The following is a 69768-nucleotide window of genomic DNA, read 5'->3' as shown; positions in this document are numbered from 1 at the left end:
ACACATACATTGCAAAAAGAATCTATAAACACTCAAATTCTGACTGTCAGACCTTGTGGGAAAGTGGGAAAGTCTCGTGCCACAAGGTGTGTACAAAGGCCCCCCACCCACCATTGAGCAGGATGAGTTTGAAGCGGTTTCGACACTCCAGCGAGTGGTCCAGGATGTTCTGCAGAGTCCGGTAGAAGAGCAGGACCTGCTGCCTGCGCTCAGGCTCCCCAAAACCAGCACTGCTCTCCTGGGACATGTTGTACAGCGTCAGCAAAGGCGTCGCATACTCCACCACACACTCATGGGCCTGTTGAGACACACACAGGCACACACACACACAGACTCAGACATAGATATCTTTCCTGGACAGATAATCCTTTAAAAGCTTGTGGCACTTTAGCACCAGAAATGTTTGATTACCAGATTTTACAGGTAGATGGTGCTGTTACTGTACTTCAATAAATGTGCTCTCCACTGGTGAATTCTCAGGTTTAACCAGGAGGGGGTGCTGTACTCTGAATATTTTATTTTCGTGCCTTAAAAGGGCAAATCAAATCTTTTACGAAACATCACAAGTCTCAGTTTTTCTTATTGTCTCATAATATCTTCAAGACAAGAAAACGTATCTCTTTTATACTGCAATGTTTAGAGCCATAGAAATTCTAATCAATAACTCTACCAGTGAAGCCATCAGCAGTTAATAAGTAAGGTAAGCAAGTCAGAGCTCAGTCCAATCAATCATATTAGGCTGAACCAGCGGTGGAAGAGATACTCAGATCCATCATGGCCACAAGTGACAGCTAGTGTATGTGATAATGGTGAATTTGTTGTAACAACAACACAGGCAAAGTTACCAAGTCAACGACATCCATTAATACAGGGGGTATCCATCTAACATTTGCTAATATAACAGAGTTAGAAACAATTTGTTTATAGACAGAAAATGAACTGGAAACTTTTAACAATTTAAATTTTTCAAAAACCCCCACAATTCACTGGTTGCAGATGGTTGGAAAAAGCAAGTGAAAGTGTCCACAGACTCTGCTGTGAACTCACATATAATGTTTTTTCTGACATTTTAAAGACCAAGAAATTATTTGAATAATTAAAATAGCGGACATCAGATTAATATACAGTGCAAACAGCTATTAGCTTTTTAACTACCTCAAAATTATACTTAAGCTCAGTACTGGAGTAAATGTTAAAAGTCAAATGTTTATCATCATGCTATTCTGTAAAATAAAGCCACAACATGGTTCTGGTAGCTACTTAGAAATAACGGGTGTCTATTTTTGGTCTTAATGTGAAACATGATGCTTTCATGTAGCCCCAAACTTCCTTTCCCTTGACTACAATACAGAGCCAGTTTTGAGTACAATCACTGTTAGATTTGCTACATCAAAAACATTGAATATAGAACACACTGATGTGTTATCTTGAAGTATTGAAAAAAATTTATATACAGAAACAGTCCCTCGAGTCTGTCACTTTACTGTGACTCTCTCTCTCTCTCTGTCACATTTAAGCTCTGCGGTCTTTACAAATCTGATCAAAGGAGAAAATATCAGAACAGTGAGTGTCTCAAAACACACTGGCAGTAAGATGACCGACACTGAGTGGAATTACAACACAAGTAGTTCAGCACTGAAGCTTCAGGTTCTCTGATTACCTTATTTAATATGGACTGAATCTTTTTACACTGAACCTGAGAGAAAAACAGTCTCTGTATCTGCCTGTAATCTCATATAGATAACTTATGAACTTAAAGCATAACCTGTAACAGAAAGAAATAAACCATATTGTTATTTTACATTCCCACCTACCGTCCCATGCTCGTCCAGTACTCTGTAGACGCTGTGCTTGTAGACCCGTCCCCGGACTCCTGCCCTGTCTATCTCGTTGTTTGGGAGGTTGTCATAAAAACGGATGTTGTCGTCCTCGTCTTCCAGCTTATGTGAGATGTTGGCATTGAGAGGAACAAGGATTAGGAGCTTCCTGGAGCCGCGACCCCGGAAGGGACAGCTGGCCCAATGAGTGGCACAAAATGATGTGATGGAATCATCCAAATCTGAAACAACACACACACAACACTTTTAATCATCTATATCTGTTTATTCGTGTTTATTCAAACCTCTAGAATCACTAGAATGCTGTGCAAGGTGCAGTACCAAGACTCTATAAACCACAAAGATCAGACCACAGCTTAGGTATCACCAAAGATTCATATCTGGGGCTATTACATGCAGCTTAGAGGTTATTTTAAACGTATTTTTAAAGTCTACACACCCCTGTTGAAATGCTAGGTTTTTGTGATGTAAAAAATGAAACCAAGATAAATCATTTCAGAACTTTTTCCACCTTTAATGTGACCTATAACCTTTACAACTCAACTGAAAAACAAACTGAAATCTTTAAGTAAAAATAAAAAACTAAAATAATGTGTAAAATAATGTTGCAGAAATGTGCACACCCTCTTATAACTGGGGATGTGGCTTTGTTCAGAATGAACCAATCACATTCAAACTCACGCTAAACAGGAGTCAGTACACACCTGCCATCATTTAAGGTGCCTCTGATTAACCCCAAATAAAGTTCAGCTGTTCTAGTTGGCTCTTCCTGACAAGCTTCCAAAGCATCAGAGGGTCTGTTACAGGCCATGTACTTGTGGCTGGTGTGTCTCTCTCTCTTTCTTTTTTTTCCTCTTTTTTTCAGGTAGACTCCCAGGATGCACTTGTGATTATCTGCAGGTGTGGGCGGCCTATAAAAACCTGCCACACCTCTCCACTCTCCACTCTCTCTCCCACACTTCCTGCTGCAGATGACCTGGCAGCAGGGTCTTCGGCTCACTCCACATTTTTCTTTTGTTAACCCCTATCTTTGATTTAATAAATGAGCTTTGGGCCATGGTTTGTAACATAATGGGGGCTTGTCCAATTTTCCAGATTTTTCTTGGTTCATGAGTGTTGTGTGTGGCTTTCCTTTTGTTTGGCGAGTATGATTGTTTGACATGCTTTATTTTGATAAATTTAAGTATCGCTGTGAGCATCAATTTATGAGCTCCCTGGTTAGAGAGGGTGAGTGTCCCAGCTGGACATTAGTCCTTCCAACGGTTCACGCTTTTGTTATTTTTCCTTTTTTATTTTCGAGGCTATCCCGGGTGGGGGCACGCTTCGAGGTTCTGTGGTAAGCTCTGGTTTACTGTGGGACCTCGAGTTCAGCGTTTAAAGTCGCCTCGAGCCTGGTAACCTCAGAAGATAGTTAGGTTAAGTTTTGTTAGGCAGGTTTCCAGGGCTTGCTCTCTTTGAATTTAGATGAAATATTTCTTTTGAGGAGCGAAGAAGAAGCAGTTAACAATCATACTTGCCATATATATGTATATTCTTTTTTTTTTCTTCTGGGGGGAGGGGGGAGTGAGCATTTGTGTAGGGTTAGGTGAGTGTTGTGCTTTTGTTAGGCACTGTGTTGGGTCTGTGATCCTAATCATAGAGTTTAGTGGCTAGTGTGTTGTAGTGTTAACTTGTGTAGGTGAGAATTACCCTGAGTTTTCTTGGTGCTTTTGTTTTAGTTCTGACTACCAGCAGGTTGTGTCCTTGCTTGAGGGGCATGGTAGTCTTTTGGGTGTGGCTTTAATAGCCTGATGGGTAACAGCTTGCCTTTGTTAGTGTATGGCATGGCATCGCAGCCATTTTGTTGTGTGTTTAGTTAATTGAGCAGCTGTGGTTGTTTTGTGCCCCATTTACTAGTTTTGCTTATTCACCTATCTTTTTTGTTCATTGTTCCTAACAAGCAAACTTGTTAGGAACAATGACAACGCTTGACACTTTTCTTCAACAGCCTAGTGAAGAGCTGCTTGAAGATTTTTACTAAGGAACAACTTCTTCAGCTTGCTTCTAGCTATGAGATTGAGCTCTCTAGTGAGGTTAAGAAGTTAAAAATGAACATTAAGGACACTATTAAGCAGGTGCTTGTTGCTAGAGGTGTTTTAAAGCCACCCCCTTGTCCAGAGGTTGAATTTGTGATGTCTAAATCACCGGTGTTGTTGGAGGCTGCTATCCACTTGAGACACAGGGAACTGGCTGTAAAGGAAAGGGAACTGGAGGAAAGACAGGATCAACTTAGGCTGATGGAAAAGAAAATGTTGTTGGAACATGAACGACTTCTGAAAGAGATGGAATTAAAATATGCTTCTTTGTCTTCTAAACCTCAGTTTGATGTAGCCAGTCACATACGACTAGTTCCTCCTTTTTGTGAAAAGGATGTTGAGCATTATTTCCCTCATTTTGAGCGAGTGGCCCTCACATCAAAGTGGCCTAAGCGGTCATGGACATTGCTTTTACAGAGTGTCCTTGTGGGAAAAGCTCAGTAGGCATATTCTGCCCTGAGTCTAGAACAGGGTTCTGATTATGACTTGGCTAAAGAAGCTATACTCAAAGTGTATGAGCTGGTTCCAGAGGCTTATCGTCGGCGCTACAGAAGCCATGTTAAGTCTGATAAGCAAACCTATGTTGAGTTTGCTAGAGAGAAGGGAAATCTCTTTGATAGGTGGTGTGCATCTCAGAAAGCTGAGGCTAAAGAGCAACTTCGACAGCTGATTTTGCTTGAAGAATTAAAGAACTGTGTGCCAGAGTCTGTGTGTATTTAAATGAGCAGAAGGTGACAATATTGGATCGAGCTGCTGTGTTTGCTGACGAGTTTGTACTCACTCACAAAACCAGTTTCGTGGGACAGACCTCCCAGAGTAGAGGGAGCAGACTGATGCAGTGAAGTTTGTTCCTTCAAGGGTATGATGGCAGATGCCCTTTCCAGGTCGTAAACAGTTTCATGTTGCTGTTGTTTACTATGGGGTTGGTTGCCTCTGAGCAACCATTTTTAAGAGTGGGGGTGTTACAGGTCATGTACTTGTGGCTGGTGTGTCTCTCTCTTTCTTTTTTTTTTTTTCTTTTTTTTTTTCTCTTTTATCACAAAAATCTGGCATTTTAACAGGGGTGTGTAGACTTTTATATCCACTGTATGTTGAAATTGATTAAATAGTAGCCTACAAGTGAAATCCACAAACTGATATTCAAATGATAGGTGTGTAATCTGAGAGACAGGGAGAGTGAACCAAATGTCCATAGCGTGTACATGCATATGTGTGTTTTGAGGTTACTTACGCGGCAGCACCAGTCGCAAGTAACCCAGGTAGAAGGACCAGGCCAGGCCGTGGGCCACGTTCATCTTCCTCCCCTCACAGATGTCGGACACCTCCACCTCCGACGGACCCTGCACACCGACCACAGAAACAGCTGGAAACATGTCACAACACCTCACCTCTGCTCAGGAGCTGCCTGACAACTTCCAAAAGGTGTCGGGCAAAAGAAAAGGGCATCCCTGCACCTGGGCTGCCCTTTTCTGTGCAGGGACGAGTATATTTTTAGATAGAATTCGATGCAAAAGCAGGAGATGGAGACAGCTAAACCCAAGCTTGAGATGGATCGAATCTATAATGCTGCCAGTTTCTGTAACGACTCTGAGGGAACAGTGAGCTTTGTACAAAATTACACAGTACTTTGAGGACAGTATGAGTGCTATGGTCAGTCATGCTGATGAAGATGAATTTGAGTCTATTTTTATTCCAGAAATGCCATGTCAATTACAATCAACTGATGCTTCAGGATCTTACACAGGGACTCTCCTGTCTGAAGTGTAGTTTTATGCTAAAGCAGAGCCATTTTTCAATTCTACCAGGGCACTCTGAGCTGTGAAAATATAGTGAGCTCTCAAATGTTTCTGATAAAACTGGAGGTGCAGGGGGGGGGGGGGGGTGGGGGTTGAATCCCACACTTGGTTGCATCTAGGCCAGGGCTAAAGAATGGTGTCACCTGTCAGAGGTCTCAAATATGATGGCACAGCCACTGCAGAGCCTAATGATAGGTCAAAACATTAAATTCTGGGCTTTCCATTTCAGATTTCACCATGTGTATTAATAAATGACTCAATGGATGTCATGTGAGATGAAAAGTGCAGACACTGAACCATTTTTCTGGGGCAGTGATGGGCCGTGAAGCAAAAACTGAATGACACTGCCAATGTGGACTATTTTCTGAAATGTAATCCTAAAATTGGTTTCCAGACATGTGTTGCTTCATTATACACAACATTGAGATGTCCCAGATCATCTCCACTCCTTGTAACAACATCTTGCCTAACCTGTCAAGTAGGCATGTACCAATAGTTACTTTTAGAGGTGACTGTATACCAATTTAAAGGGCTGTACTACTGTTTTTCTATGTCGTAATCTATTTCCTAGAAATGACTTTACTTTGAATTACCGTTTCCCAAAGCACACTGCTCATATGTTTTTCACAACAGTCAAATGTTTCTTTATTTCTGTATGAATGGAAACTAATGGCAGCCTGGAAGGACACTCAAACATCTGCCTATCATCTGTTTTGTAATGTTCATAGGAATCTTTTTTTGTGTTTCTACTACAGTAGAAGAGAAAACAAAAACAGTGGTGTTTGTGTGTCAGGTCTGGATCTCACCAGGACTCCCAGGCTTTTAAACAGCGCATAAAGAACTGAGGCCAAGAAGAGGAGTTTCCAGCATTGGTCTTTGTGTGGCAGAGGATGTCCAGCCAGGTAGAGCAGAAGGCTTGCCAGTGCTGCAGCCAGCAGGGTCTTCCCCCCCAAACCACAGGCTGGCAGCACATGGCTCAGCAGCCCTCGACCTTGATACCTGGTTAAAAAAAAAAAAAAACACAGAAGGAAAGAACATACTGTTTGTCCTCATTACCATAGCTGTACTGTGTAACTGTTGGATTGTTCAGGATTTTAACATCAGTATAATTAATTTAGAGACACTGAAATTATTACTGTAACACTACTTCAATCTTAGCCTCTTCTTGTGTTTACATGTTTAAATATAAAGGGTTTGGTCAGTGGTGGAGCTTAAGTGAATGTGTGTATGAAAGTGTGTGTGTATGTATGGGTGAATGAGACATAAATTGTCATACATTAAAATAAACAACTGTAAAATAGTCAAAATGATCCTGTCATGAACACAAATTGTCCCTTATTGAGCCAAGAAAATGTATGTCTAAGAAGATTTACAGTTAAGCTGCTTCATCAGACAAGCTTGTTCTGAAGAGGTTGCCAGTTTCATTCAAAGTCTCAGCTTTACATGCATTGACTGACGAACTGTTCAGCACCACCGCAGATACACAGATTCACTTCACTTTATTTATATAGCACCAAATCACAACATACATTATTTCATTACAAAGAGAAACCTGTCTCAGTACCATGTCTTTCATACACAAGAATAGCATAAACATAAAATAGACACAGTGGCCTACTACACTATACAAGGCCTATGCAAACACACTCTCCCCACGGTTGCTCCACTTATGGGTTGAAAACTGATTTACAAAGCTTAAAAGCAAGACACAACCTTTGTCTGGTTGCTGTTTTTTTTTTTAATGATTCTGATGAGAGTGGAGAGAGTGAACCAAAACAGTAACGTTACAGCACATAACAAATATTTATTTAGCAATATATCAAAGACAAGTCAGACCACAAGCGCTGAATGCTTGAATCTGACTCTCCTCTTACTCCAACTGATCTCTCACCTTGTGTTTGAATGGTACAGCATCTCCTCTGCCAGCAGACAGAGCCCGTGCAGCAGAGGGCCAAGGGTCAGGATGAGTATTACCATGGCAACCCAGCCAAATAACCTTTCAGGAGAGAAAAACACGATGCCTCCTGTTGTTATGGCAGCCAGCCCCGCAGCACACACCTTAGGAAAATTCCCACGAGGCTGAGGGATGAGAGCATCCTGATCTCGGAGGCATTGCATCTGTCAGGAAACAGTCACCCAGAGTCACGGATTGCTTTTATAAAACCAAATGTATCAGTCACTCAGTGTGTAGGGCTAGCTGACCAGGAAAACTTTTTTAAACCCATTTTAATTAAGTCTAAACTATGTTTTAGTCAAGTGAGAAAAATGTGTTTGATGTTTCTTTTAAAGTTAATTTTGGACATTCCCATTCTCACCTAACAACAGCAAAACATTACATAAAGACCATGATTCAAATCTTTTACAACCTCAAAACACATCATTATCACCAGTTGTCACATGAGAGCTTCAACCCAGTGAGAAAATCAGTCAAACAGTCAGTTAACAGAAGTTTTATGTCAGTTTTAGGGGGAGGTACTGAGCATAAATTTATCTGGAATTTCACTGGCCATTTGCTTTGCTCCACCGCCTGTTAATAGAAACACAGGTGCTGTGACATTACTGACAGGGGTGCGGTGAGATGTACAACATAATGGAAAGTTTCAGAAGAGACTCCCTTTGATCTCCCTTTAAATTAATTTCAGATGTCACTCTGGAACCAAAGTTGCGTCTAACATCTTGAACCGTCGCATGAGTTACTGTACAGATGTACAGAACTAAATTCATAACAGATTTCCAACAAAAGACATGCTGTAATGTGTTTTTGTACAGTTTGGGATTCAAACAACAAAACAACAAAATCAAATGTTTGACCCTCTAGAGTCTGAGTACACATTTGCATGCATGTGTATACATTTGTGTTTGTGTGTGTGTGTGAATGTTTAAGATGTGTGGCTGTCACGTGATCAGGTTGTAGAAAAATAACGGCATCAAACACCAATTTTGACTTTTGTGAAAACCAGTCTGCCTGTGATTAAATTATTTGGTTTGGTTATTTGTTTATTCAAAAGCCGTAATTAGTGGATTACTAGCAAGTAAATCTACCTTGTACTCCATGTCAGTACAAACACAATGTAACAGAACCACAGGGAGGTAAATGTCCCATTAAATAACACATATACACTAAATGGCATTAACTACATTGAAATAGATAATACAATTTATTTTGAAGCAATGGGTTTCAGGCACCTGAGAGTGTATATTAGGTCTTCAGAAATTACTTACTTCTTACTTACATCTTGTTTCGGTAGCTTGTAAAAGCTGTTAAAAATAGACAAACACACCCTGAGCTCTCCCTGAGGTCATAAAACCCTCCCTGATTCCTGTCACTAATGCACAGGAGGGAAAAAGTCTAAAGTGGCTTAGTCTCATTCTATGAAACGTTTTTTTCAAAACAAGACAGAAGAAAGAAATGCATGTAGGGACTCACCTCTGTGTGTTTGCTGTGATCCAGATCAGAGACCTCCTTTGTCTGCTGTTCTCTTTTTGAATCTCCTCCCCTTCTCTCTGCTGCCCTTTAGTTATAGTCCAACACTTTCAGTTTTGATTTCAAAACTTCTCTCTCTCCCTGAGCCGCCCTGAGTTTCCTGCTGGTACTCCTCCCACAGTCCAAGGACGTGTAGGTTATCCGGCAGCTCTAAATTGCTCGGGGGTGTGAATGTGAGCATGGATGGTCCAGGGTGTACCCTGCCTCTTGCCCAGTGCCAGCTGGGATTGGCTCCAGCCTCCCAGCAACCCTCAAAGGGTGGATGGACGGATGAAGTGTTAATCGTAGCAACAATAAACTTAAACAATAAACAATAAGCTTACAACATTTTTTTCAGACAGTCCAACTATCACTGTGTGGACCTGTGTGCCACAGGAGAACTGGACGTTTCAGTCATTTATCCACTACTGCAGATACATGTTAACTAATTTACACAATTTACACATTACTTCTAGCTGACTCAGTTTGTGGATATGTGCTTGTTTTCACCTTTTTTTTTCTCCAAATAAGTTAAGCCACCCCACAGCTGCCCTGTGTGGCTGGTCCTGAGCACCAGGCAGGGCCATGACTACCAGTGAAGACACAAAGGTCATGTCCCTAACAACATTTCTGGAAATCTGGGGGGTGAATAATAACATAAAATGAATTATGAAATGAACAGTAAGGAACATGAGATTTTGATGAGAACAAATTCTGTTACACAAACTTATCCTTATTTTTCTGACTTTATTTATGTTTATTTATTTTTCTTGTGAAAAACTGGATGGCTTTACATCTTCAGACCTCTTGCAATGAAAGACTGTGCATCTTCACTGTGCTCCAGTCTGAACAAAGAATATTCTTCATATTGATATTGAATATGTGATCTGAGTCATTCAGCTTATGCAAGCATGGGCCTGATTTAGTAGCTGTATAACTGATCCAGTCAGTTCAACTGGATTTGATGAAACATCCCTTCCTGTCAGCATCAGGGTGTGTGTGTGTGTGTGTGTGTGTGTGTGTGTGTGTGTGTGTGTGTGTGTGTGTGTGTGTGTGTGTGTGTGTGTGTGTGTGTGTCCAAGCTCAGTGGTAAGGAAATAAAGTCACGGTATCCATACCAAAGGTTCATGCATATTTTATTCAAGAGTAAAAAAGTGGATCGTCCCATGGGGCATGCTTACAGTGTTAGTGACTGGGGAGTCAAAACAGAAAGAGAGCAGAAAGAGAGAGAGAGACTGAGAGAGAGAGAGAGAGAGAGAGAGAGAGAGAGAGAGAGAGAGAGAGAGAGAGAGAGAGAGAGAGAGAGAAAGAAAGTAAGAACCGTGGCACAATTTCTATGGCACAGGGTCTCCCAGGGGGGTTCACCTCTCCCAAAGAAGCACAACAAGATCAACCAAGGAGCAACGCAACATGAAGAGCAACCAGCAGAGAGAGAGCTTAAATATTAAGAATAATGTCCATAATAAATAGAATCATAATAATCATAGAATCATAAATATCATCAAATAACAAGAGGAATCATCAAGAATTATGATCAGAGAGAGTACACTTTTTTCCTTTAAATTGTGACGGCAACACACCGGCTCTTCTGTTAAAATGTGTCTTGCTGCTTTTTGCTTTGAACAGCGCAAATTTTAACCATGCAATCATGCTTTTGGCTGCCTGAATGCCTGTGCCTCTGTATATAGTATGGTCATTCATCAATGCTAGTTTAATATTTGTTTATCATTATTCATATTTATCATTAAAAACAACTCCTGTACATCGACAAAGAAGAGAGGAGAGAACGTGGACTTGACACTTTGAATAGAAGCGTACTGTCATTCTGTACAGCGTTGAAAGAAACCGGAAACATGGGTTGTGAAAAAGAAAAGAAAAAAAAGAAAAAACATAAAGAAAATAACATGAAAAAAAAAACAACAAAATATAACACAAAATGAATACAAAAAATAAATTAAATTAACATTATGTACAAAATAAATTATTCATTATTCTTCAGTTCATTTATATTAGCCAGAAAAACAAGAAGAAAAAATTTCCTACCATAGTGAAACACAGAGCACAAATATAATCTTCACATTATTATCAAAGAACTTAACTCTGCATGCACTGATGCGTTAATATAAATGCTTTACAAAGACCTTTTCTTCTGACTTCTTCTTGTTGTCTTGGCTGCTGCTTTCACCAGAAGAGTCTGTGTCCTCTGTGAAATATCATTTCCTGTTTTTAAGGCCGGAGATTCCCAGCCATCACTGCTGTTTGGTAGCAGACAGCAACACAGGAAGAAAGGAGGATGTAGAAAGAGAATGAATAGAGTATGACTTCACATTTCAACTCCCCCCCAACTCCCTCACATACATAAAGCATCCTATTTCCGCTATACTGCATCTTGCATCTCGTGACCATATGCATCAGATGTGCAATAGAACCTCTCTATGTATCCTATTTACACACAACAGGTAGGGAGAAACTTGGCAGGTGGGGTGGGGTGGGGGAGGGGAGGGGGGTGTACAGGGTGCGATTGGAGGATGGGTGCAGTGCAGTGCTACAAAAGCAAACGGGACTCTCCTCCCGAGAAGAAAAGGACAGCGAGGGCCCAGATTAGACTGCAGCTGAGATTATCTCCACACATCTCTCGCCGACAGATAAGCCACCGCACCACACATCCCGATTTTTCTCACTGTTGCCTGGCTGATGACGAGATCCGCCCGTGCTTGCAAAACGAAAACACATTTTCAAATATAACCGCACGGACATTTACATGTTGAAGCATGTGCACGCACGCAGGCAGAAATATCCATGACCCTACAGAATCCACTGGTTCCACTTCCTGTTTTGGGACGCAAACAGGAAAGAGAACCACACAAATGTCTGATGCCGCCACCCCCTGATCGCCACAACCACCACCCCCCAACACATCACACACCACTGACACAGCCACGTCATGCTGACACTGTCAACCCACTGGTGATCCCCAACATACATGGTGAACAGCTGCTCCTCCTGTTTTGCATGGGGAGTGTTTTTGTCGTATCGTTCCTGTTGTTGTGCAGGTACATGGGAGTTGAAGTTCTCTAAATATGGCCGAGCAGTTCAGTGAAGAGACTCAGCCTTTGGTGGTAAAGTCCAGGTACGCTCATGCCTTTACATACAGCTGAGGGCAACGGGAAAGGGGTAGGAGATTGTGTGAGTGTGTGTGTGAGTGTGTGTGTGTGTGATTGCATGTCTGTGTGATGTTGCCTATTCAGTGTATGAAATACTGTGTCTGTGTGTGATGCATTTTTCTTGTGTGTATATGCCTATGTACACGTATCTATAAATATGGTACCATATCAGTGTAGTAACTGCAGGTATGTGTCTGGGCATGTGGGAGTGTACGTCCATCACTGTATATTGCTGTTGCTGTCGGTCCCATTGGGCTCTCCCATGTTCATGCGGCCCATCGACAGGCCCACGCTGTTGACGGCGTCGCGCCGCGGCGGCATCCTTTCGTTGATCCGGTCCAAACCTTTGGCCTCCTCGAAACTGCTGATCCGATGCTGCGGGGAGAAGCCTCGGATGGCTGCGGAGAGACAAGCAGGCAGGCAGGCACGCACACACGCAGACACGCAAACATACATACATGGAAAATGAGTTAGTATCTAACATGATGTTCAGTGGGATCTTGTGTATCCAAACCCCTGGGAGCTTTGAAGGAAATATTCAGAGCTCTGAAATGGATTAAAATTCCACTCCTCATTTTATTCATTCATGAAATGTGAATACATTTCCAAATCATCCATTCTGGTACAATTCACCTTTTAAATGCTTTCATTTGAAATAATTTTTAGTCCTGATAGTACTTCCTTTAGCGGAAGGCCATTTTGGGTTTGGATAAACAAAGTTTCTGTCACATCTACAGGGTTCCTACATCAATATCCACACACATCAGCCAGTGTTCATCTGTTGTCTGAATGCTGAGCTAGGATTAGTTTGACCTCGCGGCTCACAGTGAACGTGACAGTCAGTGCGACCTGGCCATTGATCCTAGATCAGTAGTCTGAGACTCCTGGTAGGTAAGCCATTATGAGACACAGAGTATGGAACAAAGCACAGCTGCACAGAAGCAGTCGTTCATAAGTCCTCGAGCATGTTTGGCCTCTGTCAGCCGTTTGTTTGAGACACTTTTTATTGGAGGCTCCCAGTTTCCCATACATGTTGTAAACTACAAACAAAAATTAAAAGGAAGGACAAAAGTCAGTGTCAGGTTTTCCATTTCCCCCTCAGGTTGCTTCCTTTGAGGTTCCTGTCTAAGTTGGCTGTATGGTAAGTTTGGCTAGCTTTCATCAAATTTGTCAGATTTTTTTTTCTTTGCCATAATGAACTTGACACAGCGTAGTCACTACGTCTCTTCCTTAGTGTGTTCAATGCTGGTGCACTACAAGTTAGTTCTTAAAGGGGCACTCCACCAATTTCACACATGACGGTCAGTTTACTACTGGTCATGGACAGATGATCAACATGGTAATCTCGGCTTGGGTGTGGAGACTTCAAATATTTAAAGGAATAGTTCACCATTTTGGGAAATATGGTCATTTACAGAGGATTAGGTGAGAAGACTGATACCACTCTCATGTCTTTATGTTAAAAATGAACTGTAAAACCACAACTTGTTCTTCTCTGTTTACAGATTCAGCAAGTTCCACAAAATGTTGAACTATTCCTTGAACAGAAGAAGTTTGCCCTGCAAACTGGTTGCATTTACTAAGCAGGGAGAGTCCGATGCTGCATTCAAGCAGTCTTAGCAGAATGGGAAAAATGGGAATTTGTTCTGTTATCCAGATTTGGGAGCATTCACACATTATTACAAGATATATACTCCCATTTGCTAGGCCTGCCATCAAAATAGCCTAAATGAGCTACTGTTGAAGTGTTGGTCATTTGGAGCAGTTAATGTTAACAAGTGAAACCACACACACACAAACTAGCATAGCTTTAGACTCTTAGACTTGCTTTGACCTTTCTCGAGACTCAACTTCTTGGAGGTGAAATACTAAATCAGTGGAGTGCCCCTTTAAATTAGACTCATAGTGAACCAAACAAAAACATGGAGCAGAGGACAGATAAGGCTACCTCTTGTAATGCCATCAATCATCAGAACCAATTTCATTAAAGTAATGACTAATCATGCTTGAACTTGATGCTTTGAAATCAGCTGAACTGTGGTCTCTGAGAAGGAGGTCTGTCCTTAGGGACTGACGCCACTTTTGAACAACAGCTACTGTCATATTATCTTTGCACACATGCAGCTACTCACAAATACAGTATGCCGCCGTGTTATACAGCGGACATCTAACACCCAGCTACAAATCATATTACATAACAGGAAAACATAACACGAGAGATACCCATAATTTATTTGCTAAAACAAATTATGGACTGTAGTTCAAGTAAGCCAAAGACAGCACTAAAGGTACAAACACAAAAGACTAAGAAAAGAAACTGTGCGTGCAGAGTAATGACTTAGCCTATGTACACAGAATATAGTTCACTAAACACAAACACCATGACCACAATCTGTTCAGTAGCACAGAAGAACCTGGCAGACCTGTCCTGGTGACGCCCAGTTATTGAGCTGTCCTTCCAAATATGAAATGAGCACAAAATGTAGATGAGTGCCAAATTGATCTTCTTCCTCTGCTTTTTCTTTCCACTTCAGTTTTAAATGTGGAGATTAATTCTTAACCTTGGGGAACACGTATCTGTGGTAAAATATTCAAAACTCCACTCAAAGAACAAGCAAAAATACTTGTGAAATTGTGAGTGTGTTAGTTATATAACAGACTGGTTCACATCAAGGTTAATTTACTTTGCTTTTCACAGAGATTTCAATCATATCCCCCAGACGTCTTCAGCAAACGGCTCAGGTGTCATCACATGACTTAGGTCACATCACCTCTTAGCATCAGACTATGTAAGTTTAGTACTTAGGTCATGTGACCATTTGCTGGAGGAGGCATTGGGATGTGGTCAAAAGCTGTGTGAACATCGAACTGAAACTTTAGAATATTTTATCTCAGATAGAGTGTCAAGATTTGGCTAATATAATAAATTTAATAATATAAAATTTAATATTCCCTCAGCACAATTTATTTCTTTTCACCATCACAGGTAACTGGTGTTCTGCCGTATCTTGCAGAGAAACAGATTGATTGCATGTTCATCTTCTACAGAACTACAGCACCTATGAAATATAGAGAAAAAGATTGTAACACACTGCTGACTATAGGAGGTCTGGGTGACCCTGCCCACCCTCACAACCCCCACTCCCACCCACGGTCCCGCTCTTCTTGTGTATGAAAGAAAAAGTTGTGTGTGATGTGTGGTATGTTCAGTAGGAGTGTTTTATGTGTGTATGTACATGCACTGGGAGAGAAGGTGTAACGATGTTCCTCTTTCCCAAGTGAAGGAAAGAGAAAATTGTGTGTATGTTAGTGTTTTAATGTGGTGGCTTCAGCGTGCAGCGGTTTAAGGCTTTGTTGTGAGCGCTGATGCAGTTAGAAGAGCTCAGTGCATCGTGGGTAAGGAAAATCTATGACCTTATGAGCATGGGTGGCTGAGAGCGCAGCCATGCACACACACACACACACACACTCACACACACACACACTCACACACACACTCACACACACACACACACACACACACACGTGCACGTATGTGCGTGCACGTAACACGCACACAGTGAAATGAGTGGGATTTTACCTTCGGCGTCCTTAACTGTCTCGATGGCTTCAATGGCCTCAATGGTAGCTGAAGGATGGGCAAAAAGAAAAGAAGAGAGAGAAAGGAGGACAGGAAGAGAGAGAAGACGACAGAGTCCAAGAGAGAAGATGAAGTACAAAGACAGAAGGAGGAGAAGAAGAAAGGAGTGCAGGCTGAAACATGCTTCTGTGCAGTTTTGTGTAAATGTATTGGCATGAGGACGCAAAGCTACAGCTGTGCGCTCCGGTTATGGGTAGCTGTAGCTCCAGGAGGAGCCTCTAAAATCTCGGATACGTGTTGTCAAACAGAGGTCTGAAAAAAGTTTAGCGAGTACTTGGGTTGGTACAACATCAAAAATGGAAATTTTAAAAAACTATTAAACCACAAAAGAATGCAAATGGAAAATTAAGCAGATTGAAGAGTGATTTGCAGAGTCAGGTACATGGATACAAAAATATTTGTATGACCTCCCGTGATAAAGGGTCATAATAACTGCTCAGGGGCTGAGACATGTACAGTGTAAACCTGAATGTCCCAGGTTGGAGTCTCCCCCCCTCACTCCCTCCCCACATTTTCCTGTCTGTCTCTCAAATACACACTATGAATTACGGGCCAAAAGGCCCACTTTACAGACTTTATTTTCTATATTATGGTTCGGTAAATGCAACATAGTCCCCTGTTGTACACATTAACGTCATGTGCAGCTTGTGTTGACAGACAGGTACAAACGTGTAAGAAGCGTTCCCAAATTCACAGATTCAAAAGAATGTTTCAGGCTTTAGTCATGTGAGGCCCTGAGGGCAGCACTGAGACCATGGCAGGTTCAGAGTTAGCAGTAGCTGGTGTTAGCTCACACACACCTCACACACCCACACACACACACACACTTTGGCTGTATGTCCTCTCGCTGATTGTCTAGAAGTGTCTACCTCTTTGCATTATTGTCCCTTCACAGTAAGAGCATTCTTTAGCTTTCTCTGTCTCACACACACGCACACACACACACACACACACAACCAGCAGGCTGTTAGTATCCTCAGCGCTGGTGAGGTGAGGTGGAGAGAGTGAGTGAGTCAGTGAGGCAGAAGGATGAGAGGAGAAAAACAGCAGTAGAGGGGGAGAAGAGGAAAGAGGGCAGGAAGGAACCAGAAGATGGTCCAAAGCAGATATTCAAATTGAGCCTGTGTGTACTTGTATGTCTTCTAAATCTGGTTTGGAGGGTGTGTTTAGGGTTAAGATGGGGAGAGTGTTTGTGTGTGTGTGTGTGCAAGTGTGTAACACACTCACCACTCTGCAGGGTCTGTTTGCCCCCAGACAGAACTCCGCTGGGCAGCATGCCTGTAGGGGTGAGTCCCTTCAGGGTCAACACGTTCTCACTCTCCTCCCTGAGAGACAGACAGAGACAGTGGGTATGTGTGTGACAGGTGTGTGTGTGTGTGTGTGAGTGTGTGTGGATAAAGAGAGTGCAGGTGATGAAGAGAGAATTACAGAGAATTACACACTTCCCCACACTGTGCACCTGCAAACACACAAAAACACGCCTGTGGGTTCAAACACTGAGCTCAGAAAGCGACAGTCTGGTGACTGCTGATTAATTTCTGCAGAAGTTAAAGGAAATACTCTATTTACAGGTTTAGGTACAACCAGAACTCCACCCACCGTAGAACAGAGAACATTTTGGCCATCTTCCCAATGGCTCGGATCTTGTTTTTGATCACCTCTTTCCTTGCAGCTGCTGCACTGGCTGTAAGACAATCCAACACAAAATCAGTAATTAATGAACTAATCGCGTGTTTAAAAAAAAAATATATATATATAAATATAGAGCATATTTATTTGTAATTACTGACACATTACCATGTCATTCATCATATATTGCTTTAATGTCAGTGTTGAGTGTTTCTTACCATCAAAGATCTCATCTCCGTCGTTCATGAGTTCGTCATCGGAGCAGATGCTCAGGACATTGACCAGCATCTCAGTCACTGTAGGACAAACGGAGACACACACTAAACCAGGGACATGGTGACGCCCTGGTGGCCTAGGGGTTAAGATAAAGACCATGACCCGCAGCATTACACCCAGCTGGAGACCTTTGTTGAATATCATTCCCCATTTCATTCTCTCTCTCTCTCTCTCTCTCTCCCTTCATTTTCTGTCATCTTTCTATTGTTGCCGTTCAACAGAGGCATAACGTGTGTCTCGAAAAAAGGGATGTAGTGGAGGACAAATCTGACTAAAGTCTAGTTACCGCAAGTCCCTAATCCTGTAAGTAGAGGTTGTCTACCATTTAAAGCTGATGTCATTACTATTTTTAGAGGATATTATAAAGTGGTACTAAAACACACAAGTACATAAAAATGATCATCCTTTAAAAGTCATTTAAAATGAATCAAACTAACAAATTTATATGGATGGTTTCTTGTGCAGTTTGTAGGGTTTTTTTTTAAATTCTATTTGCTTATTGGTGTGCATAGTTTTGTTGCCAGTTTATAAGAAAACTTTGCCTAATGCAAATCCTGACAACTACAGTACCGATGTGTCCCTGGTAATTTCCAAATACAAATCCAGTTGTATCAGCCACATTTAACCTATTTTACTTAAATTAGTCATTTTAATTAGTCATTTTTAAAAATCCCTAAATAAATAATTTACAAAAAAACTGTCTTTCATAAGTCAAACTATGAGACAGAAACAGAGACAAGAGACCGTTCAGAACTTGGTCAGAACAATTCACTGTAAACACATCATAGATGGTTGAAGATATAGTTGACTTAGAAATATCACTAAACCATGACTTCTGCCTCCAAATGAAACTGTGATACAACTTATCAAGATCACAACACCAGTCTGACCAGACTCTGCCTGTTTAACATCAGACGTTTCACAATGTCAGCCTCAAAAGCCAGATGTGGTCTGAGTCATGACGAAATTCACCCCAAACCTCTGAATGCTCTCCAAACCACGACCAATGTACTGTATGTGGAAGAGTCTTAAAACAGAAGGTCATGTGTGTGTGTGTGTGTGTGTGTGTGTGTGTGTGTGTGTGTGTGTGTGTGTGTGTGTGTGTGTGTGTGTGTGTGTGTGTGTGTGTGTGTGTGTGTGTGTGTGTGTGTGTGTGTGTGTGTGTGGTACCCTTTTCTCCCACGAAAGGCAGCGACCAGGTGAAGACGTCCATGAAGTTGGGCAGCCAGTAGGGATGAGGAGAACAGTTGAACTGACGTATGTTCATCACATTGTTCTCATACTTCAGCACCGCGGCTGGACACACACACACACACACATAAAGATATTAGTCTCTTCAGCTTTGGTTAGATACTCGACAATAATATTTCCTAAACACTAAGCATCAAACATCATGTTACACATAATGTCTATACTAAAAAGAGGAACACGTTGCTTAATGGCTGTTCTAATTGTTCCTGTCCAGTCTTGGATGAAAAATAACATACTGTTCAGTTTAAAACAACTGCACAACAGTGCTCACGCCTCAGCTTTTTCTGAGTGTGTGTGTATATACCTTTGTGTGTGTGTGTTTGTGCATGTGTGTCAGACCTTTGTTGTTGTAGACATCCAGGTAGTTTGGAGCAGAGAAGATGGTGATGAGGGAGGGGAAACCTGTAGTCTGACTCTTTCTGTACATACGGTACCTGAGGAAAGAGAGAGACAAACAAACCGCCCACGTTATAGCTATTTAAATAAAACACCACATCCTGGATGAAAACTGAGGATTTGCTTCAGAGGTCTTTAAACCAGACAGCGACTGGTTGAAGGCGAGACAGCCACGCATTTTAAGGCAAATGAAGAAGGAACAGAATCCCTGGCATGGCTGGGAAGATCTGTGTGGGCAAAATGACAGGGTAAAGTAAACTTGCCATAGTGGGGTTACTGAAAGCCCCTAGTGTTTGAGAGAAGCTGAAGCAAACACAAATTTAACATTTTGATTTTTAGGTCCAAATCTAGTCACTTACTCACAACAACTGTGGGTGCAATTAGTTTCCTGCATACAAAGAACCTACTGAGATTAGACATGATAATTAACACAAGCGCACATAAGACATTTGTACCCACAAACAAAGCAAAGCACACAGGCAGCCTCTTCTAGCTGGGGCCCTTGAGGATGAAGTAATTACAAAACTCATCAGTAATCAAGAATTTAAGATACAGGTACAGAAGCTTTTGCTGCTAAAATCATAGTTTCTTTTGACCAGCCCTTGCTGAGTGCACCAAGACCCATGGACGATTACCCAGACTACCCTGCTGCATGACAGACAAAAGGCTGTTAATGGGTTCACCAAACAGCACAACTCAGAATAGCACTGCCTTAATTGCAGCATTATATTTAGAGGATTTTCACTGGGATAACAGATGACGGTAATGGATTTAGATGGGTCAGAAAACTGTGTTTTGCCCCCACTATTAAATAAAATAGTGGGGGCTAGTAGTGCAAACTTTACAGGGCTCTTTGCCTTACCGTGCTGTTTTCAAGAGGTGAGTTGGTTAACCTGACTTTTGTTCAGGCTGTTGGTGCTCGTGGTCTGACAAACTCAAACAAAACTAGCACTGCTAATAGCACAGTTTAAGGGTGACAGAGGGAAAATTGTCTAACCTCTTTTCCCTTAATGTGCCAATTCCCTGACAAAGAAAAATAACAGCTCGGCACATGAAATGTCAAGGTAAGCCATTAAATTAAATGGTGCTCCCTTTTAAGCCGAGGGGAGGACTGAGCTGCAACAGTCAGTCAGCTTACCCAGCATCCTGTGCTTCATGCGCTCTGATGATTGACAGCAAGTTGTTGGTCTGTAGGAACTCACACACTGCCGGGTAACTGGGGACAGAAAGAGAGTCACAGAGAGAAAAAGACCAAAATGGGGCGATGGAAAAACATCCAGGGGAAGAAATATCCAAAAAGACCCAGTAAGAACCACTTTACATAACAAACATGTCATTTGTTATTATATCCAGACTGTTATAAACCACAAAACAGATGGAAGTATTTAAAGTCTAGCAGTGGGAGATGAGTAGGCCTCTTGTTTTCTAATGTCATGTCTGACTGGGACCAGCAGGGGGCATCAGTGAGCGCAGGCAGGTCTGAGCAGGGCTTATGGCGGCCTCAGTGCTGTGGGGGCAGAGTATACACTAGTTGGTCGATTGATGCTGTGTCTGCTAAAGATAGAAAATCACAGTGTTCTCCACAGATAACATGTCATAACACCAACTTCTACGCTAGAGGAACCCAAGTACGAACGCACCGACGCTAGATCTGGCTTTCAGCTTCAGCTCCTCGCCTTTACATTCCTCCATTTTTATTTTTTTAAATTCCAGCTTTCATCTTCTACCCCATCACCACCACCACCCTCCTCCTATGTTGCTCTCCCTCTTTCTCTCACTGTATCTTAATATCACTCCATATCTGGCAGGAGTAGCCAGTTGTCATAGCAACAGAACCGTGCAATCTCCCTGGGGATTGTGGGATATCGTTTCATGCTGAAACGGAACTGTGTGTATGTGTTTGTGAATGTGCTGGTACACTCGGTGTGTGTGTCTAAACTGGCCAAGATTTTCTGTCTCTTGTACAAATCCCAGTGATTGTAGTTGGAACTTGGATGTGGTATAACCAAGCAGGAAGCATCTCTCTTCTCATCACCAACATCCCAGACCAATAGCCTGAAGTCCACCTAAAACTTATTAAATTCCTGATTTGTAAATGAAAGCTACATCTCGCCAACACCAGGCGTTCACAAGGCACCCAGATCATTAAAGCACGCTGAATGAGCCCTACACAACACGCACAGGAGCACGTTTGAGAGAACCAGCCTTATTTCTGGCTGCCTGTTTCAGCGGGTAATTTTAAAGCATATTGTTCCTAATGTGTATTTTTTTTTATATCTGAATATTGCATTCAGTCTGGCTTGTTTGAATATCAGGTTAGTTCATATCTCTGAGCTTCATAAGCACAGGGACCTATTGCGTCAAGGCTACCAGACTATATTCATTCCAATTCAAGAGGATTTTCATCTAAAGTAAGATGTCAGGACTCTAATGTAATACTTTCTTTTGTTGGTGTGATCAAGGTCCTTGTGAGGAGTAATTTTGTCCTGTACCTGTAGAAATAGGAGCAGCCTCTGACTGTGTTGTGGCCAAAGTACTCCTGGGTCTTCTCGTTGCCAAAGTCTTCCAGGGGGTCGGCCCACAACAGGTCGCACATGGGTCCAAATGCTGGGGGCTCCTTGAATCGGTCCAACTAGGACATAGGATGCACACACACAAATACACAAAATGAAACACACTAAATATAAGCTCACAGAAACACCATTGCTCACATATAAGGCCAGCACAATTACACAGACAGAAAAAAATTATATATATATATATATAATTATATATGTATATATAGTTTGAAACATGATAAATCAGAGGAGAAGAAAGAAAAGCAAACACATAGCGCACACAAATGCACACAAACACATACTGTCAGAGCAGAGCATCTCCATGGCAACTCTCACCACACAGGAGGGAGAAGATGTCACACCAGCAGATTCACCATGGAAACACTGCCATTAGACGAGGAAGTGTGTGTTCTCATGTCTCTGTGTTCATGTGTGTGCCTTTGTATTCTGTATTACTGTGAACTGTATACATGCAGCATGTGTGTGGGTCTTTTGTGTTTCTTTCACTGATGTATTTTCTGGTATCTTATGAACTCTCTGCATTTACAGTACGGGCTGGTACAAAGGCATAAATAAAAGTTGGTGTGAGTGTTTATTTTCTGTACTGGCAGATATGTGTAAGTTCTGCACAACAGGTCATGTTACATTAGTGTTATATTATTACTGAGTTTGTATTACTGAGTATTATATGTTCTGCTCCACAAAGCAGAGAGCTGTAAGTACAGAAGTTGAAGAAAACCAACAAACTACACAACAGATAGAAAAGGGTGCTCTACTTTTATTTTATACCTTTTTAGGCTTTTTATTTTACCCAAAACATGACTGCGAGAGAACCTAAATAATACCTACAAAATGCAACCAAATGCTTTCTTTTAACTTAAAATAAAAGTTTACTGTGACAGTCCATATTTCTTTTGAAACAAATGAAATATGGACTGTCAATACATTTGAATAAATGTATCTCTGCAGGTCCTTTTGTCCTTCTGCTATTAATATTTATATTAAAAAACACAACAAATGAATTTACCATGTAATAGACTTATAAATTTGATTTAAATGCCACTAAGCTAGTAACCTTTAGCAGGAGTTTAGGTTTTTTTTTAGTTTTTTTTCTCCACTGTGAATGGATTTAACTGCATCATTTAGTTATTTAGTAACAAACTGAATTATCAAGATGTTAGTTCATCAAAATGGATGTTTTTCTTTTACATTTTCATTTCCAAACTTGTATGTGTGTGTGTGCTTCTTATTGTACCTTTTTGATGTCGTCCAGCGTGTGGATCTCTGGTGAAAGCCCCCCATGCACACACAGGAACTGCTGGTTCATCAGGGCTGCCAGGGGCAGGCAATCAAACGCCTCCATGCAGGAGTCATACACCTGCTCCGAGTACTTGATCTTACCTGGGGGTGGTTGGAGGGGTGGAGAGATATTTCAAGACTTGAGACAAAAGAAGCGCCTGAGTGTGTTTTGACATGCTTTGAACAGCCACCATCCCCGCAAACGTACAGTCAGTCCCTGTCACTTGGTGTGTGACTGTTACATATCGCACACAAACACACTGCTACAAGAAATGCAGAGAACAAACAAACATGAAGCCTTTACATGGACAGATCTGAAGAACTAAGCCATCTAAGGGCCTCAAAATGACTTGTCTGGCTCCTCTAAAAGATACTTTAGTTCATTTGAGTATGAAGGCGCGAACATGCAGGATTTTCACTGAACATGTTATTAATTTATGCGGCCATCTCTTCTCCAGCATTCCCATTTGACCTGTTTCTCTCCTCTCCAATGATTTGGAAATGTCACTTCCCAGAGAAGAAATGTATGGTGAAAAAATTCTCTGTATTACAGCACATAGCATATTATTACAGGCAACATATGGATGCAAAGACTCCCATTCTGCTTCCAGTGAACAAAATCTGACCTAAATATAAGCATGAAGTAGCGTAGACTGTGAGGCTGAAATTTTGCTTTAATAAAAACTCCTTTGATTTGGCAGCGATATCAATAAAGACATCCAATACGCAGCATCTTTAAGGACATTTCACACATGGGCATAACAATACATCTGACACAAAACAATATCACAGGATTAAAATAGCTGAAATGAGGAGAAAGACAGAAGAAGAAGAAGAAGAAGAAGAGAGAGAGAGAGAGAGAGAGAGAGGGGAGGGTGGATTTTGGATGACAGCGAGCGGGGAGGAGAGGAAAGGAGAATGATAATTTCATAAAGAGAGAAGGAGCGAGATTGATGGGAGGAGACAGGAGAAGGAGGAGAGGTTAAGAGCGGTGAGAGGAAGAGAGGAAGGAGAGGAGACAATGAGGGAGGAGGAACGAGAGCTGGGAAGGAGAAAGGAGAGTGTGAGGACATGAGAACGACATGTACACAAATCAAAGCCGGTATTGTGGAGTACCAGCTTACAGTAGCCAGAATTTGTATGTGTGTGTGTGCGATAGCGAGGAGTGTGTTTGTCAACCTCTCCATCTGCCTTGTGTAGAGCAAGAGCTCATTATTGCTAGTCCACCAGTTGTCAGCTCCTTCCACACACACACAAACACACATGCACACGCAACGCTCAAACATTTATGAAGACACTCTTTGCACACACATGCAGTCATAGTACATCCACTTGCACGCGCACGCACACACATACACACTCATACACACAGCAGATGGTAATTGAGGGCGACCACTATTCGCCACGAGCACCAGGGGAAATTAGCTTCCTCGTCCCTTGGCCAATCAGACACAGAGGAGTAAGTCCCTGAGCCAATCATTAAGGGCCAAATTAATTTGCTGCTAATCACCCACTCTCGGACAGGACGGTGAATCTCACTGGCAGAGGAGGGAGTCAGAGAGACAGAGAGAGAGAGAGAGAGAGAGAGAGAGACAGGAGGAGGGAGGAAGAGATGAAAGATAGATATAGAGGAAGAGGAAGAGAAAGAGGTTGGGACTGCGGGAAAGGAAGGAGGGTACATCAGTGAAGGAAAAGGATGAGGAGGAACCTTGAGGGGAAGGAAGGAGGATGCAACAGAACATACATAACTTTATAGCTGACACGGTCAATGTATTGATTAGTCGACTGACAGAAGACTAATCTGTAACACTTGACTGTTTGCTAAACCCCTCTCCTGAGCAATGAATTATCCAATCAGAGCATAACTAAGCATGGCGGGCCTGTCAGGGTTTGAGTTTCTCCACATGTTGAAGCAGTGTGCATGTGGCTGTAGCAAGAGTGATAGCAATATCTAAAAAGTTTGGAAGCTTGTGCAAAACTAAAAATACAAGAGCACAAATGGATTAAACTGTGTGTTTCTCTGCTCTAATGTAAGCTGCAAACATTAGTTGTGCTGGTCAAACACATCATAAGCTTTGTCTCTGTTTAAAAATATGAACAATAAGGCATAAATCAAACTTTCTTATCCAATTTTGTAAGCTCAGCATCCAGGACGGAAGACAAGAGTTACTCACATTCTTGTTTGAAGGTGAAATATTCGGTCAGATGTCTACATTCATGGTTTCCCCGTAGAAGAAAGAGCGTCTTTGGGTAGAGGATTTTCAGTGACCACAGGTACAACACACACTGAAGGTTCATCAAGGTAGAGAAAATATAAGCAGGTTAGAGAAAGCAGCTCTTTAAAATTCTGAGTACATTTGAATTTGTAAGTGGTGCCCACGTTAATACTGTCTTCTAAGTGAGCTAATGACATATTTACTGTGTATGAAACAGATCTGGAAATTAATGTATTGTCTTATGTTGCTAAGCTTAAAGAAATGTTAAAGGAAATTTTCTTTTCTTTTTTTTTTTTTTTTTACCTTTGGACAGAGCCAGGCTAGCTGTTTTTACTTTTTGTCTTTATGCTTAGCTAAGCTAATAGAAAACCGCAATTTCTCGTTTTTATGCTTCAGTTTTTCTGTGGATTAAATGTGGTAATTAGTGTCTTTTAAAGGTTTGTTAAACCATTCCTTTAAATCACACACTACGGTGAAAACAACTTTAGCTTCAGCACATCATTGCTAGTAAGTAATTGAATGAGGCAGAGTTGGAGTCATTTCACTTTTAGTTCCCCTCATTAAATTCAAACTGGAAATTCAAAGCGCGACAGAGCATCACGATGGAGCCGTTACTAGAAATTCTTTCTCTGAATGAACCATCCACTGCCCAAATTAATTGAGCTGAAAGCAAATTGATCTGTACTCCAGTCTAAACATAGATATAAACAGGATTTTGACAAGAATCATCCCAAATCAGACCGTGCTGATTAAGTTAACGGGAAAAAATAAATTGAACACAGCAGTGGTTGTTTCTCACATCTTTTCAAATTTAGAATAATCAAGCATGTTTTCACTGTTATCACTTTGTTAACCCTACGAATGACTCAGAGAGGGTACTCTCACTTTCACACAGTATCATCCCCGCTCCACATTAAGTCGCCTGTCTATGTGCCCTTGAAGTGTGTTAGGAAGGTGGCCTAAATTTTGCTCCCTCAGCTCCAAAGTCACTCCATGTCAGTGACACATCCCTTATGCCTCGGTGGCTCAACAAGCTTAGATATTCATCATGTGCTTGTATAAAAAAAAAAAAACTTTATTGTGCTCAAGTCCAAAGAACCAAATGTCCAAACAGCCCTATGGTTAGTATATATTTCAATTCGGTTCCATACATTTTTAAGTAATCATCATATTATGCTCCTGTAAGTGATTACGGACCTTGAATCATTATCTGTCTGCTATGTCCTATAGGAAAGCACAAGCTACTAAATCTGAATAGTGAGTGAAAGCTGATCTTAATAATGAAGTATGAGTACACTGCCAGACACATATTGTGGTGTGTCAGTGCTAATCTAAAATACCTTTTGTACATTTCTAATGCATTAAATCCAGCACAGTGCTGTAACTGTATACATCAGTAGTGAAATAGACCTTGCCCCTGGAAAGTGCATAACAGCCTTCAGGTAATATACACTATAATGCACACTGATACTGTAAGCTCACCGTATAGATACAGTGAGATAACAGATAATACAGTGAGCTCACAATCTTTTTGTGTGAATAAGCACCCAGTACAATGGAGACATGTTCAGGTATATGCCACAGTGAAGACTGCAGGATAAAGTGTCCATCCTCACCTCAATACTAAAGTAGCCCCTGTCCACATAGTCCCCTAGGAAGAGGTAGCGTGTGTTGGCAGGAGAACCTCCTACTTCAAATAACTTCATCAGGTCGAAGAATTGGCCGTGGATATCTCCACACACTGTGGAAACAGCACACAGCAACGTTACAATCGTGGGCACCATCGTTCTCAGCTGCCACATGCAAAGTTTCCACAACTCAGTTAACAAATGTGGGACCGTCTTTGCTTCAGTGGCTCCATATGGCCTGATTTGCATCTGCAGAGGTATATCTGTCCTGTGTGCTGATCTAGAAACATCACTCATCTGCCTGAAAAAAAAGAGGAAAATAAAAGATAAAAAAAAAAAGAAGAAAGAATCTAGTTCAATCAGTTTAAGGCCTTTGTTTAAATACTACCTGTCAGTGAAGCAAAGATTTACTGATTAGTTCATCGATAGCAAATAAACTGATAGCCAGTTAGTGATTTCAGTCACTTCTCTTGCAGAACCAAAACAGAAAAAAAACCATTTGCGGGTTTCAGCTTCTCAAATGTGCAGATTTTTTTCAATTTCATTATAGTAAATTGAATGTCTTTGATTTTTGGACTGTCAGTTGGACAACAGACAATATGAATGTCACTTTGGTATCTTGAAAATCGTGAGAGACATTTTTCAACATTTTGCAGACAAAGCGATTAATCAAGAAGGTGATCAGCAAATGAACTGATACTGAAATAGACGTATTGAAATAAACATTCCTAAACTACATTGGGAGAAATTTGTTCTGAATCATGATAAAATGTAACTGACTTTTATAACCAAGTTTATGTCCACAGCAGTCAGACTTCCTTGGTAGCATCTCATAATTTCTGAATCTGTACAGACTTTTCAGATTCTCTCGGATGCGTTTCCCACAGTTTTTCCACAGATTTGTTCCAAGTGACATCCAGGTGTACTGGATCTCATTCAGATCAGGCTTCACTTGCTGAACACTTCATATTTTGAAAGACTTCAGGACTGTGTCTGTCTGTATGATATGCCAGGATACATCTTCCCATCCGCCTCCCTCACCATCTGTCTGGCCTCTCCTTTCACTTTTAGTTGATGTCATAGTTCCCCCCTCTGCAGCCATTTTACGCTGGCCATTTTGCATCTGTCTGGCCGACTACGTTTGTCTGTCTCTCCATCTGCTTGCTATGTTAATGTCTGTTTTTGTGTCTTCTCCTAAGCATTCGCTTTAATTTGAACTGGGAATTGGGAATGCAAAATGGCATGAGTGAAACCGAGCTGTACCTGTCTGCGTCCTCAGACAGTATTCTCCCAGAAGCCTTCGTGTGACACCTTAAAAGCCTGTCAGTTCAGATTTTAGCCATCCACCTGCCTGTCTGTTCACTAGTTGGTCTGTCTCAGAGCATTTCGAGAGAGACTGCATCAAAGTGCTCAACTGTTTTCTGTTGAATATCTTCTCAACATTACATTTGCTTAAAGCCCTCTCTAGAACGATCTGCACTATTATTCTCTGAAATCTTTAGGTTATTTCCAATCATGGCTAAGTCAGACAAAAAAAAATCTGCTCAAGTGGGTGTTTCTGGGTCAGAATCTGTAAAAGTGGAGAAACTTGGAAACGGAGATCAATATGTTGCTCCTTGGGAATGAGCAGGTTTGAGAACCTCTGCACTAAGCTGCTTATGATCGGCTGTCTCTCCATCTGCCTGTCTATCTGTCCTTGTCCCCGGGGATCTGTACCTGTGAAAGCTGAGCGATGTTCCCACACTGCGTGGGCACGACAGCCCACACAGAATTATCTCACCGCTCGCATTTGCATAAACACGCACACATACATGCGAGAGATACACAGGTACATTAACGAAGCAGTGTCAATAGGCTGAAAGTGTCTGAGTCTGCCTGCCTGCTTGTCTGTCTTCTCTGTCATCGTCTCAGAAACTTGTTTTCCATTTTGTTCTCCATCGATCTCAATCTCCTCCTCCTCCCCTCCACATTCTCCTCGGTTCATACCATTTCACTGGCAAGGGAATACATGCAGATATTACCAAAGCCAGCGCCTGCTATTGTGAGGTACATAAGTGCCAATTGGTTCTCTCAGTGAAGTGAGACCGAACAACAGTTCATTTTAAAAGTGTGGCAGATACATATGGCGGATTAATGAATCGATGAATGAAATCTGATTAATACATAATTACTGATATTTCTGCCTTATGCACAGCAGCTCCTTTTCTCTGTCTCTCTGTTTGACTGTTGCAATAGATCTATTGCTACTTATACATGCATACAAACACACAGATTTTTTTTTTGTGCGCAAGACCTTTGTAAACAGTTTTTAAAGGAACAGTTTGACTTGCTAGGAAATATCCTTATTCACTTTTTCTTTCTTTTTTTTTTTGGTAAGAGTTCCATGAGAAGATCGATCCCACTCTCACATCTGTCTGGTTAATATTTAGAGAGAGCCAGCAGCAGATTAGCTTAGCTTAGCATAAAGAGTGGAAACAGGGGGAAACAGCTAGCCTGACTCTGTCAGCCTATCAGCACATGCAAAGCTCACAAATTAACATGGCATGTGTGTTTCCCCCTGTTTCCACTCTTTATGCTAAGCTAAGCTATCTGGCTGCTGGCTGTAGTGTCATATTTACTGTATAGACATGTTTAAGTTATATCAGTCTTTTCATCTAACTCTCTGCAAAACAACAAATACGCATATTTCCCAAAATGTCAAACTATTCCTTTAACTGATATCTAATTTAGCTTTCTTACTGTTTTCTGTTTCCTAAGTTATTTACACTCAGTACTCCATCAAGTTTCATCAGTGTCTCATACCCGTGACTGGTGCCTCAATGTCCAACATAGTGCGCTCCTGGCGCAGGATGGCGGCACCCTCATCGATGATGCGCAGGGCCACGGCCTCCTCCAGCCGGCCCTCCTTGGTGAGGTGGGCTTTGAGCAGGTCCACCCGCGGCCTACCCTCGGCGTCAAACACCTCCTTCATGGTCAGCCGGTGGGCCAGGGGGAAGGGGACCGCTGGAGAGGGGCGTCGGGGGTGATGGAGAGGATTGGGAGGAGATGGAAGTGAGGAGAAGGTGCAGAGAGAAATGGAGGCAGAGGAGAATCAATGATGGAGGCAGAAAGGACGATAAATTACAGAAGATGTTTGAGATGAAGAAAGGGGAGGAGAGTTTGAATTAGTGGATGTATGGATGGAGGTGATGAGGTGTGGAGGTGTGGAGGGAACGAGAGAAGTTGATGAGGGAAAAAAGAGAGGAACATTTATTACAATGCCGAACATGATTTATTGGCATTTCCTGTACTCTTCAACGAGCTTTCCCACCAACATCAGAAACCCTCAATCTTCACCATGATCCTGATCACTCCTCTGCTGCAGGCTTACACTGCATGTATGTTTGCTTGTGTGTGTGTGTGTGTGTGTATGCGTTATGGAGGCCTAGGCGTGCTGTATTGAAGCAGGGGCTGCCAGAGTTATCAGGGCCGCCTGCCTCTGTTCTGCAGTAATGTCTCTCTGCCTCTCTGCCTCTGTTCTGCAGTAATGTCTTTCTTACATAATGAAGGCCCCCAGGGCGCTGCTGGAGAGGGGGGTTGACTGACGACGGGGGTGATACAGCAAGAGCGCACAGCTGCACGTGAGGAATCGCACACACACATACGAAGACACACTCGACAAAACGCAGGCACGCACACGAGTGTTCTTAACAAACAGGCACAAACTCAGTGGCAAGAAACAAAAGGCTGAGGCGCAGGGGCGCATGCGTACACCATGTATGGTACAATGGCGTTGACATGCATGAACGCATGTGTGTGAGCCTACAGTGGCACACGCACACATACAAGCTCATAAAAGGTATTGTTATGCAGGATCCACAGAGCCTGTTGGAGCCCCACCAGTGCTAACACAGATAATGGCCTAGATCACACACTAAAAACTAGGCCTGCCTCTCTCTCTCTCTCTCTCTCTCTCTCTCTCTCTCTCTCTCTCTCTACACACACACTTTCACCCTCCTCTGTTTTTTTTTTTTCAGTTTTTCCCTTCTCTTTCTCTCTTGGTGCATCTCTCTCTCTCTTCCTGTCGCTGTAACAGGCCACAGTCTCTTCAGCGAGCTTGCACACTCATGTCCATCATTACATTTTAATGTGATACTCACATTTTATTTCATTTTTGTTAGAGTAAAAGTCACTCAACAACCAAATGGAATCAGATTGCACAGTTTTATATAATCACCACCACCAACATCAGCAACTTTCAGCCAGTAATGCCAAGAGAGCTGTGAGTGGGTGTGGGTGTGTGTGTGTGTGTGTGTGGGGTGTGTGTGTGTGTGTGTGTTTAACTATGAGGATTTTAAAATATGTCTCTTGATGAAAATGTCTTCTGACAAGTCATACAGTTACTGTATGGTTGCTCTGGTTCTGATCTATTTTTGGACTAAAAGACCATCTAGCCATGTGAATCTGAAAGAAGGGGGACACACAAAGACAGCTGAATATGTATTTGGACACCCTAAAGTACCTAATGTCACCTTTGGGAGCTTTATGGGATCCATGAGTTAGCCCTTACACTTTTATGCACCTTAAGGCTGAACCCAACACACAAGAACACCCTGAGACATCCCAGGACACCACGAGCTGCCAAGCTTCGGGGTCTGTTTTCCATCTATTGAGAACAGCGGTGCTACATGTTAAAATCAGTTTTGCTTTTCAGGTTAGGACTGATTAATATTTTAAAAGGTTTGTGCACCCCAGGCTGTCAGAGAACATAAGCCAGGAAAAGAATTACTCATGCATGTTGGTATTTGTGTGACTTCATATTTATTTATAAAAGGAAACAACAGGCCCTGGTCAGTACGCAGCAAAACCTCCTCCTTCCTTGTACTGTAATGTACTGTCCTGTACTACTGTACTGCACCACATTGTAAATTGTGCATTGCGCTGTGTTACAAACTGTAATAATGCTGATAAAAACCTGCCTACAAATAGAAAAAAGCAACAGTACCCTTTTGAAGCTTGCACATACACATATATGAACTCAATATATGTGTGTTTGTCTCTGGTTTGAGGTAAAACTGAAGCTTCTGGTGTGTGTGAAGGAGAAAGAGAGAGAGAGAGAGAGGGAGAGAGGGAGAAGGGGAGAAGCGAGAAGGAAGGAGTGTGAAACTCGTAAATTGTGAGAGCAGTGTGAAAGTAGGGCAGGTATGAGAGAGTAGCAGAGACACAGAGCTTGGGGAAAGGAACTATACTTGGGAAAACTATACTTGGCAGTTAGGGAATAGAGAGAGGAGAGGTTCAGTACCAACACTGACGAACCAAGAAGGTGTTTGGACTGAGCATTTGTTGAGCGAGCAGTTCAAGGGAAATACAGCTGGATTTTAGAAAAAACTTGAGAGGTTCAAGCATGAAAGGAAAGGCTGGAGAGTGAAAGCTGTCTGGGGTTTAGAGCTGAAAATGATGAAGACATCATGTCAGAATTTAATGTTGTAATTCTGATATGAAACACGTCAGAGTGGCTTTTCTTCCTCAAATCAGTTTTGTTGGCAAAAATAAGAATTTTCTCTCCTAATAATGGACGACTTCATGCATTATGCATCAGCATTTGTAGGCCTGGAGCTCAACATTGATGCAGCGGAAATACATTCACATTTAATACACTCTTATAATCTGCAGTATACTACATGTATTCAGGAGTGCGACCAATCACACCACATGTTGACTCGTCCTGGGGACCATCTGATGTATTTTATACACGTCTGCAATGAATTTGATAAAGGCTGTAACAGAAGATAATGTCTACACTCAAATTCTACACCCATGCTATCAGCTCTGTGAGGCTGCACACTACCAGTCAATAGTTTTAGAACATCCCCATTTGGCATGTTTTATTTTGAAATTTAAGCAGTTTAAGTCCAGTGAATAACCTTAAATGGTACAAAAGTAAGCGGGAAACTGCCCAAGGTGAAAAAATTTCAGCGATTAAGAAATTTCATAGAAAACAGTCCTTTTTTTTTTTTTATTGATTAGGAAACTGGTGAACTTACAGCTGTCCTGCAGCAACTACTGAAAACTATTCCTACAGGTGTCGCAACTTTTGCTGATCAGTTGTAAGCCCTCCATCTGTACAAAAGTTTCCATGAAATTTAGGATTTCAGATTCAGTGATTCCTTTTCTTTTAGTCTTTATTATTTATTTATTCTACACTTTCATTTCAGAAAGACTGAGATGTTACACTATGTAAATTTTAGTATACAACTAAAACTTTTTACAGGTCATGTAATTACACACAGCAGTGCTTTGAGCTAAATGCTGACAGCACCATGCAAACATGCTCACAGTGACAGTAATAACATGCTGATGTTTAGCAGGTATAATGTTTATAATGTACCATGTTCAGCTACTGTTAGCATGCTACGTTGCTTCTTGGCACTAAATATGAAGTGCAGCTGAGGCTGATAGGGATGTCATTCGTTTTACAGGTTTTTGGATATAAATAATGGACAAATTAAAATTTGGATCTTTATGAATTATGTTTGTCAGCATCAAATTTCATGAGAATCTGTCCACTCAACAGGATTCATCATCTGGGGACCAAGAATGTCTGTACAAAATTTATAGCCAATCCATCCAATAGTTGTTGAGACATTTCGGTCTGGATCAAAGTGGTAGATCCACTGACTGATAGTACCATACCTATACCTGCTAGTGTGGCTAACTACACTAGACATGCTGCACTGATCTCATATAAAAAGACAGGATCTTTTTGTTTTCCTTCTGTGATGATTGAGCTTTTGTATCCTGATGTTTTCTTCAAAAATCCTTCAAGATTAAGCAATTTTTTATTGGCATGAGAAAGTGAGAAAGAAAAATGTGGTATTTTTAAGGCAAAAGAAAACTAGAGCTCCTAATAAGCAGGAAGAAAAACAAAAAAAGAAAAAGTTTTTGGGTCCAGTGGGGCTTGGGGTTGAATTAAATTCATGCTTGGCTCAGTCAAATCCAAATATAAATAGCATAACCGCAGTTCACTGCTATCTGTAGCTTCATTTTCATTATCAGCGTTTTTATCACAAAGGATGTCCTGTTAAATTTCAATGTCTAAATTAAACTTGGTGCTTGACACACAAACATAAGAGTTAATGACTTTACCACCTTAGAAGGACTTCAGAGATGAAATTGATTTTTTCCAAGACTGTATGAGAAAATATTTGGGTTCCTGACAAAGGCTCATTATGTATCATTTGGAGATGACGACAAGAACAAACTCTACAAATTTTGTGCTTGAGCTTGTGCAGAACAAAGTGCACCGACTGACAATTCAATACATCGAGTAGTTTCAAGTGGTTTTGTGGAACCAGCCCACTTACAGTCCCTGTGTGAGACCAGAGGTCAACCACAAGTCTGGGTAGTTTCTTGGCGCATGGGAAATGATGCAAGCTATGCAGCAAGAAAACTAGCAGCAGGGCTGAACTGTTTTCTGTAGTGAGAAAGCAACCTAGTCCATCAAGCCCGATCATTTACTGTCTGCTGAAAAGGTAATTGTTGATATTATTACTATTGCCCTCAGTATTGATATGTAAAATAGTTTTGTAATGTCTTGTCCTAGTTATTATTGAGTTGTGTAATTTTGGTTTCCTGTGTAACATCTCTAGTAAGGCTGTCAAATTCATACGGGGCTTCCATGTGAGGTCCTTCCATCATTAACTTTAACCTAACACTCTCTTTAAGTGCAAAGGGCAAAGTAGTACAGTGGGAATAACCTTGACTGGGAGAAACAGTAGATCTACATTTTATGGTTTAGGTTTAACTTATTCTAAATATCAGTATGGCCTAAATAGTAGCGAATAGGTAAAAGGCTACCTGTGGGCAAACAGTGATTGTGACTAGGACTATGAACTGGGATGCATTTGTGGTTTCACCCATTCTGAGAAGTGTGAAAACCAAATACTGGATCAAAAGTGATAAAATAGTGTCAGAGTGAGTTCTACATCATTTATATATCAGAAGTGGAAAACCTGACGATCTCAGACTATAAACGCCACTCTGTCACACAGTAAACTCCACTTTTTAAAGTGGAGGCAAGTGGAGTGAAAAAAAAAAAACGTTATTCATCCGGAACTGTCCCTGTCACTGAGTCAGCCAATCACAAGATGCACGGCATGCATGTGAGGTGAGATGGACCAAGTGGTGTACGATGAGCAAAGAGGTGAAAGCATTTTTAGCTTCTCCGTAATGTACTTTGTACTGTTTTTGTCTTCTGGCCCACTCTCCATCGCTGAACTCCCTGCTGTGGAATTTATTAAGTGCCAAAGCTGCCAGCTCAGCCAAAAATCTCCACATCACAGAGCAGCGGCAGGGGGAGCCTGAGAGAAAATCTATGACATAGCTTTCAACCAAATCTCCTTAATTTGTTTGGGCTGGCCTAATAGCCTAACTGGAGCAGAATCTGATCAGAATCATCTTGTTATTGTGTGCATCCTCCCTAATGGCTAAAGTTAATTATGGGAATATTTCATCAGTTTTAATAACACAGGGACACCGTTCAACAATCAGAGGGGCTGCTGCAGGATGGAGGAAGCGACAGCAAGCGAGAACAGACAGATTAGAGAAATGACGGTAGAAGTCACCCATGATCCATCTGTCCTCATTATTGTCTGTCCTCCAGATGTTGCCAAATATGGCGAAATAGGTATAAAACAACACAAACTTGTGCTTCTCCATCAACTGTTTGTCAGATCATTGAAGAGAAAAGGAAAGTAAATATGCAGGAAGTTGAACTGCAGTAATTCACGTGGTAAAAATGGTATGCATACAGTAATTTTAGAAGCATAACAGACAGCCTATACGTGCTCTGCAGGCTGTGAATCAATTCATTACAGTGCAATATTCTGTCTGCCCAGACTGTATCTGGCTGGTGTTCATCCAGTGACATTGACCAGTACTGACGGCATGCCTGTATGTGTGTGTGTGTTTGTATGTTAGATGTGTTGGCCTCTACAGGACCTCATCTAAAGTGATTACACACACCTCCTGAGATCAGTTCACCCCACTGCCTGTTTCAGCAGGAATAAATGAAGGAGGGAGAAACTGAGGGGTGAAAGAATGAGAACAGTGAGAGCAAAAATTGGGGTGTATGAGAGGTATGAGAGACTGTTCACATGCGTATTGTGTGTGTATGTGTGTGTGTGTGTGTGTCTGTGTTTATCTACCATCTTTGACCCAGATCAGCTAACACAGATCCATGGGTCTTTGAAGGTGGTGGAGGGGGGACAAGTAAAGAGGCGTTTGAAGTCGTTCAATTAATGCACACTTCACACATGAAGGACCATCTGTGTACACACACACACACACACACACACACACACACACACAGACACACAACCATCCCCTAACAGCCTGTCCTCATTAGACAATCCCTTTCTCTCTCTCTCCCTCTCTCTCCCTCTCTCTCTCTCTCGCTGGAGTACCTTCCCTATAAATAGCCCTTGCCCTGCCACCCTCCCCACAGGGCACATGCAGACCTGTCAAGGTGGGACCCCTGGCTCACAAGGATAACACCAAAATCCAACACACACACACATACACACACGTACACACATAGCTCACAGAGGGCTCTGAGGGAACCATGAGGGAATGGGACAGCATGTTACACTAAAAGGAAATATGCCCAGTGTGCCTCAAGCCTTGCCAGAGGTGATGTGTGTTTGTGTGCGTGTGTGTGTATGAATGTTTGTGCATGCATGAGTGCATACATGCATGCGTGCATATTGGATATGGCTTCACTCGGCTTTGCTGAGCACTCTTCACACATTCACTGATATATTTAAAAGGTCAGAACTTACAAAAGACATATATCAGTTTTGTATTTTGAAACTTTATTTTGTACTAGGGACTTCTGTCTCCCAGTGAAGCAAAGGAGCTACAGGCCTGTGGTTTCAACCAGGAATGCTAACAATGCTAGCTTGCTATTTGAGGATATAATAGCATGTGAGGACACATTTGAAAATATTAAACCATTTTTGCTCTGTCTTAACTATATTATCAGGCACTATAGTGCACTGGCATCTAATATAAGAAATGTGGCTGCAAAATGACTCTGACCTGCATTATGCTAGCATACCTACAGTATGCTAATGACAAGCAAAGCAACTGAGCCTGGATGGTTTGTCAGTTATGAGCAATGAACATAACGCAATGAACATAACACAACACACAAATGGAAGTCTTTGTTTTCACAGATATATTAACCAAAATCAACTTTGGATTACTAAAGGGTTTATTTCTATAGCTTATATAATAGTAATCCCTTGCAATTTGGCCTAGCTTATATGTGTGTTGCTATATACTAAGTGAAAAATTTAAGTGCCAATATACTCATGATCCACTGTGTAATAAATTCTATCTTTATGAAGCTTATGATCTTCCTTTCTACTGACATGGTGTCAGAAAGGTGTTGATTCACCTCTATGGTCATTTTGGAGGTTGTATAGGCCTGTCTCACACCGAACACTTTGACTTGTCATTCATAGCAGCAAAAGCTCAGGTGTAACTAATTGCAATAATGATGTCCCTATTCCATTTAGGTGAACCAGCAGGCCATGACAATGAGCCAGCATGCACACTACCAGGGCCCTGACACTGAAACACCTAAATGGAGCACAGACATGACTAATGTTATTAGTCACATCTGTGTTTGACAAGCCAAAATATGTGCCACGAGAGAGGGCTGTTGCATAGCAGTATATTACAAGCTATTTTTAACATTTTGTCCACCCACGTTCACATGCATAGTGGTGCTCACCCCTTAAAAGCTGCCTTAGCAGGCAAACTTGTATCCACGGTATGTTTCAGCTGGTTTCCCCTCATGTCTTTCCACCTTCTGACAGGCTGCTGCATCAAATGCAAACTGTGACAACTAAGGCTACAAATGTCATCATCTCTACGTCTACTGAGGTTTTTTTTTTTTATAGATTATAGAGTCTGTTAAAAACAGAGGCTGAATACTGCAGGTGATGCATTATGACCATGTTTGTGTTTTCATATTTGGGACTCAAGCATTAGCCCAGTTTAGTGCAGTATCACATGTTGCTGTGTGGTCTCCAAATAAACAGGACAACCTGAATCATGTAGTCTTTTAACTGCTAAAGGGGTAACCACAGGCAGTGTTACACATTTCATTACACACATCTTACCCATTTAATTGATCTTTAAAACTGCCTCTTTTTTGGTTAGTTAAGCTTTTCAGCACTAGCTGTGTGTTTTGGCCATTCCCAGTGGGCCTGTCTGTACTCTACCTGATTTTTGACTCCATCTCAGGAATCTGGGAAACAGACAGTGTGATTAAGCCCCACAGAACTAGTGAACCTCTGTGAATGCATTGTCCGTATGTATTTTATTTATTGCTAGCACTGATGTGGCAGTCTATTAGCAGATAACATTAATTCCAAGTTTCCTTGCTGTTAATTCGTGGCTACAAGAAGTGAATACTCGTACAAAGAGACAGTGTGATGTCTCTTATGATAAATCTGGCTCTGAGTTGTTGCAGATACAGTTATGGGTCTGAGTTATGAGGTAAAAGTAACAGAAAATGTTGGAAAATATTCAGTTCTCATCTTTTCTAGTCTGCTCTTCCATGTACAATTCAAAGCACACGTTCGGTGGAGGCTGGTTTAAAGTACCTAAATTTAACTTTTTGTTAAGTGTCACAGTATCACATTTAGGCTCTGAACCCTGCTTGCTTTGCACACACACACACACACACACACACAGGTTTGCATGATAAGTTAACCAAAATGGGTGTTAGTCCATTGGTTAGGTCAGAGGATGCTGTCCTGCCACAACAGTGTGAAACACTACGTCCCTCGTCTTTTTCTTTTTTTCTCTCTCTTTTTCTCCCACTGTCTCTCGCTCCAGCTACTTCACCTCCTCCGTGGCCTTGTCACTTTCTCTCCTTCCCTCTCTCCCTCACTTCGCCCCCACACTTTCTGCCTCTCTGTCCGCTCGTCTGGGTATGCTTTGTCCTTTGGCTCCATCTCTATGCACTCGTCTCCGCTGAACATCACTAAAATCCATATCATGGGGAACTACCGGGCACAGTCCATCCGCTAGAAGTGACGTCTCTCTGACTGATGCCCCCATCCCTCTCCAGCCCCATACACACTAAATCATTTTCACCTGACTGATGAATTGCTGTGTTGTTTTGCTGCATGTTTGTCACAGAATGTGCATTTGTGTGTGTGTGTGATGGATGATGCATGAGGATATAGGCCGCTGTAGTTTGTTGCGCTGTTGAGGCATCAACTGGGCTCTGATGGAACAGCTGCATTACAACACACATGCAAACAGAAAATAAGACGGAAAAATAAGCATATACATATGAGCTACTGATTTGAGGGTATGGGCATACAACTCACGGATTTAGAGGGGTGGGGGGTGGCCTCAGTGTTCCTTAGGTTGCAGTCAGTTTTTTTTTTTTTCAGGGGACCCAGATTTACTAGCACCGCCCGTGTACAACTGCATCCATGTAGTTACACACATACAGGCGCAGCCGTATTATAGGCATATGCACATGCAGTCTTGAAGTCCTACGTGCAAAAACTGCAAAAGCCCCCACGCCCCCCAGCCCACCCCACCCCCTTCCAAGCACGACGCACGCACGGAATACCGGGGCATGCCCGAGCGACGCATCCAACTGTCAGCTCCGCTTCTTCCGGCAGAGAGACCTTGTGAGTTTATTACGCGGAGCCAGTGGGAGAGACGGGCAGCCAGGCGTCGTCGCATGTGACAGGCTGCGTGCGTGGAAGCGCCGCTGCTATGCCAGCCTTGTTGTGACCCGATAAGCACGACAATCTGTGCAAGCTCCGCGGATCATACCCCGAGCGGAGCCCCTCCTTGCCTCCCCTATAGCCGCCCACGCGTAAAGCAGAAACAGACACTCTCATAAACATATTAAATATTCCATAGTCCAATGATGCAATAAAACCATTAGGGCGGTATGCACCATCATCATCGTCGGGCAATTGGCTCGGATACGCAGCCCAGCATCCTTAAACTCCATTTTGTCTCTCATTTGACACCCAGGGAAACAAGCAGGGGAAGCCAGGGAGACCTTTACGGAGACGTGGGATTGCGATACGCACGGGAGAAGCACAGTCACCCGCTGACATTCAGGCCTCACTGAGAAAACGTCGACTTAAAACGACTCGCAGACCCACCGTGTGCACTGGTGGCTTTTAAGCGTCACATCAGCAAACATCAGGATGATTTCATCCTGTGGGCCTGGGAAGCTAAAACTAAACTCAAGGATATGAAGGTGCGCACTCGGTCGGGCAAAGTTGTCAGCCTACCTGACGTATAAACCAATCGATTACCCGACTTTGGCTCAGATTTGGCTAAAAATAAAACTAGATCGCTAATGTAGGCCACCCTATGGAGGTAGTCGGCACAACCAACACTGAGGCATCACTACGACGCGCAGCTACAGACACACTATATGAACACTAAGACAGAAAGCTCAAAAATCCTTGAGAGTCTCCGAGTGTCAAGTCCCCTATAGCATCTTACCCTCCCTCTCTCCCCCTCTCTCCCTCTGCCTACATCGTTGCTTACATGCAACATCATCCCGTGACACCATCCACATCCACAGCAGAACCACAACACCAAAGATCGCAGGTTACGCGTAACATTTATTTACCTTTATGTCTGCCTTTCGCTGTCATCGTCACACTGCTTGATGTTTCATTGGAACAAGATGCTCATCTCCCTCTCTCCCTCCCTGCTTTTTCCTCTCTCTATCACTCTCTCGGTTGTGCCTCTGTAGGGTATTATTCAGTAACACGAAACCACCGCTAGGAGTGGAGCGCGTAAATGGAGCTCATGCAGCACAGGGTGTCGCACAATCGCTTTGGCTATACATAGAGGAAGAGACATCCCCCCCGTTAGAAAATGGGGTAATGCCTCGGTGAGGGGGTGAATTCTAATAGAATAACGAGGGAAGACCCTGATTATGGCGTATCGTGCTGGGCACCCCCCCTCACCCCCCACCTCCCTTCCCGTCCATCACCACCTCCCTCCCCTAAAAGGTTCAGAGGCACATGCATGGTGACTCGCCAGCCAAATAGGCTTCTTTTATTATAAGGCGCTATAAGAATACACAGGGATGGACTCAAAACAAAAAGTAGACGTGCGAATAAGAGACACTGGTGCAACGACAGGGATGCAAACAGAAAGAAAAAAAAAACGATGAGCTACAGCAGAATCATTGGCACAGAGGTAGCTCTCACTGGCCGTGCAGGATTTGGCATGCCTACATTTGATCACCCGGTCGGCGGGACTTGCGTTGCTGTCGGACATCCTGGACTCGGGACGGGAACGGAGCCGTGGGGGGTGGGGGGGGGCTCTCTCTTCTGTCAAGGGCCGAGATTGTGATGTCGGGTCCTCCGGCAGGCGTCGAGAATATGCGCGGTTGCTGGGTGCTTTTCTTGCTGCAGTAGTGGCATCACTCGGTGGAGTCTCCGTGCTCTCTCGGACGGGGGAAGCCTGCTGCTGCGCCTGCGGTGACTTTGGGGGAGGATAGGCGGATACCTAGCTGCTGTTGTGGCATGCTTGGATCCAGAATTTGTTTTTTAAGGAGCGGGGGGGCGGAGGTGTGGGGGTGCTCGTGTAGCGGTGGTGATGGTGGAGTAGGGGAGGAGGGGGTAGACTCTGGAGGTTAGAGGGCGAAGAGACGCCTTGGAGAGAGAAGAGACGCGCAGGCTCTACCTCTCCAGGACGCCTCTGCAAGCGGTGCTGTGCAGCTGGCAACACCCCGGAATGGCGAAAGAAGGAACTCCCACGCAGAGTCACGCACACGCGGGAACGCACATACACACATACATACATATACATATATATTCACACACATACACACACTCAGACTCATACTGCCATCCTGTGGAGGCATTGATTACAGGGCTTTCCCCCTTGACAACAACTCTGTGGAGTGTGTGTCCGTGCGTGGGTGCGCGCACGTGTGCGTGTAACTGTACAGTAGGCTATTTGACAGAACATCACGTGGGCCTATAAGATACGATCTGTAATAAACCCAAGGCTGAAGGCGATATAGGAGCTGATCAAACGTCTCTTAGATGTACTGGACATAATACAAGATCCATGTGACTGAATGGGCACAAAATGCGTTCTATAAATAATCTCATGTTATTAACAATGCTGTTTTTAGAAGGACCCACAAAATGTAACAAAAATACGTCCACCAAGCACAGTGTGAGGTATTATTGCTCAGTGCACCAGAAAACAAAACTGTTGGATGGATAAACACTGAAACTGAACTCTGGCCAGAAGGTGGCCCCAAAGAAAAGGACATGTTTTTACCTCTGAGGGTCTCTGAACAGAGTCAGGCTCAGTTTTACACCATCAGACTCAGCTCAACTGACATCAGTCTAAAGCACAAAGTATACCCTCTGCAAGGCTGCAATGTACATTTTTATCATCTGCCTTTGTGTTTTGGAATCTGTCTGATCCTTAACCTGCACTTTGTCAGGCTCAGAGTAATTAACAACAATTTAGGCTATTTTGCATTTGTGTGTGTCCCTTCCAAGGTCCCGCTATTGTGCATCTTGGATCACTGATGTTACTTACTGATAGAGCTGCATGGAACAGAGTCATTATTAGTGACATTACTCTGGCATTTCCTCCTATGACAGGTCTAATTAATTAGGAACAAGAGGTTTTAGTTTCATTGATAGTAATGCTAAACTAAACAGTTGTTACAACTGAAAAGCATTTATTAACTTTAAAATCTTAAATTATCATATTGATTATATTGAAAGTGGCAAAAACATGCAGATACAGATTCTCTGCAAACTGAATAGCACACATATGCTGTGGATGTGTTCTCTTGAAGTACCAAAAGCAATCACATAAAGTCTGTGAAGGGAACTTCTTCGTTTAAACTCTTAGATCTTTGAATTTGCTGTTTGCTATTACTACTACTCATACTACTGGCACTAAAAGTACTACCAATAAGAAAAACACAGTGCAAAAGTAAAATTGAGTTTAGGTGGATGATGGTACGAAAGATGTAAAGATCTCAGGACACAACCATGCTTTAAAAATCTTTAATAGCAGTTCTTTATTTAATCGGTAAGCAGTACTGAGACAGTTTAAATTCCCAAGCTCTTGTGCTTGATTGTTAAAATAAAACTGCATTTCTCACAACTTTGTCAGTTTATGCCACCGGCACAGATAGCATAAGAACAATGATGAAAACATCCTTATACCCTTAAGTCTTATGCTGGCTTCTGTGCTGTTGAAGAGAGATAAACGTTACCATGCACTTTAATTTATACATTCTACTGCTTTGTACCGGACTTTTAAATTTTTGTTTACTGTGCTTTTATTAGTATTTATTGCATGCTTTTTTATCTTAAGTTTGTGGATACTGCTGGAATTTGTGAATTTCCCTTGGGGATGAATCAATATGCAGCCCGCTGCATATTGAAAATGCCACACTGAAAGCCTAAAGAGATCACTGCAATGAAAGTTGTATCTGCTGTTAAATTAGTTCATTTTTCAGTTTGTGAAGAGAAGTAAGGTGCTACAGAATTTCTCAAAATGTATAGATGGTAATAGTGTGGATAGACACTTACATTCATGAAGGTTGGCTAACTTGGTGTCTTACTAAAAGTGGTTTAATCATTTGCTAGAATATTTATTAAATAGATTATTGTTGTTGTTTTCTAAATAAACTTAAATGTATTCCTAAATAAATTCATGATGAAATGTTAATAGTGATATCCTGCTCTTGCCTGGTACATAGTTTGATGCAGTGTTAATGTGAACATTATTGTATTTGCAGGATTGATTTACATATTGGCCTATGTGAAATTCACATATGTGCACAAGCGCACTGATGGTGTAATGGAAATTATCTCGTTTGTTTTGTTACTTGTTTTTTTGTTACTGAATTAACATTTTCATTAGTATTGGTATAATATGAAAGATACTATGTTTATGAGTTTATGTAGAAGAAATTCTTATTGTGTGTGTCTTATTTCTCTGTGCACCACAGAAGGTAGGAAAAGCTGCAGTGGAGCAGAATACAGCCTTCGGTGAGGGCGACTTGTTTTCTTTTCCATTTCTGTAGGTTTAAAAACTAGTTTCTTCAAACTTTGTGTTGTGGCTTCACCCTCATGAAGACGTGCTGAGGTTATAGGAGGTCGAAGCTGGAGGTTGAATAACACGATCCGCCCACTTTTTCAACGTACACATTACACCTTTACCTGGAACAGTACACCCCTTTGCTCTACTTATCACCTGCAACTGAAGAAACAGAGCAAAGAAGTTAAGAAACAGACCTACATTTAAAGAAGAGTTCAGAAAATACTATTTTAACATATTCAAAAGTTACACGTAAGATGCACTATAAATCATACATACAAGATAGATAGGTACTGTAGGTCTCGCTTACACACCGAATCAAAGCACTTCCTCCAAACAGCCTACAAATGAACAGTGCCCACGATCTCGCGATCACAGTCGTTGCAATCATATCACTCCGCGCTGAGCAGACCCGGAGTGTAGTCCATCTGTTTGACAACCCCCCTCAAATTTGTATTATATCGCTAAATATAGCCAAAGGATTGAGGCATTTGTAACCAAAACCATTCCGCTGTCTGTAAATATGCAAATGACACAGTAACTGCGGTAGAAATGCATTTTTAACATTGGTACCCAGGAGTTTACCTCATGCAAAATACGTGCTAGGTAGACATTTTGGCTCCGTCCTGGGTATGCAAACACAGCCGTACCGTCGCATGTACGGAGCCACAATGATGCCAGTTGCAGCACTACGTCGCCAGCGCGCACTGTGAGCCCTTTGCGTGCGCATGGCGGAGGGCTCTCGAGCTGTAGCGCAGCGAGAGATGCGCTCCAACAATAAGACTTCCGGTTTTGGCGGCAGGCTTTCAGAATGAAAGGCTGGTGTTTTTAAATAGTTTCAAAGTGCAGTAAAACTATTTTGTATTTAGTCGCTCTGCACATTTATTTAAATCAATTACAAATAATTTATTGGTCTCAGGAAAAGAAATTTCTGAAAAACGACGATAATATGTCGAGACAATTATCTGTTGATTAGTCAATCAATAGATAATCATCAGCTATTAAATGTTTGATCTTTTAAGTCATTTTTCAAGTAAGTGCCAAACATTCTCCATCTTATCAGACATAAGGATCTACTGCTTTCCATTGTTTTATATCATTACAAACTGAACTGAACTGTTGTTCAGAAAATATTGTGATGTTTATTTTTCACCGTTTCTCACATTTTATAAATCAAGCAATTAATTAAGAGATCGAGTAATTAACTGGGAGAATAATAGACAGATTAATCAGTAATTAAAACAATAGTTATTTGGAACCTGGTAACATGCATCATTCTCATAGAAGACTGCAAGTAAGACTAAGTCAGAGCAGCGTCGTCTATGTACAGTCTTCTCTGGATGTTATGACAGCCAAAGAGGACTTATACAGTATGGCTAAGTTTGAAGGCCTGCCTTTTGTTTTGTTTTTATGAAACTGGTGCAATTTAACTTATAGTGTGAAAGTAGCGACAATTATCATTCTTAAATATAATGATAATGCTTCAGTTTACATTAAATGTGCTGATGCTTTTATTGTGAAAACTTAGGTTCGGAAGTGTTGTGGTTGTTGCTGCTGGCGACACAGGCCGCAGTGATTTGGTAGCCGCTGCAGTAGGAGGAAGGACCGCGGTTCTACCCCTTCTATCTTTCAGTTTCGCCTCGAAATTCTCTCGGTGGTTCCTTCTTGTAGCGATCAGTAAACTGAGTGTACAGTACCGGTGTTCTATGATAACGAAGTCGTAGTATTACCAACGGAAAGTGATCTCAATCGCCATTTTAATCGCACGTTTTCCCTGACAGAAGCGCTAGCACAACAATGGCTCTGAAAAGAATTCACAAGGTAAGGAAGTGAACGACGAGGCCCAGGATTTCGCAGTTTCGTTAGGGATTTGGCTCCAAGGTTGCCCATTTGATGCTTGTCTGATGGGTTTAGTATATTGTGAATGATTTAAAAATATAGACTAAACAACTAAGGCTAGGTTTCAGCTGCCAGCTAACGGTCTGAGAATAGCGAGTGACGACAGTGAGAGCAGCAATGCGCCGCTTTTCTGTGTTCACCAGGGCTGCTACAAATGGGCCAACTCAACCGTTGACTTACTACTAACCGTTAGGTTAGCTGTTCTTGGTTATGTCACATGGATTTACCGTCGATATATTTAGTGCTGGATATAATGAAATGTCCTAACCAGCTATGACTGATGCTAGTTACCGATATTGGTGGTGTGTTAGCTGTTTCTGGCTGACATTATCTGTCCCGGTGGCTGGCTAACTCGGATAAGCTAAAATGTTCTCCTGATTGGACTAGCTAACTACATTAATGCTATACATTTACAGTAAAGTAACGATGGTTCCCATTCATAAATGTTTTATGCTATCATCTCTTTCCTTAGTAGTTCCCTTATTCTATAGTCCAGGTAGCTAACATTATTTATTACAGTGACTTAAGCTTGCTTAACTCGCTCCTTGATTTGACAGATAAGTTATCCAGCTAGCGGTAACGCTAATGTTAGCTTCATAAAAGAGGACACTCGCGCTTGTATTATTAAAGGATTTGTCGTTTTTATTCTCTTCTCTGTATTTGACGATTTGAATTTTGGGATGTGTTATGGATTCAAGTAGAATTCTAACAGCCCATAGATACAGCTGGATGTAACCTAAGTTAGCGAATTTATTCCTTGTTTTTCATTATTTTGCTTTCGTAATGTACAAAGTTGCTGTATTTTAAGTTGTCATTATAGAATCGGTGTATTATTGTCTGTGTTTGACATTATCGGCGTTTGTACTCGACAAACGAGCAATAACAAGGGAGACGGTTGTGATATTGTTAGCCGTGTGCCGCTGTTGTAAAAACAGGCCCCACGCGTTGTTCGCCTTTGATGTCATGTTGCTGACAGCAGGCGAGCAGCAGGTCCTTATTCGAAGTTACCGTTCGTTTGGTTGAGTTAGCTTAATGTGCCTTGTCTTTTTGTTAGTAATTTCTGCAGCAACATTAACCCGTGTCACAGTTTGGCTGACCAGCCAGCCTAATGTTTCTCTCACTTGACATCCTGTGCTGTTGTCGATCCGATCCTGAGCAGCTAGCATTTACGCTAAGCTAACTTTTGCACCACAGCGTTACACTGGGCTACACACACCTAGCTTACACCCAGTTCGCCGGACTGTTTTGCTTATAGTAAAACATCTGTTGTCATATCGTCGTGATCTTGGTTTGCCTTTCACATGTACTACCTACTGTACCTGTAGAAATGCCATTACGTAATTGCAGCCACTTAAATAATCAGGGGTGTTGTTGGTTCAGTAGGAAATTCTTATTGAGATGATATTGTTGCAGTGAGACTTTGTAGCTGTAACAGTGGCACCTGCCTTAGGACCTGTTTGCAAACAGTGGTGTAGTCAGCTTTACAGAGGACTCATACTGAGCATGTTAAATGGTACATAATAAAACGTTATTAATTAGTATTGGTATTTGATCATTAAAGATTCTTTTGCAGGGATTTCTTTTGTGTGATGTTTTTTGTTTGTTGCCCTACTTGTTCAAGACATTATTCTTTTTTACCTTTTTCTTTTAGTTATTGTTTGTGGAAATATTTAAAATAGTTCACCATTTTGCAGAATCTGATCAACTGACTTGTCATTTGTTTGTTTCAGGAGTTGAATGACTTGGCACGGGACCCACCAGCCCAGTGTTCTGCAGGACCAGTAGGAGATGACAGTAAGTTAACATCAAGACTAACACTGTCCTGGTAGCTGTGTGTAACTGGGTCTCAAAATAGAATGACACAAAAACTCAAAAAAATACCTGGTTTACCCATCCCTTATTTAATAAATAACTTGGGTCCCAGAAATAAATATTTAGCAGCTAAAATACTCACAAAAGACAACCAAATAAATTACTTTATTTGAATTTGTTACAAACTATGTAGATCCCTTCAGCTGTAAGCTGGGTTTCAACTGTCCCCAGCTCTGCTCTCTCAGGTTATGTGTTTATTTTTGTTAAAATTTGTGTTATTACTGCTTACAGCTCAAATACGTACAGTATTTTCAAGCCTAGGACTTGTAAAGTGGTAAGGAAAATAATTAGCGAAAGGTCTGACTTTTAATGTGAAGAGTACATTTTACTAAATTATATAGGCAACATGTAAGAATTGGCCAACTGTTGAATTCATACTCCAAACAAACAGGGGTCAGAATATTACCAGAAGGTTGGGATGTCTACCACTATTGTAAGAGTCAAGGAAATGTTCTGCCTCCTGTGCCATAGTTGTACAGGCCATCAGGCATACCACAACAAACCCTGTTGGGTTGCTGCATTGATGGGATGGTGGATGGTCACGTGTGTTCTGGTACTTGGCTCACTGGCCACTTGCAACCATGTTTCAACCTTCACCCTCGTGTTCAGATAACATTAGCTTGAATAAATCTAACCTGAACATAGGGCAGTTGTTGACGTGTTGCCAGACCTGCACAGATTGGAGAATAATGTTTTCCTCACAGGTTTACCTGGCAGTCTGATTATGTAATTGGTAGGCTGTTTTCTTTGGTTATTGTTAGACCAACAACCGCGATTTTCACACCCAGTCTGCCCAGTCAGAGACAGGGAAGATGTGGTGGTGGCAGGAGTAGAGGACGAGCCATGAGAGGTCAAGGAACGTGAGGGAGAGCAGCTAGAGCAGCAGCATCAACAGCTGAGCTCGAGGAAAGAGTGGAGGAATGTCACAGAGAGAGGACGGCTGCAACCCAGGTTTATAGCCTACTCCAGTTACTACTACTTCATTATCTCATGTTGGACTTAGGGCAGAGTGGACGCAACAGTCACTTCGTATGGCCTCGTGAGTTACAAAGTGGTATTACGAGACGAGACAGGCTGGGTCTAGCTGGTTAACTCTCTGCAACACAATACACAGACATAATGTCAAAACTCTTACTTCTTCACTTTCTGTTGCTAATGTTGGTAAATTTTTGAATGTTTTAAACTATAATGCTTACACATTGCCTGCATGGCTTTAAAAAAAGTCATCTGTTTTTCTTTTGAGCAGATCCAGGAAATTCCTGGACTACCTCTTTTGAAAATACTGGTTATTATGAAAATATAGTATTCCCAACTCTACTGCTACATCTAAGTTTCACTTTTACTTTGAGAGCAAGTATAAGGGGAAGTCTCAGTTTGGTATTCATACCAATTTCAGATTTGTTTTTGCTCTGTAGAGACTGAATCAAAAATAAAATCCAGAAGACATAAAGTCAGTTTTTCTCTTAATTTAAGTACATGACATTACTTGGATTCAACACGTACTGTAAATATTTACTTGGAAACAAATTCTTTGTTCAAAATATTGTCAGTAAATACAAGACATGGTGGTTTTTCTGATGAGTGACAGCTGCAATTGTCAGCTGTCGTATAAGACTGGTATAAATTCATTAAAAACATTTAAAACATTCACAGAATATTGTTTGAAAACATTATCTTTAACTACAGTTTACTGTGTTTTGGGGTTTTGGCAGTATAACTGCTGGCTGTGTGCTGACTGTCTGCCGCCTGTCTTTAAGAATGTTTCATTCTAATGTCTCAGCCACCTGTATCTCTGCTTAGAAGATTTTGTCATTTACACATTCCTAAGCAGTTTTAAAGCTCTTTGTCTATCTCCATGTATAAGTCACAGCGGACACTCAAAACCTTTGTTTCAAGTCAAAAACTACTAACTTGACTTTCATTGATGGACATATACTTACTAGGTTAGGTCGTATGGTTAGACAAATGTTTCCTTAAGCAGGCTAATAGAGAATAATTAGTGAGGCCAAAAATGATAAGGTGGGTGCCAGTCACCCTTTGTACATGCAGCGTAATGCACGGTGGCCCAAATAAGTACACAAGCCACGTGCAGTAGAAACCTGGTTACACCAGTTGTGTGATTTGATTAAGCTTATTTACCACTCTCACACTGTGAGATGAAGTGTGTGTGTGTATTGTGTAAGTTTGTATTGTTTCATAATGATTAAGCAACAGTGGACTTGGGGTGTGTTTTTCCGTAGTGTAATAAGTATAGTAGTTTACATTATGTTGGTCTCTAGCACCTGTACACTCAAGTTCAGTGGGTCAGTAATAAATACCACCTCTGGGAATCTTATGATGATCATTTTTGTTGAGACTGTCATTGAGGTTTTGGTTCCAAACTCTGGTGTTGTGCTTTATACACGGGAAGGAGAATCTTTATTTTATATCCCCCCAACTTCACCACTTCCCCCATCTGCCAGCAGTTATCTGTAACAGGACTTGAAATTGCTTCAGGAGAGAAAGAATAAATGTCCTGCACGATTTGAGAATTAAATAAAGTGTAATGCACAGACACAAAGCGATTTCCATATTGCTTATATAATTTTATTTTTAACTTTATTCGTCACCTTCTTTAGTTAAAACACAAATTATCCATTTTCATGGCAGTAACAGTGTTTGCTGTTCTTAAACTTATTTGTGAATGTATACTCAGTATTTATGAATTCAAGTAGATGTCTGATTTTCAGTTAAGTTAGTGGAAATCTTTGAAGCTGTTGTTCTGCTCTGGTAATCCACAACAATCTAAAGAAGGGTTTGCTACTATTAACATCATAGAAGACAAGGTAACAGAGATATGTTAATGCTTAGCTAGTGGTGTCGGGTCAAAGTTTTGATTCTGACATGTTTTCAAACTTAATCAATTCAGTCTAGTTCTTCTTAACATTGGTGCAGTCCGTTACTTTTTAAATATTTGATAGTTCTTTGCTTTTCAAAAGCAACATAGCATGAAACTTTAATTTTGATGATGTCAGGGTTTTGTTTTGTTTTTCGTTGTTAGTTTTTGTTGATATGTGATCACTTCCTTGTCTGTGGTGAAACTGCTGGTTCATTTCAGAGAATTTGAAACATGAAGAAATAACCAGGTGAATCATACACAGTATTGGCAATTTGCTAATACAGTGGCTGGAGTTCTCTCCTGCAATAAAAAGTGCTGCTGTGATGGACCACTGATTGATTGTTTTTACATGTATAATTACAATTCATATAAAAACATCTTGTTTGTTAGTGTGGAATTGCCATAGAAAGAACCCTCTACAAAATATGAAGGTTTCCATAACAATGACTAGTGTTAAAACAGGTGAGTTGCCAGTCTGTGTTGCTAGTTGTAGTTTATTCCAGTGACATTAACTAACTGCAGACAGCTTGTAGCTAGTTTAGCTTGATTGTTATTCGAATGCATGGCAAATGCAGAAGAAATCCCATTGGTGCAAAAAAATATGTAAATGTCAGATGTATAGTGAGGAACAATAATGCTGCAGCTTCCAGTGAAGGGGTGGGCTGATGCTTATCATGACTGCAACACCTGCTTTTCATGAGGGACCAACACCCACGCCATTATCTCGTGTGTTACGTTCTTGTCATACGCAGGTTGGAGCACATACATATTCGCAAATCTCGGTGTGGGGTTAAATCAGAGTCCATGCTTATTGAAAGGGTGCATCAGATTGAATTCTTGTCAACATAATTCCTTATTTTTTCTAGTAATCTGTTTTTGATGAACTCTGTATGTTGTGTATATTAAAATTATGATCTTTCATTTCATCATATGCAAGAAATCCAAAATAACATTTGTCAAATGTGACAGTGAGTCGGCAGTGCTAAAGAAGTTCTTAAGAAGTCGCGACCCGAGTCTGTCGTGTTCGAAAAGGACATAATTCATGAATATTTATGTTTGGTTGAGGTATTACTATTCCAGGAAAAAATTCTTGTGATGCTTGTGTTAACAGTAGGTCACATTTGAACAAAAGATTTTACCTGCGGGCAACAAATGTGCATTACCTTGAGGGGGATGCAGCACTTACTTGTGAGTTGTTACAAACACAGCTTTACTGTATTTCAGTATTACCAACAAATGTTTAACCATGTGAGTGTTATCAGCATCCAGGCTTGAGATCCGCTGTGTGTGGGTATATCTGAGGAGTTCTTCATTTATGCCATTCAAACCTCTTGCATGAGAACAATCAAAGGGTAGAGTGTAGAGTGTCCAGGGATTAGATCAGTCCGGTGTCCACACAGTGATAAGATGTATTAGTGGTGTCAGAGCTAAAACAGTTCTGACAAATCTGACATAGAACTTGTATAAAATGGGAACCAGTTCTTAATCAGCACCTTTATTCTTGATTTATTAGTGATATGTATTTTAATTATGAATGTTTGTGTGGCATGTCTTTATACTAAAACTGCATCGTGGGAAATAATCAGGTAGCAGCAACATTGCTCTGTTCATACCACTTCCTGCCATTCAGCATCAAATGAAGCATTTGTCTACAGACTAAAAGAAAGTGTTTCATGTTACCCGTAATTGCTGTGGTTGACTTTTTTTTAGTGTGACGCATCGCCAGACCTGAACAGGATGCTTGAATTTGGACATGTTTAATTTAGCTATGGACATATTCAAATTCTGATGTTTATGTTGGTGCAATTTGTTTTCTCTAAACATTTTTATTACACCTGAAGCAGTACTTTTGATATTTTTCCTATAAAAAAACATTTTCTATATGTAAATGTGAGTTTACTACCAATATATGAGCTTTAACAATTTAAAGAACCTGTTTCTGAGAATATTTGTCCTGTATAGCACTTTATGTAAGAGCCAGTTTCTCAGCTGTACAAATAAACATGCACACTTCATGTGGCATTATTTATTCTAACACTTCTCAGGCACACATTGTGTTCTTAGTGTTTCATAACCAGTTTCTCTGTTTTCCCTTTCAGTGTTTCACTGGCAAGCCACAATAATGGGACCTGTAAGTGTTCACCCGGTCACAGCCTTATCACGCTGCTTTCATTTTTCATGGCAATTATCACACTGTTCTGTCATTATTTTTACTCTTAAGACCTGACCTTGCTCTTCAGTGCAAACCCATACGGCATCTGCTGGAGCTAATGTAAACTGGACTTATTGTTACCTGAGGGAGGGTTAACGTGTAGTCAGCCAAAATGTTCTTGGTTGACAGCAGCCATTTAAGTCCATGTTGTATGCATTCATTTGTCATAAATGTAGTTGGGTTACTAATGAGAGGAATGGGATTCTTTTTCCCCGCATTAGAATGACAGTCCTTACCAGAGCGGGGTTTTCTTCTTGACCATACACTTCCCCACAGACTACCCCTTTAAACCGCCAAAGGTAAGTATGCTACATACAAAGTACTGATATTCATTAAGAAAAAAAAGTAACTCTGGGGTGCAAAGAGTGCAGCTAGTCTGCTAAAAAAAACAAAACAAAAAAAAAAAACGCCACAGCTTTATATCATTCAGTTTCCTGTTGTTCCCCTCGCCTGCCCCACCGCCTACACCTTCATTGCTTTTCTCTTTTTCAGGTTGCATTTACCACAAGAATCTACCACCCAAATATCAACAGCAACGGCAGCATTTGTCTTGACATCCTGCGATCACAGTGGTCTCCGGCTCTCACCATCTCCAAAGGTAGGCTGATTTCGACCGGTCTTCAGACTCTGAAGTGCACCACTGCACATATGGTTACAGATAAATGGCAGATGCTTCTGCTTTTACAAACAGCGTGTTAAGAATGAAGGCAGAGGGGAAACATGTTGGTTTCCTTTTAAATGAAAATGCTTCCCACAAATAATACATTTCCACATGTCTCTCGCAGAGGTCCTTGTATTAAACTGGAGTACGCTCTCTGTAAATGTCAGCTTTAGCTCTTTTAATCAGTGGAGGGTTAGAACCGGACAGACTGATAAATGGTGTGCCTCATTCACAAGAGGGTTTTGTTTTTTTTGTTTTTTGTTTTTTTTTTTTAAAATAAAATTTCAATGACCAGTGTATAACAGAACATAACATAATGTCTGGGTTTATTTCTGAATACTGATTGGTTTACTCTGAACCTGTGCCCTGTCCATTCCAGTCCTCCTGTCCATCTGCTCTCTGCTGTGCGACCCAAACCCGGACGACCCCTTAGTACCCGAGATCGCCCGCATCTACAAGACGGACAGGGAAAAGTAAGTGATTCGTTTCATGTTTGTTCACCTACAACCCAAACCAGTCACATGTAAAGTCTCGGGTCTTACATGGACTGGAAGGACAGATTAAATTGTGTGAACTGGCTTTACAAATAAACCAACCCCTGATCACTCACTGTTCAAAAGTAATAGCCTCTAAAATTTTCATAAGATGTTATATTCATCCCTTAAATTTAGTAATGTGTGTGTCTGACTTGGTTTTCCCTCCCCCTGCCTGCTGCTCTGAATGGACACAGAGTCATTTTAAAGATCAAGTAGTAGTAACATCTTTTTCAGAAACATTTCAAATCAGGTGACTGCGTTTGATTTGGTATCACTAATCAATGCAACCTTAGAAAATAATGCAGCTGCACACTTGGTGCAGCAGGAGTCATGCATGCGATTGTTATTTTTCCCAGGTTTAAAAAGTGGAAATATTAAAAAAAAAAAAAAGGTTGAAATTTTTGGCATGTACCATGGTAAAATACACATATCAGCAGTGTGCCATTACAAAGGCTATGAAGAAGGAAATGTCTCATACATCACAGCAGTCAGCTGGTGTTTCCTTTGCAGTTCTCTGCAGTATCTCTTATCTGTCTGCTTTAGTGATGTTTTGCTTACTTCTGTCATTTGGTATGCACCAACAAAGCTTAATAAACACAATCAGTACGGTGGGAATGGGTATCATTTTGGCCGTGCTATGTCTGTGTTAAATCAGCATGGTTCTTCCTGCCACGGACTGGCCAGCAGCACTGGTCTCTGGCAGTTGCTGCAGTGGCAAGAGGGGGGGAAAAAAAAAACTAACCTGCTGAAATATTGGTTCAAAATGGCAGAACTGTGTGCTCCTGTAGAGCACCATACAGCTGGTCTGTCTGCTGCTGCTGTCAGTGTAACAGCAACACTGCAAATGTACAGCAAATGTACACATGGAAGGTAATGGACGTGACAGTGTTACAGTGTCCAGTACAGTCCGAGGCTAAATAACTAACAGTTCCCTTTCTCTGTTTTTCTTTGTCTCTGCTCGTGGACAGGTACAACAAAATAGCTCGGGAATGGACACAAAAGTATGCAATGTAGTGTTGGAGTAGAATCATGGCCAACCACCTCTACGACATAAGGTTAGGGGAGCTTCAGACGTAAAGAGAAAACAAACAAAAAACCATACAAACAAATGAAAAGTTTAAAACAAGATCTTGTTGGTTTCCATTGGAGTGCTTTCTTTGAGCCACGCCTCCCCTTCACCAGAGTACCTGTAAAACTCCCTCTGCCCCAACTCCCCACATTCTCTCTCCCCCTCCTCCATCTCTCTCTGTTTGACTCTGCCCCCCCTCCCCCTAACCTTCCCTCCTCTCCCACCTCTCAGCTCACCTGCCCATCCTCCAGTGTACATATTGTCAACTTGCAATGGTAACACCCGTCTCTCCCTACTCCTTTGTCACCTCCTCCCTCCCTTGTGACCTCTGACCCCATCTCCTGACTTCTGTATTCCGTTACATTTTGACACCATGCAGGTTGGGCTGTTGTGCCCCCGCTCACCACCACGTTTTTCCCTCACACCTGTGTCCTCACCCATCTTCCCCAGACGTTAATCACTAAAAGCATTCCTTTGAGCATCTGTAAAACTTTGAGGGGACCTTTTTCTTTATTTTCCTTTCTTGTTTTGTTTTGTTTTGTTTTTAGGGGGGAGGGGGACAATAATATGGAGGGATTTTTACACTCTGCACCCTTTCTTGTTTTGTTCTTCTTAAAATTCCCATCTGTTGAGGTGACAATTCAAGAAAGCTGTTTTGGCACGCGAGTCGAAGGGCACTCTGTATTTTATACAATAAATACTTCAAATAAATCATTGCAGGCTATGTAAAATGGCCTATTTTGGTCTTCTGTTGGATTCTGTGAAAGGACTTGAATTTATCCCCCCCTCCCCGTCCCTTCCCAAACCACCTTTCCCAAGTTGACCCCTTTGTACACGCATAGACACACATGCACGCACAACTGTAACCCCATATCACCCCCACCACTACCACCACGTTTTCTTTATTCACAAAGTGGAGGTCCTGGTCCAGGTATTTAAGCAATTTATTTTTCTTAGTTTAACCTGTGTTTTTATTCCCCACCCCCATAACTCTTTAGGTTGCTTTTTTTCTTTTCTTTCTTTTTTTTTTGTTTTTGTTTTTTGCTATTGTTAAATTAGAAGCTAACATCTTAAATGGCTATGGGACTGGCTTGGGCTCTGGGTGCAAGGAGAACCCACACTTCTTGCACAAAACCTCTGTATATTGAATTACCTGAGAGGCTCGTTGAGCTTTGTGTGTTGATTAAACTGTGTAATAAAAACCCATGACTCCTGTGTAGACTCATTCTCGGGCCCTTTTAAAGGACACACAGAGGTAAGAAAGGGACATGTGAAGCCAGGTCACTTTCATGACCCAGTTCTACAGAAATGTGACAAGATGAATAGTACCTGCCATTGCCACATGGTGTCACTGTCATTTGACAGATTAAATTGCTACTAAAAAATTCTATTAATCAGATATTGGTAATATCTGATTAATAAGTAAAAAGTACACTGAAACTTAAAAGTGCTCAGATCTGATGATTTTAAATGAGAGATGTAGTTCTGTGTTTACTGTCATCTCCTGGTGCTTCTCCTTTGAATGTGAAACTAATCTTTAAAATATGAGTGTAAAAGAACGCATTTACATACTATAGATATAAGAAATAAACATACATAAGTAGTTATTAATCCATTCATATTTATGCGAATAAATAGGTCGTTTTGTCGCCCTCTCGTGGTGCTTCTATGCAGAGTAATGTGGGGCGCAGTAAATGTCCAAGTGAGGCGATTCTGTGTTCATACAAAAAAAAATATGTTGATACACGCCGAGATTTTTATTTCTGTTAAAATAAATGTATGAAATTACATTTAGAAAGGGTTGTTTTGGCTCATTATCGCATTTCCTTAGTTCAAATACCCTCTTGAAAGGGAACTGGACTCACCAAAGCTCGCAGACATCGAGATGATTCTCCCCCAGTGGAAACCTTTGGCTCCAGCCGCATGCAACATGTTATTCAACAACTCAGTTGACAAGTATTTAATTAGATAACCGAGTGGTTCACGGCTGTAACATACGGCAGTAAATTATAGCAATGGGATACGTACTCTCGTTTACAGGATTATCTCAATGTTAGACTGTGAAGCGTGATTGAAACCTTTAAAGTAAGCCAGTAAGTAGTCCTTTACATAATATTAATTTACGTAAAGTCCAGTCCACCCACGAATTGGACAGGAAGCCTTAATTTAATGGTAGCCTCATAGAGGCTACCATTAAATCCTTGCATCTTAATTGCCCAGGGAAATAAAATTCGTGGATCAAACCTGGTAGTATCGTCGCGATTCGGTCTTTAAAAGAGCACTGAAGCGAAGCCGGAAGACCGCGGGAGGCGCGGGGCGAAGTCTCTTGATCTGATGGAACACCACTCGCCTTCCTCAGGCCCTCATTGGCTGCTGCACAGTGACGTAGCAAGCCGAGAACGGCGCTGCTGGAGCGGACTGAGTTCAGATAAGACTCCTCGGTTGACCTTGCTGTCGGTTGCTGAACACAAACAACACACCGTCCAGAGAAAACATGGCAACCCCAGGTTTACCTACAATGCCGCAGCTGCCAGTGCCCCTGCCCGCGTTACCCAGCTCGGGATTCAGGTTATCGAAAGGTAACGTATTGAAGCTAGCTAATAGCATGCTAGCATTAAATAAGTGTTTTCATTTTCGCCGCTCAACGTAAACTTAACGTCTGCGACCTAACGCTGCCCAAGCTAAGAAACCAGGATCTTTATAGGATACAGCACGGTTGTATGGAGATTTCTTCTTCTTAATGTAGTGCACAGACCTTGAAAATATACCAATCTGTTTTCCCAAGTAAGTTACTTTTTGGTTGAAATGTCAACAGTCGCTCTTTAGCTGGCCGGCTGCCATTTAGCTAGCTAACTGACCAGCCAGCCGAGCTGGGATCAGCCAGCCAGGTTGCGTTTCCAACTTTAGACGGTCACTCAGATAGTTTTGGCCCACCGGCTCTAGCCATACTTGGAGGCGATCCCACCATGTACAGTAGGAGTATCTTTATGTACGAGGGCCTCTTGCCGCTCCGGTGAAGCAGCTAATCACTGAAGTCGTTGATCCAGACTACCCGCAGGGCCCCTGTTCTTCTCGTCCTACGACTCTACATCATGTGATGCTCAGTAGACTTGGATAATCCTCCTCATTACCTCGCAAAAACTGGCAGTTTAACAAGTCCCGATAGAAAAGGGAAACAAGTGTACTTTTACCTCCTAGGCTGTCAGCTTTCTCTGTATCTAACACATAGGTGGTCCTGTTCATGAGAAATCCTCCATCATCATCATCATCCCTCTGATGATGCAACATGGCGAAGCCAAGCCAGCCAAGAAACATGCAAAAAAAAAACAAAAAAAAAACAATAGTTTCACATTAAAAACTTTACATTCATATTGTACTTAACAGGGCAGTTCAGTACCATCACTCTCTCACAGAGGCCTGTTTGTTAGGTGCACCTGTAGGAGAGAGGTGTTGTGGCGTTTGATTTTGTTGGCTTATAATGAGACGTGTTTCTCATATTTTATCCACCCTCATCCATATTTTGGAGTGCGCTATATGTGTGTGTCTGTCTCTCTACAGAGCATTTGTTGGTGGCGGTGCCGGTCGCAGTGGTCGCAGCTGTCGGAGGCTTCCTAGTCAGCCATTACCTGAGGGGACGGAGCTGTAAAAAGGGCCAGGTGAACACATCTGTCAGCAAAGACAGCCCCAAAGTGGTCCACAGCTTCGACATGGAGGACATTGGTACCAAGGCTGTGTACTGTCGCTGCTGGAAGTCAAAGAAGGTCAGGCCTCTGCAGGCTTGTTCAGAGCCACTGATGTCTGCAGTTTATCTCAGCTGGAAAATCAACTCATGAAGGCCCCAGAATTCCCTTTACTTTGCTTAATTAAAAGTTCTGCTTCTGTTTTTATGGGGTCAGACTTTCACACATTGCACTAATGGTCACATCCCAGGCAGTGTTTGAAAGACTTTGTACTGAAATGGACCCAAGCAGTACCTGAAGTCCTCATGGGAAAGAGAATTCTTTTGCAGGGGTCATGGACAAAAATGACAATAAATAACAAATAAATTTAACTGTAAATATGTTTAACTATGAAAAGTTGAATGTTTTGATGATTTATAACCACTGGGGATTAGTGGAGTTGAGTGGAGCCATTTCCTTATCTCATGTTGTCAGGATCATAAAGATAAAAGTGAGCCTTGGTCACCTCACCTGTTTGTGCTGAGGGCAGTAGAGCTAACATGTCCTCACAAAACCGTCTCATGTACTGCTGTTTCTGTGCCATGGCTCTCACCCGACTTCAGTGAAGTTAAATCATGTTTTTCATATCGTAAAGGACAAAGGGTTAAAGTTGATAAGAGCAAGTTTTGTTTTCCTCTAACGTTGTGTGCTCTTGTTGTAGTTCCCTTTCTGTGACGGAGCCCACGCCAAACACAACGAGGAGACCGGGGACAACGTCGGGCCGCTCATCATCAAAAAGAGGGACGCTTAAGCCACAGAACTCCACCCTCCCTCAACTTCCTAACCCCCCTCCCACAGTTTGTTCAGTTGTTTACCATCATCATTAACAGTGTCACACTAATGGTCATGGTATTGCATACTACAGTTAAAAAGTGGATAATCTCCATAGTCCAGAATAGAAACTCAGAAAGTGCTGAAAATATCGTGAATTCTGATTTCAGACGTTCATCACTGTTCCGGGATTAGACGACATGACTTTGAAATCAAAGGTCATTTGAGGGGAGATAAGAAAGGGACTTTGACAATCAGCACAGTCAGACATGGAGGCGTTGTATTTAACTTCAAGGATTTGGTCAAAATTCTCTCCACATCTGATATAAGTACATGTCACTGTGTGGGTGTTGTGCCTTCAGGTCTGGTTTCACCTGTGTTCCCTTCCTATCTCCACTCCTCCAGGTGTGGAGCAGGTGGTTGAATCAGTCAGTCCAGTACTTCGCTGGAATTCAGGACAGGCCTTATATTTAAATCTGCCGCCCAGAGTCTGAACACGCGCAACCTACATGAATGTTACATGTTTTTGATTTTTGCACAGAGTCAGAGGAAACAAGCTTAGTTTGTCTTAAATGAAATAATAATCTCCAGTACTGAGAGCAGTTGAAACACTATCTGCTGTTTGCAACCATTTACTGTTGGCTTTCTGAGGAAACTGTTGTATTTAATCTGTAAAGTGTTCAAAGGTTAAAAAAAAAAAAAAAAAGAAAACTCTGCTTACAAAGGATATATTTAGCTTTTTCATCAGATTTATTTTCTACTGGCTGCGGTGTGTCTGACCTGATGATTTGTTGTTCTGTAAATTGTGAATAAAACCTGTTGAGTGATCAGATTAGAACACCTCCCATATTTATTTTTAGGAGGCGTCTCCTGCTGAAGGGCCCAGGGGCCAAACTCTACATTTGTTTGTTTTTGAACCACAGGATCAACGACACTTCATTTAACCACTTCACCTCTGAGCAGAGAGGCAGAGCAGTGTGTTTATGGATTAACAGTGGACAGGGATAATAAGTAAACAGGCCAGTGTGGTGACTGCAGTGGGATCAGTGTGTGTGTGTGTGTGTGTGAAAGAGAGGTAGGGAGGCCTGGTCTGGAAGGGCTGAGGATTGAGTGGAGAGCGGGGGCGGTGGGGTGGGGGGTGTAGAGGGGGTGCTACCGTGCTGCAGTGTCCACCAGCACCAGTGGCCATTTTAAGATATACCGCAGTATTTGCGGTGACCACTAGAAGACGCTGTGTTTACACGGATAGTCCAGGCCAGACAGTGTACGCGAGAACGGTGGGCCCCTGCTCCCATAGTGACACGCGCACGCACGCACGCACACACACACACAGACATGCACGAGGTATCTGGCTGCGTGCCAGATGCAACGGAGGACTCTCATAAGAGGTGGAGTGGACTCGACCATCCCTGTGTGAGGAGTCACCTTTAACAGACAGCTCGACAGTGTGCTCTCACACAGGGACAGTGTCTCTGCTGTGAGGACAATATTTACTGCTTAAAAACCAGAGGGACATCAGCGTGGAGACAGACCGAGCAATGCAATCAGACTGCTAACAGGCTAAAATTCATCAGCCACTGTATTTGGACAAACGGTGAAAATGTGTTTTTATTTTATAGTTAGTTGTTAAGGTATTCTATTATTTATTTTTAAATTTTAAATTAGTTCCTTTTTTAAAGTAGACGACTTAGTATTGAGGACTACACGTGACACTGATGCCCAAATACTGAGTTTAGCCTCCTTCATATATAAATAACATAAAGTACAAATGTAATGGAAAGCCTAAAGCACAGGGGTGGATGTTTATTTATTTTGTTTATTTATTGTTTATTTTCTCCTGTTGTAACCCTCATTTAAAATGTCATCAATATATGATATCAACATCAAATTGATATATTATTCACCAATATTCTCATGTTTTTAATGCCCTTCAAGCCTCCATCATCACTAATTTGCAGACCAGCTTTTTTTTTTTTTTTAATCAGTTTAATTAAAAATTAGGTGTAATTGTCTTTCTGCTCTGCACTGTCTGGATCCCAGTTTATCAGCACACAGTTTACAGGAATCATGAAAGAAGAGGGATTCTCAGTTTAGGCTTTAAACACAGTTTATTGATAGGAAGTCTAATATGCACTGCTGTAACAGACTCCTGTGACAGATAATGAATGAGGATTTCCTAATTAAAACAAACAAACAAACAAACAGCATTATAATAAGCATTAAATGACTCGTGTATTCCTCAACAAGGAGGTGGACCTGTTGGTGTGTGTGTGTGTGTGTGTGTGTGTATATATATATATATATATATATATATATATATATATATATATATATATATATATATATATATATGCATGGTACCTGTAACAGTCATCATAAAATAAGACTGCTTGATGCCTGTTAACAGTTTCCACCCTACCGCCCATGTTCACCGACACTTTGAGTGTATGGCTGGATATTAAATGCCGGGTTTAATTGCTTATCCTACAGGATTCATACTGACAGCTGTCCGTGTACGTTGTGCTGTTCGTGTGGATATTATGGGGTCGCTCTGACCACGGTCTCCGCTGCAGTCCACTTCGCATTTTGAGCGACGCCCCCAAATTCCGTGCAGAGTGTTTGCAGACCCTCCGGGACGGAGAGGTGGAGGAGGAATCGGCAGCTCCGCCGTCCATATACACTACAATCACCACGCCATTAGTTCATGACTTCATCATATCTTTGACAGGAGAGTTTGGACCGCGTTGAGAAGGTAAGCGGAGACGTTTTGCCGACACTTCCGGTTGATTTTTTGCTGTTTTTTGTTTTGTCGCCTTTTTCCTGCGCGCAGCGCCGTGTCGCAGCGACCACTCGGACTGTGGTCAGCTCGCCGTGGCGTCGGTCGAGCACCGTCTTCTTAGGTAACCATAATTACGCTGAAACGATCGATCGGGCTCCACGATAGACCCATCGAAAGGTTTACACGCGTGTCCTGTGACAACATATATGTCCCCGTGTTTAATCAGTGGGGTAGTTTCCCCACAAATGTGGACACGGAATATAGCCTGGTCTTTTTTTATCCACAGCAACCGCATCGTTGCGCACCTCGCTCCTCGTCGTCGATACCAGACAAAAGACAGCCTGTTTTTTTACGGTCCACTATTTAGTCTTTCTCCGTTGAGCTTTAGCTTTGGCTGGCACACATAACAGCAGTCGTCAAAATGTATTTGAAAAGCGCGCTCCACATTTGACCTGCGCATATGCGCATATCTTTGCATATTGTTGTCGCTCTGTTATTGATTGCATTGATATACCGTGAAATTCTTAAAGGGATACTGCCTCCTGTATGCGGAAATCACCGGCAGGGCATGCACTGTGTCTCACAGAGGGGTCTGTCCATCTCTGTCCAGGCAGTTTTATTTCTAAATCTGTATACATATATGTTATATTTGTTTTTAAACACGGATTCTCTGATTCTCTGACACTCAAGTGTAGTGGCCGTGGCTGAGAAATATCTTCCTGTCTTATCTCCTCTGTTTACTCTCTTTCTGTATTCGTCTCTCCAACCTTTCTATTCTTAACCTTCCTCTCTTCATCCCCTATTCATTTCTAGCTCTCCAGGACTCTGAGGCTGCTGCAGAGAATGGGAATAGGGACACAGGCCAAGGCTTGCCATTTTGGCTGAGGTAACAGCAGGACGGTTGTCAACCCCGCATCGGCGTCAATCCCCTTCTCCCTCACCTCTCCTCCCACACACACACATACACACACACACACACACAAGGACACCCCCACACACAGCCACTGCTATGTCCACCGCCGTAGACATCGCTGGCCCTTCCTCCCCAGATCAGGCCCACAGCAGCGCTAAAATCCCCAATGAGCCACTGAGACCCAGCCTTAAGCGCTCCAACCACCCCTACAGCCTCTCCCATTACATCTCCACCCCTTCCCCGGCCGTGGACGTCAAAGGCCTGATCCAGCCCTCCCCGGCCCAGCAGCGGGCCGCCCAGCCTGCACACACTAAGCCTCGCCGGGCCCCCTCCTGGCCTGACATGTGGGAGTCGCCCAGTGGGCTCCACCTGGCCCATGCCGCAGAGCTGCTGATGCGCGCTGGGCTTCTGGCTCTGACACCCGCCACCACAGAGCAGGCCAGCCTGGGTGCACAGAGCAGTCAGCCAGCTAAAAGGGAGGCTGCAGAGGCAAAGGGGGGGAAAGGGGACGGGGAAGGAGGTGGGTCTGGGCCTGAGGAGGAGGAAGAGGACTCCTCTGGATGTGGCACTGACTTCCAACCCTTCCTGGGTGCCTGGTTCCCCTTCAGCCCCGCTCTGTTCCCCCTGGCAGGTTTCCAGATGGGGGGAGGTCACTGGAGAAGTGCGGCAATGGGAAGTGAGGGCATCGAGGGGCTGGTGGCCGAGGGTTACTCTCCTGGCTCTCTGGGCGCGGGCAGCGGAGGCAGGAGGAAGAGGAAGAGGTGCGGGGAGTGTGTACCTTGTCGGCGTCAGACGAACTGCGAACAGTGCAGCAGCTGCCGCAATCGCAAGAGGGGACACCAGATCTGTAAATACAGGAAGTGTGAGGAGCTGAAGAGGAAGCCAGGAGGCCCTGGGTTTGAGAGCAGAGTGTCTGGGTTTGACCTAAGGGGGTCCGACTTTACTTTGGGTCTGGCACAGGAGAGAAGCAACGGAGCCTTGGATGGATAGTAATGCTTGTGGTGGCAGCATTTGTCAGAGGATCCTGGTTGGATGATTGTTGAGGAGCTGCAGTTTAATGAAAACACACGGGACACAATGTTAACATGCTCGGACTGTGGTTCAAAGATCCTCAGATCTTGTGTTTAGCGAGGAGCTGCAGCTCTGTTTAAGAATGTCCACGCTCGTTCCCATCCTTCCTTTTGACAATCAGTGAAACGGAGAGGGGAGAAAGAAGGATACCAATGTGTGTCAATATTTAGATGACGACAAAAATGCTGTAAATAGCCTGTAAATATCTGGAAAACATTATGTCTTTTTTACATCCCTTTCCAGTTTGGATGTGTTGTGTTTCAGCATTAAAAGAGGAGCCAAATGTTTTGTTTCTGATGGGGAGTTTTGATTCTGTTGTTCTGACGTCACTGCATCAGTAAGAAATGAATGAGTTCAGCTTAGGCTAAATTATTTCATGTGCAACTTGTACTGTATAGCTCTGTTTGCCCTTTTGAAATAAAAGAAATTGGCCATGTGCACTTGTCTACAGGCTGGGTTTATACTACAGCTGTGTGTGTGTGTGTGTGTGTGTGTGTGTGTGTTCAAATTTAATTGGGTGTATGTGTCTGTTTGCACCCCCGTTTCTGCTTGTCCGCGCACACGTGTGTTCTTGTGTGTGTGAGGTTGTGTGGATTATGAGTCACCTAATGGTGTGGCTGAGAGCCTTATCGCAACCCCACAGACACACACACACACACACACAAACACACCTACACGCTGCCTTGGCAAGTCCGGTGCATGCACTCGAACACACCTAACCTGACATGCACACATAATCACAAACACTCACTCCTGTATTCACACTCTGACGCAATTTCGCTTTTTATTCACAAGTATAGATCATATATAGACACACGCGCGCTCACAGACACACACGCACGCACATGCGTTATAAGCCAAACACACAGTCAGCTAGACCGAAGCTACAGGGTGGGTTTTTGCTTGTTGCCGTAACGATGGCTGATGTGATAAGACCTTCTTCCTCGGCGCCACACTCCAGGGGACCGCAGGGAAGACGTAACCATGGCAACGGCCGGCCCGAGGTGTCACGCTATAATTGGGCCACGGCTGCACTTCCTGTGCGCCTTCAGTCAGGGGGATCGCAGAGGGACTGTGTGTGTGTGTGTGTGTGTGTGTGCGTGTGTGTGTGTGCGCGTGTGCATCTGTGGGGGTGGGGGGGTTGTGTATGTGTGCGTGTATGTGTGTGTGTGCGTGTGTGCGTGTTTGTCAGGCAGGGAGAGAGAGAGAGAGAGAGAGAGAGAGAGAGAGAGGCAGAGAGAAAGCGCAGCACGCCAGCCAACGCAGGACACTGCCAACTCATGGAGAAAAGCAGTGAGCTCCAACATCATGCTATTACAACGCTCTCTCTGAATGAGAAACACACAGTCTTTTAGTTAAAGTCCACAGTCTAGTGTTTCTTCATCTCCCAGACAAAGGGGGAATTTCAAATTCTTGGATTTGCAGCTTTTTTCTCTCCGCCCCTCTCTCTCTCTCTCTCTCTCTTCTGTGCCTTTCTAGTGATTTGGAGCTTAATCCCCCCTCCCTGTTCTCGTCACGCATGCACACACACACACACACACACACTCACACACACACACACACACCGGAAATCTGTGTCACCCGCTGCCCAGCAGGTCCAGTGACTCCCTGAACGCCTGCAGTCTGGCTCCACTGGCCTGCAAGATGGCAGGAGAGAAAGGGAGGAGGAGGAGGAGGAGGAGGGGGAGAGAGAATGAACGGAGGACAGAGAAGAGGAGAAGGGGGGAGGGTTGAGAGAGAGAGAGTTGAGGGAGTGGGGGAGGAGGAAGGGGGGGGGGGTGGAAAGCGGATCCAGGGTGGGGGGGGTGAGGGGGTGAGATGTGGTGAAGGGCAGAGAGGGAAAAGGGAGGGGTGGGGGGTGTAAGGGGGGGTAAGAGAGAGTGGGTGAAACTGGGAGAGATGAAAAGCAGGCCACAGGGGGAGAGAGAAGAGAAAGAGAGAGAGACACGCAGGGAGGAGGACGGGGAGATGGACAGCAGGGGATGAAGATAACGTGGGCCAAACAAAGAGAGAAGGAGAGGGTGAGATCCAGCGAGCAGAGTGATGGAGGCCGACTGAAATGCAGCAAGACAGAGACGCAGGGAGGCCGGGGTTAATGACGGATGCATTGTCCAGATAGCCGGTGTGTGCCGTCACAGACCCCTGTGGAGCTTACATATGTTATAGCACCAGCGGCCCTGCCCACTCTGGAGGAAAAACTCCTCTCACACACACTGCAGTGGAACAACCTGCCAGCCCAAGGCAACCTGCACTGGAACTGGGCGGACCCTCACTCACGAGCCAGACCTTTGAAATTTTGGCCACTGCGTCTGCTTGGAGACACTGTGTCTCATTGTGAATTTTTTCTCCCTCTGTTGGCGCTATCCCCAGTGTTAGGAAATGTCTAACAGCTTTGCAGGAACAGCATCTTTCTGAGATCACTCCTCATTACGCCTCTGTTATCCGTTTGTGTTCACGTTTATAGACATGCTACTCCCAAACAGAAACACAATGGTTCCTTACATCCTTGAAAAGCTCAGATTCATCTGCCCTCAGGTTATATTTTGGTGACACTGGGGTCGAAGGGGACCCTTGACCTTTGACCCTTAAAGCTGTTAAAGGTGGATTCAAATAGACCGACTTCTAAAAACAGCTTCATCCACTTCTGGTTTGTTCTCATGCTACCAATGAACAACAACACGCACAAAAACCATTAAACAGCATAAATATTAAACATGTACCCAAGAGTCTCTGTGTAATTAAATGACTCGTTGTCAGCCTAACCCAAGCATAGACATAAAATGTGGTACAAAAGAAATTTGTTCTCAAAACATTCTCACATTTTGATCCTCAGGCGGGTTCACATGGTGTTGGTTTTTCTGAGGTAATGTGTACACAAAAATCTGTTAATCTTTAGCTTGCTGCTGATCTCAAAAAAGGCCCAGTGGTTCCAGGAAGTTAGGCAAAGCACACTGATAAAGTCTGTCTGCCTGCAGTGACATTTCATCACGGTTTCTTTTCACTCCACCTCATGATGTGACCATTGTCTTTCAGTACTGCACTGCCCACTTTACATGATCCTCACCTTTTAATTGGAGCAGCACATCATGAACCGAGCCGCAATTTCAGTTACCTGAGGCCTTTAACTTTGATTTTTACCTTATTCTGTGTTATGTGTTCAAGTAAATTATGAATGAAAAAAAAATAGGATCAATGATGTTGGATTGCTGCAATGACTAACTAACCAACTGAGAAACATCATACATTATTCATCTGCTTCATAATCTCAAAAACATAAAAACAGCTGGACTGACTGTGTCCAGGTTCAAAAGCATAAATATAGTATTTTCACACAATAATCATTTCAAATATCCTTAAAGAAAGTTAACTGAAACTGGGGCATGTCAAATCCTATTTCAATGTGTGTTTTTCATTTGTTTGTTTGTTTTTTGTAAGTAAACATAATCAAGAGACAACAACCACTACAGCCATGCTAGTGGCTGTGCTTAGGCACAGCAGTACTTACAGCTAAATGCTATTGTAAGCATGTTAACATGCTTACAATGACAATGCTAATTCACCATTTTTGCTTACTGTGTTAGCATGCTAATATCAGCTAATTAGCACAAAACATTTGGGCAAAAATACTGCTGGATCATTTTTTTAAAAAGTTTCCTGGGTCAAAGGGAAACTCCACCAATTTTACTCATAAAAGTCACTTTACTAGTCACAAGTTTTCAGCCTCTGAGAAAAAAAAAAGATAATGTCAGACATTTTTTTAAATAGAGGGCATAGATTTTAAAATATGTGTTCACCAGGAGGGCCTGACAAAAAGATGCTCTGTGTTGTCAGTGTCTCTGCCACTGTGGACCATTTTGACCATTTCCTTTTTTTTTTTTTTTTTTTTACACTAATCTGTGGCCCTGATCACACCTGCCATTAACATGCATCTTGGGTGATCTGATCCCAAGTGGACAGCTCTAAGTATGTCAGTTCACACCTGGCATTAAACTGCGTCTCCACATGAGTCTCCAGTGACCACTTGTGATCAGCTCTCACTTCCCTGCTCTATATGCAACACATACATCAATTCCATTAGCAAAGACCAAATGGTGTGCATTTTTTAAAAATTATATTTATTCATTTTACAGTGCACACTGTCATACGTTGTTTTTAAAGTTTGGAGGTTGAACAAAATGCTTATTTTAACTTGGAAGAAAAATATGCTAATTTTGTGGCCAAATAGGGAAATCCTAACATGAATTTCATTTTCACACTACACTGCTCAGTTATAACCTGTAGTTTTACATGTTAATTCACCAACGCTGAGCTTACAAATTAGAAAACCATTGTCTTTTAGCACCAAATCTAATGATACCACTGCTGAGGTGTTATTAGACAGTAAGCACAGAGCCGTTAACTGACTGCCTGATCTCCTGACTCAGTATATCTCTCCATAATGACTGCATTCATGAAATCAGATAGGGTATGGTTTATTGTTCCACAGGAAATGGTCACACACATATCTAACCCTCCGTGCTATAATCTTTTGAAGTTTACTATCACACAGGCTCTTAGTCAACACATGAAGAGCTTCTTGTGTCCTTACTTCACCTCTGAGGCTGGACAGAAAATAAACAGCAGCACCAGTAGACTCTTTACACCTTCAGTAGATAGAAACATCACAAGTCAATGACATGCACTTTCTTATTGGACAAAGACGAACAGAGTCCTACAATGCTTTACTGGGAAACCCAACACTGTCCTACTATATATAGTGGGGCTTTTCACACTGTGTGCGTGACTGCTTGTGTCAAGTCACATGATTCAAGATATATGGGTGGACACACACACACACACACACACACACTCTTCACTCACATACAGAAGCACATGCACAGTGGCTGAGGGTGTGGAGGTGGTGAGGGAATGCGAGGAGGTTTATTGAGTTGACTGTGACGTGTAGCGTCCCGTGACCTGACTCCCATTTGCTCTGTCTCCCCATGCGTCTCGCCCTCTGTCTCAGTCTAAACCACATGCTAATCAG

The 69768-nt window shown here is 42.3% G+C and overlaps 5 protein-coding genes across 6 annotated transcripts in view; 3 read left to right on the top strand and 2 right to left on the bottom strand.

Moving 5' to 3' along the window:
- Positions 1-9251, bottom strand: part of sting1 (stimulator of interferon response cGAMP interactor 1) — a 10022-nt gene extending 771 nt beyond the window's left edge. Inside the window, exons 1-6 of the mRNA XM_041048878.1 lie at positions 9137-9251; positions 7601-7827; positions 6516-6708; positions 5145-5253; positions 1815-2059; positions 112-298 (exon numbers count right to left, since the gene is read on the bottom strand). Coding sequence (XP_040904812.1) covers positions 112-298; positions 1815-2059; positions 5145-5253; positions 6516-6708; positions 7601-7827 — 961 coding nt within the window. The 5' untranslated portion in view covers positions 9137-9251. The remainder of the gene's footprint in view (positions 1-111; positions 299-1814; positions 2060-5144; positions 5254-6515; positions 6709-7600; positions 7828-9136) is intronic.
- Positions 9252-10319: 1068 nt separating this feature from the next.
- Positions 10320-40995, bottom strand: ppp3cb (protein phosphatase 3, catalytic subunit, beta isozyme). Of its 2 annotated transcripts, XM_041047947.1 has the most exons (14): positions 40899-40995; positions 30032-30232; positions 27218-27342; positions 25560-25671; positions 23342-23487; positions 22021-22160; positions 20667-20744; positions 19472-19566; positions 19052-19177; positions 17824-17901; positions 17576-17660; positions 17204-17301; positions 15917-15964; positions 10320-12734 (listed from the first exon to the last, which is right to left on the bottom strand). In XM_041047947.1, exons 1-14 carry the CDS (start codon positions 40921-40923, stop codon positions 12556-12558), a joined length of 1536 nt encoding a protein of 511 aa, XP_040903881.1. In that variant the 5' UTR covers positions 40924-40995; the 3' UTR covers positions 10320-12555. The 2 variants fall into 2 exon arrangements, with proteins under 2 accessions (XP_040903881.1, XP_040903880.1); XM_041047946.1 differs by lacking the exon at positions 15917-15964.
- A 4938-nt stretch (positions 40996-45933) lies between these two features.
- On the top strand, positions 45934-56691 carry ube2d2 (ubiquitin-conjugating enzyme E2D 2 (UBC4/5 homolog, yeast)). Its single transcript, XM_041047671.1, has 7 exons — positions 45934-46183; positions 47992-48055; positions 53111-53142; positions 53445-53522; positions 53716-53821; positions 54264-54357; positions 55389-56691. The coding sequence occupies exons 1-7, from the start codon at positions 46160-46162 to the stop codon at positions 55432-55434; spliced, it is 444 nt and encodes a 147-aa protein (XP_040903605.1). The 5' UTR covers positions 45934-46159; the 3' UTR covers positions 55435-56691.
- A 1183-nt stretch (positions 56692-57874) lies between these two features.
- Positions 57875-60811, top strand: zgc:110843 (uncharacterized protein LOC541492 homolog). Its single transcript, XM_041048885.1, has 3 exons — positions 57875-58068; positions 59048-59250; positions 59870-60811. Exons 1-3 carry the CDS (start codon positions 57984-57986, stop codon positions 59957-59959), a joined length of 378 nt encoding a protein of 125 aa, XP_040904819.1. The 5' UTR covers positions 57875-57983; the 3' UTR covers positions 59960-60811.
- A 1785-nt stretch (positions 60812-62596) lies between these two features.
- Positions 62597-65174, top strand: cxxc5b (CXXC finger protein 5b). The gene is made up of 2 exons (XM_041047472.1): positions 62597-62731; positions 63572-65174. The coding sequence occupies exon 2, from the start codon at positions 63768-63770 to the stop codon at positions 64659-64661; it is 894 nt and encodes a 297-aa protein (XP_040903406.1). The 5' UTR covers positions 62597-62731; positions 63572-63767; the 3' UTR covers positions 64662-65174.
- The last annotated feature ends 4594 nt before the right edge of the window (positions 65175-69768 follow it).

Source organism: Toxotes jaculatrix, chromosome 10, assembly GCF_017976425.1.
Source record: "Toxotes jaculatrix isolate fToxJac2 chromosome 10, fToxJac2.pri, whole genome shotgun sequence".
In the NCBI taxonomy this organism is placed as follows: domain Eukaryota; kingdom Metazoa; phylum Chordata; class Actinopteri; family Toxotidae; genus Toxotes; species Toxotes jaculatrix.
This window is presented reverse-complemented; position numbering and strand designations above follow the sequence as displayed.

Coding starts and splice junctions, on each gene's coding strand:
- ppp3cb (XM_041047947.1), bottom strand. CDS start 40,923: ATGACAGCGAAAGGCAGACATAAAG. Junction 19,567..20,666: donor CATGAAGCACAGGATGCTGG/GTAAGCTGACTG, acceptor CTCTTTCCTCAG/GTACCGTATGTACAGAAAGA. Junction 17,302..17,575: donor AAAATGTTCTCTGTTCTACG/GTGGGTGGAGTT, acceptor TCTGTCTCTCAG/GGAGGAGAGTGAGAACGTGT.
- zgc:110843 (XM_041048885.1), top strand. CDS start 57,984: ATGGCAACCCCAGGTTTACCTACAATGCCGCAGCTGCCAGTGCCCCTG. Junction 58,069..59,047: donor GGGATTCAGGTTATCGAAAG/GTAACGTATTGA, acceptor GTCTCTCTACAG/AGCATTTGTTGGTGGCGGTG. Junction 59,251..59,869: donor GCTGCTGGAAGTCAAAGAAG/GTCAGGCCTCTG, acceptor CTCTTGTTGTAG/TTCCCTTTCTGTGACGGAGC.
- cxxc5b (XM_041047472.1), top strand. CDS start 63,768: ATGTCCACCGCCGTAGACATCGCTGGCCCTTCCTCCCCAGATCAGGCC.
- ube2d2 (XM_041047671.1), top strand. CDS start 46,160: ATGGCTCTGAAAAGAATTCACAAG. Junction 48,056..53,110: donor AGGACCAGTAGGAGATGACA/GTAAGTTAACAT, acceptor TTTCCCTTTCAG/TGTTTCACTGGCAAGCCACA. Junction 53,523..53,715: donor ACCCCTTTAAACCGCCAAAG/GTAAGTATGCTA, acceptor TCTCTTTTTCAG/GTTGCATTTACCACAAGAAT.